The sequence below is a fragment of the Trichechus manatus genome, unplaced genomic scaffold, assembly GCF_000243295.1.
Source record: "Trichechus manatus latirostris isolate Lorelei unplaced genomic scaffold, TriManLat1.0 scaffold00004, whole genome shotgun sequence".
Lineage (NCBI taxonomy): Eukaryota > Metazoa > Chordata > Mammalia > Sirenia > Trichechidae > Trichechus > Trichechus manatus.
This window is the reverse complement of record NW_004443940.1, coordinates 8,688,285-8,759,872: the sequence shown is the minus strand read 5'-3', so window position 1 is coordinate 8,759,872 and position 71,588 is coordinate 8,688,285. Positions and strand designations below refer to the sequence as shown.

The 71,588-nt window shown below is 41.2% G+C and overlaps 2 protein-coding genes across 4 annotated transcripts; both read left to right on the top strand.

Moving 5' to 3' along the window:
• Positions 1–11,763: 11,763 nt before the first annotated feature.
• Positions 11,764–18,840, top strand: LOC101353103 (uncharacterized protein C2orf78-like). The gene is made up of 3 exons (XM_004369365.1): positions 11,764–11,860; positions 15,310–16,059; positions 16,928–18,840. Exons 1-3 carry the CDS (start codon positions 11,764–11,766, stop codon positions 18,838–18,840), a joined length of 2,760 nt encoding a protein of 919 aa, XP_004369422.1.
• An 8,749-nt stretch (positions 18,841–27,589) lies between these two features.
• Positions 27,590–55,316, top strand: STAMBP (STAM binding protein). Of its 3 annotated transcripts, none has more exons than XM_023732615.1 (10): positions 27,590–27,675; positions 29,473–29,690; positions 40,488–40,563; positions 41,003–41,098; positions 41,800–42,166; positions 46,433–46,557; positions 48,368–48,505; positions 51,673–51,785; positions 52,712–52,811; positions 54,648–55,316. In XM_023732615.1, exons 2-10 carry the CDS (start codon positions 29,488–29,490, stop codon positions 54,702–54,704), a joined length of 1,275 nt encoding a protein of 424 aa, XP_023588383.1. In that variant the 5' UTR covers positions 27,590–27,675; positions 29,473–29,487; the 3' UTR covers positions 54,705–55,316. The 3 variants fall into 3 exon arrangements, with proteins under 3 accessions (XP_023588383.1, XP_023588372.1, XP_023588371.1); XM_023732604.1 differs by lacking the exon at positions 27,590–27,675 and adding an exon at positions 27,697–27,898; XM_023732603.1 differs by lacking the exon at positions 27,590–27,675 and adding an exon at positions 27,905–29,071.
• The last annotated feature ends 16,272 nt before the right edge of the window (positions 55,317–71,588 follow it).

Genomic DNA, 71,588 nt, shown 5'->3' with positions numbered 1-71,588 from the left:
CACCTAACAACAACACAATAATTCACTTGGTTTTTCTCCCATTACACACAATAGTCTCAGAATAACAATGCGAATATATGACTACTGATATAATTACTTGAAACAGTTAACATTTTTGCCAGTATTCAATCCCTCTCCTCCACTGTTTTTATAATTATACTATACATACCAGAACAGATAGTCATTAAATTATATACTGTGTCTTTTAATCTTCATTTAGTCTTAGCTCTACTACTATTTACTTAATCCTCAACACCAGTCCTTCTCATGATGCCTCTCATTTTGGTGGTCAGAAGCTCCTTCTCCGGAAGAGTCCTTAGAAAGGACTCATGGGGATCAATATTCCCTGAAGTCTTGCAATATGACCACCGTTTGTGTCTTTTATACTCGAAAGTCAGTATGGCCAAATATAAACATTTGGATTATGTTCCCATTCCTTGAGTATCTTACTCTGTTTTCTTCTGACATAAAGAATTGCTGTCAAGATATCTGATAATATCTTTCTCTTATATGTCATTTGCTCTTTTTGTCTAAATGTCCAAAACATTTTTTTTCTTTAAAATGCCATAACCTTCATGTCTTGTTAGTGGTTGTTTTAAGTTGACAGCATCAGAAACACAATGTGCTCCTCCAGAAAGTAGCTTCGGTGTTATATACATTCTTTCAACCATAACAAAAAAGAAAAGCCAAAAAAAAAAAATAATAATAAGCTTCAAATATTTTTTATTCTAGTAAAGTTTCCTTCAGTTACGGTGCTTAATAGCTCTTCTGTCCCTTGTTTTGGATTTCTACTTTTCGGATTTTCTTATCTGTAGTTAGATCTTTTTTGACTATCTCCATTATTTGCCATTTTCTCTAGAATCCTTTTTAACTTTTTCTTTATTTCTTTTTAATATCTAAAAATTTCCTCTTTTCATGTTTTGTTTCTCTTAACACATTATCTATTATGTTTATTCACTCTTTTATTGTTCCTTTTATTGTAGTCTTCATTTCTGAATTTTTAATTCATTTTTAATTCTTTCCTGAGTGCTATCGTCTCACCTAACTCTGATTTATTTTGTTCTTTCAGCTTTTGTGCTGGTTTTAAAAATGTCTTTGAGCTTATTTTGAAACAATAGGTACACTTTTAATCTGCCTTTTCTGGCTTGCTTCCGTTGTCTGAAGGGATGCCATTATGCCCCTTATTCACTTATTTCCTATAATACCTATGTATGGGGTTTGATCTCAATCTTTTCCTGTTCTGCAGTTTTAGGTGAAATGAGTTTTTCTGCACTTGGCAAAGGAGGCATGGTTGAGGATAGTTTTTCTAGCTTCACAGAAAAACTTCTGTTTGTGTTTTGTTTGTTTTTTTAATGTGGTATTAACAACCATGGTGGATTGCTTTCTGAGGTTTCCTGGCTCTGTTCCCTCCCCCACCTCCTTTTATTTTTCTTTATGTCTGTTGTTCCTCCCAGCAGTTTCTCCTCTGTGTGGGGATATGTCATATAAAGCCTCACTGGCTGCTCAGTTACAAGAGCATAGAGGGGCTAGGTTAGTGGCACAAATGGTTTGCTCTGGATTTCTACCCTAAAGGTTGGCGGTTAGAACTCACCCAGTGGTGCTGTGGAAGAAAGGCCTGGTGATCTGGAATTGATTTGATGGCAATTTTTTGTTTGTTTGTTTACTTTGCTCCAGCCCTTCCGCCTCTATCACAGGCCCTTTGTACTTACTCACTTTGAGATTGGGCAAAATCCCTCCCAGCTTCAGCCCCTGTGCTCAAATTGGCCCACAGTGCATTCCAGTGAAATCCTGCTGTCGGTTCTGAAGACCTCCTATTCTCATGCCCATCAGATGGTTCCTCCTGTCTGTTAATTCCTCTTGTGCAGATATCGCTACCATGCAGGTCTTGTGACTATTTGGTTTTGGGTTCATAGGGAAAACTTTGTCCTCTACTTGTGGTTATCCATGGGTTTTGGTTTTCACTGGTCTGTTTCCCTGAGGGGACTTGGGGAGATTAAAAAGCTATGTTGCTGCCCCATCTTTCTGAACTTCTGCTCAAACTTCTGACATAATTATTTTACATTTGCAGGCCCTTTAATTTTCAGTTTCCTGAAGCAAAGCCCAGTTCCTCCACTGTAGTTAGGACTCTGAGTCGACTAGGCTTTTTGTGTCTCCCTTGTGGTGCAGCGGTTAAGAGCTCAGGCTGCTTAAAAAAGGATGGCAGTTCCAATCCACCAGCTGTTCCTTGGAAACCCTATGGGGCAGTTCTACTCTGTCCTGTAGGGTCGCTGTGAGTCAGAATCAAGGTGACAGCAATGGGTTTTGGTTTTTGATTTGATGTCTATCGTGGCACCCTCAAGCCTGTGCTTGCTCAGTCTGTGTTTTGAATGAGAAATCAAAACGCAACAACCTAAAGGGCTCATGGACGGAGGGACATTTGGTTACCATGAAGAGGTGGAGTAAGCCTGCTGGGCAGGAGGACAATCTGGAGGCAGATCCTGGTCAAGAATTTGTATCTTTTCCTTCCACTTCTCTCTACAGGTACTTTTATCAGTATGTACAAAATTCAATCTCTGCCCTACCCTCCCCCAAAAATCCCGATCCATGCTCACTTATATTCATCTCAGTTAAGGGCAATCCAACTTCCAGGTTCCTCAGGCCAGAAAACTTTGAAGTCATTTGATTCCTTTCCGTCCTTCCCAAGCACACGTCTAGAACATCCGCAATTTCCAAATGCCCTACATTTAGATTATATCTAGAACCTATCCACTTCTCACCACTTTCCTTCAAATCTACTTTAGTCCAAGCCCCCATCATTTCTTGCCTAGATTATTGTGATAGTCTCCTAACTCAGAGACTCCCCAAATTTATACATGCACAGGGCCCTTAGTGTCTCACCCGTAGGCCCAAAGAAATATGTAACAGTCCTGCTAAGTAGTTCGGTGCCAACAATTTAAAGTCTCTGTGCCTGTACGGGAGCCCTGGTGGCACAGTGGTTAAGAGCTTTGTTGCTAACCAAAAGGACGGCAGTTCAAATCCGTCAGCCACTGCTTGGAAACCCTATGGGGCAGTTCTACTCTGTCCTATAAGGTCGCTATGAGTTGGAATCTACTCAACAGCAACGGGTATGGTATGGTATGCCTATAGTAGGGTGAATAATGGTCACCCAAAGATATCAGTTCCTATCCTTGGAACAAGTAAATGTTACCCTATCTGGAAAAAGGGTCTTTACAAATGTGGTTAAGACTTTTGAGACGGACAGATTATCGTGGATTATCAGACTGAGCCCTGAATGCCTGAGAGAGAGGCAGAAGGAGACTTGACACAGAAGAAGAGGAAGTACAGGGAAACTAGATTAGTGGAAACAGTGGAAATAATGAGAATGTTCATGCATTGTGAAGACTGTAACCAATGTCACTAAACAACTTGTGTAGAAATTGTTGAATAGGAACCTAAACTGCTGGGTAAACCCTCACTGAGAATACAATAAAATTTTATTTAAAAAAAGAAGACGAAGAGGAGGAAGAGGCAACATGACCATCGAGGCAAAGACTGGAGTGATACAGGCGGCAGCCACCAGAAGCTGAAAGACACTAGGAACCAATTTTCCCCTAGAGCCTCTGGAAGAAACGTGGCCCTGCCAACACCTTAATTTCAGCACAGTGATACTGATTTCAGATTTCTGACCTCCAGAGTTGTGAGAGAATAAATTGGTTTTTTTAAGCCACCAAGTTTGTGGTAATTTGTTAGAACAGTCACAGGAAGTTAATATAATGTCCCAACAACAAAGAAGCCATTTGAAAAAAATAGTGCATATAAATTTAAAGAAAAAATATTTTATTTCACTCTTAAATAACCACAATTACTTACTTGCTACAGGGCTGTGTGTGCCCACTGGACACTCCACAATGTCTTAAACCTTGGAATCAGATTGAACATTCCAAGTTTTTTTTCCTAATCCACATAGATATTCACATGAAACTTGCTTTTTTTCAAGCTATGCCAAAAACACAGCTTCACAAAGATATGACATCATTGAGAAGAATCTAGAATGATCTGATGGTGAAATTACGAACTACCTACTAGCTAAAGGTTCATACAGTGTCTAACAGATGTCAAGTATTGCCATCAATCCTTCACAGTTTGAAATACCGTACTACACCTGGTAAATTTTGTGTGATGTCCTGCGGGCACCTCAGTGCACAGTTTGCGAATCACAGTCCTAACTGGTCTCCTTACTTCTACTCTTAACCCTAAAATTGGTCAACACAGAAGCCATAATGATCTTTTCAACACCTTCAGCAGATCCTGTCACTCCTTTGCTCAAACCCTCCCTCCCATGGCTCCCAATTTCTCTCAGAGTTAAATCCAGCATTCTTACAATGGCCTGTAAGACCCTGCAAACTTTTTCTATAAAGGTTAAGACAGTAAATATGTAAGACTTTGCAGGCCAGACTGTCTTTGTCTCAACTACTCAACTCTGAAGTTATAGCATAAAAGCAGCTATAGTTAATATGTAAACAAAAGAGCATGGCTGTGTTCCAATAAAACTTTATTCACAAAGACAGGCTGCACAGTAAAAATAGGGAGTCTGCTGTAAAAATTACAGCCTTGGAAATTCTAGACAGTTCTACTCTGTCCTGTAGGGTTGCTATAAGTCAGATTCAGCTAGACGGCAACAGATTTTATATGCTTTCCAAATTCCATTTGTCATTTATATTCCCAATGGGTTCATAGCAAAAAATTTGACTAATATGAGCAAGTTGTCTCTAGTACATGTCTTAGTTATCTACTGCTGCTATAACAGAAATACCACAAGTGGATGGCTTTAAAAAACAGAAATTTATTCTCTCACAATTTAGAAGGCTAAAGTCCAAATTCAGGGTGCCTGCTCTCGGGGAAGGCTTTCTCTCTCTGTCAGCTCTGTGGGAAGGTCTTTGTCGTCAATCTTCCCCTAGTCTAGGAGCTTCTCAATGCAGGGACCCTGGTCCCAAGGACGTGCTCTGCTTGCAGCTCTTCTTTGTTGGTGGCAGGAGGTCCTTCTCCTCTCTGTTCGCTTCTCTCTTTTATATCTCAAAAGAGATTGACTCAAGATACAACCTAATCCTGAAGATTGAGTCCTGTCTCATTGACATACCTGCCTCTAATCCAGCCTCATTGACATCTTAGAGATTAGGATTTACAACACATAGGATAATCACATCAGATCAAAAAATGGCAGACAACCATACAATAGTGGAAATCATGGCCTAGCCAAGTTGATACACATTTTTGTGGGGACACAATTCAATCCATAACAGTGCACATTCCACATCTGCTTCAGAGCACTTCCATTCTGTAGCAATGTTCAAGATAGACTGTTTTGTGTCTCAACGCATGGAACTCACTGAGTATCCCCTTGACAATCTTGCTCATCTTTTTAAAACATTTTCCTTCTGCTGGCTCTAAGCCTTCATCCATGAGGGCCTGTCTTAGTCATCTAGTGCTGCTGTAACAGAAATACCACAAGTGGATGGTTTTAACAAAGAGAAATTTATTCCCTCACACTCCAGTAGGCTACAAGTCCAAATTCAGGGTGTGAGCTCCAGGGGAAGGCTTTGTCTTCTCTGTAGGCTCTGGAGGAAGTCCTTGTCATCCATCTTCTCTTGGTCTGAGAGCACCTCAGCACAGGAACCTCAGGTCCAAAGGACGTGCTCTGCTCCCGGTGCTGCTTTCCTGGTGGTATGAGGTCCCCAACTCTCTGCTTGCTTCCCTTTCCTTTTATCTCCTATAAGATAGAAGGTTGTGTAGGCCACATCCCAGGAAAACTCCCTTTACATTGGATCAGGGATGTGACTATAGTAAGGGTGTCACAATCCCACTTTAATCTTCTTTAACATAAAATTACAATCTCACGCCATTGCACGTCATGCTACCTTCACCACGCCAGCTACCTGGAAAGCTTAATTAGTAAACTGGACTTTTGTGGCTGCAGTGCCCTTCTTAGTTGGTGGCTGGTAGCACAGGTCAATGAGTTTGTGTATGTATCCTTTAGAATTCAAGTAGTGCAGGACATGGAATGCAAAGTTAAGTCCCACTGCCCCCAGTCTTCCACATATTTTCTAAGTGCTTATATTCACATTTATTGTATGTTTAATATGTACAAATACTTATTTTCACATATATGTACAACCTCTATCTTTATACCAATAGCAGCACACTGTACATATTCTACAATATGTCTTGGGCAAGGATTTTCCCAGTCAATTTATATATACATCCATTCTATTCTTTTTAATGGATGCAAAGTATTCCATTGATTATAAACGCCATAATTAAAAGTACTATAATTTATTGTAACAGTCTAATACTGATGGACCTCTAGTTTTTCCAGTTTTTTTTTTTGTTGTTGTTGTTATTTTTTCCCTTCTCTTGCAGACAATGCTGCAATGTGAACATTCTTATCTATATATCCTATCCAGTTATATCTAAATTCCCAGAATTACAATATCTGGAATGATGGATATACAAACTTAAAATCTTAAAATTTTGAGAGATATTGCCTGTCATGGATTGTATTCTGTCCCCCAAAAAACGTGTCTATCAGTTTCTCTGGGCCACGATTCCCGGTATTGTGTGGTTGTCCTCCATTCTGTGATTGTAATTTTATATTAAGGAGGATTAACGTGGGATTGTAATACCCTTACTAAGGTCACATCCCTGATCCAATGTAAAGGGAGTTTCCCTAGGATGTGGCCTGCACCACCTTTTATCTTACAAGTGATAAAAGGAAAGGGAAGCAAGCCGAGAGTTGGGGACTTCATACTACCAAGAAAGCAGTGCCAGGAACAGAGTGCGTCTTTCGGACCCGGGGTCCCTGAGCAGAGAACCTCCTACTCTGGGGAAAGACTGATGAGAGCTGACAGAGAGAGAAAGCCTTCCCCTGGAGCTGATGCCCTGAATTTGGACATTTAGCCTACTTTACTGTGAAGAAGTAAACTTCTCTTTGTTAAAGCCATCCACTTGTGGTACTTCTGTTATAGCAGCACTAGATGAGTAAGATACTGTCTAATTACACTCCAGAAATGGTTGTATCAACTTATATTCCCACCTACAAACTTTTATTGGGTTCCTACCACGTGCCAGGTATCATGCTAGAGGTTGAAGGCATGTACCACAAAATAGCCGAAAAAATAAGGATGGTATCAAGTCCAAGATTTCCAAACACTATCAAGCACAGGATCTGCACCTGTTAGAAAAACTCTCAATTCTGCTGCAAAGGTCAGTAGCTCCTACAGTAGGTCTGATGACAGAATAGAGTACTAAATTCCAGATTAAATTATAATTATGATAGCTAATTAAAATAATTTTTTAGTTTCTAATTTCTGAAAGTACTTTACATACATTGTTAGTGATCTTCACAACCATTTTGGAGCTGGGTAAACTGAAGCTCAGAAAGGTCTGAATTATTGAATAAATGAATGAATGAGAAAAAAGATCACTAGCTTTGACATTTCTGAGATAGTCATATTCCAACCAAGTTTAAGTCTACAAGAATTGACAATTCTAAAACTTTCACATAATTAAAAATGGGTCAATGTTAATAAATTGCTAATTGGAAAATTAGCATATGTTAGTACCACATAGTACTAACTTACATTTAGGCACATCAAGTTTGGTGCTAAATCATAAAATACTCTTTTGGAATTTATGAAATAAATATCCAATAGATGGGTAACAGCCAAAAGTGTAAACAGTACATATGACTATGTTATTGTATTTATGTGCCATCGAGTCAATCCCGACTCATAGCGACACTACAGAGCACAGCAGAACTGAACCACAGGGCTTCCAAGCAGTGGATGGTAGATTAGAACTGCTGACCTTTTGGTTAGCAGCTGCTCTAAACCACTGCACCACTGGGGCTCCACAAATGACTATAGACGTGACAATATACAAAATGTGGTATAAATTTACCCAAAGCTAAAAAAAAAGCTACACTGATCTTGCACTTACAAGCTGCTAAAACACACAAGGTTGGGGTGGGAACAAATTCAGTTATAGTTGACACAAGAATGTCCAGTCCTAGGCTGAATGGGATTTCCAGAAAGCATGGGAACTAGCAAAGAGTAGGCTTTTGGGTAGGAGTGGGCCCAACATGAAGTAAAACACGGCCTTAACAGGCGTGTATTATGCTGAAATTAAGTATGTAGGAACAAGGGATATTTGGAACACCAAACAGCTAAGTAGTTCACACTAACAAAACTACCAGTATCTGACAGGGCTCCAGGTATCACGAAGGAGTTTGAGGGAGTCCCCTCTTTAATAAAAGCAAAAAATGGCAATGGGAAGAGTAAGAGCCTCATGGATAGAGTCGGGATATGTTCCACCAAGACAAGTCCCAGTTATCCTGATGGATACAAAATGCAGGCACTGGGACTAGACAGCACCCTAACTATGGGAATAGAGGCATTAGGTCAGGGAAGGACCTGATGTTGAGTTCCAGAATGCAGAGTTAAAGCTCTTTAGGTTCTTCCTCCTCATGTAATACAGATTTATTTGAGAGGTTAAGATAATGCTGAGCCTGCAAGCTGGAGGCTGGTATCTGGAACTATCCGAAGAAAACAGTCATACAGCCTGGGGCCCAGGAGAGGCTTAAGTATATCTGGTGTTTACCTAATAGAACCGAATGTTGGAACTGAATATTTTAATATGTAAAGATTTCACTCCTACCAGAAAATTTACCCTGGTGTCATGGTTTGAATTAGGTCCCCCAAAAAATGTGTGTATCAGTTTGGCTGGGCCATGATTCCTGGTACTGTGTGATTTTCCTATATGTTGTAAATCCTGCCTCTATGATGTTAATGAGGGAGGGTGGATGGCAGTTGTGTTAGTAAGGCAGGACTGGATCTACAAGACTGGATTGTGTCCTGAGGCAATCTCTTGAGATATAAAAGACAGAAGTGAGCAGAGAGACAGGGAGACCTCATACCATTAAGAAAGCAGTGCCGGGAGCAGAGCGTGTCCTTTGGACCAGAGTCCCTGCGCCGAGAAGCGTCTAGTCCAGGGGAACACTGATGAGAAGGTCAACAGAGAGAGAAAGACTTCCCCTGGAGCTGACGCCCTGAATTTGGACTTTTAGCCTACTTTGACTGTGAGGAAATAAACGTCTCTTCGTTGACACCATCCACTTGTGGTATTTCTGTTATGGCAGCACAAGATAACTAAGACACCTGGCAACCACGATCTTACACTACCCATCCTAACCTATAATACCTATGGCTTCCTTTGATTTCCACAGGAATATAGATAAAATAGAGACTAGTCTAGCTTGCAGATACTTAGTATGTGTTGTTAGCTTCACATTACATACTAATATCATGGAAGTAGGTCATCCGAAGTATGAAGCTGAATTCAAAGGGATCAAAACTTGTAAAATTTATATAGCCTGAGCTGTACCTTTATACTGCAATACTTTACACAATTTCCTCCCAGATAAGCATCACCCCCATCACTGAAACAACTCCTATTAAGCACTAGAAGCATTTTCTGAAGAGATACGGGAAAAGAGACCTATAAATCTAATATTTGTCTTCAGAGGTCCCATCCATGAGTTTATCTTCTTGTGGGCTCCTAGCATCTTCTATTACACACCACCCACTCACTGGCACTAGAGAAGTCCCCAAATAGATCTAAACCCTTTGCCATCGAGTCATTTACGACTCATAGGGACCCTATAGGACAGCGCAGAACTGCCCCACAGGGTTTCCAAGGAGTGGCTGGTAGATTTGAACTGACAACCTTTTGGTTAACAACCAAACTCTTAACCACTGTGCCACCAGGACTCCCAGATAGATCTAGGCATTGCTAAAAAGATTACCATCAAGGGAAATGTTTAGATCTGTAGGTTTCCCTCCCCAAACCAGCTGACTCCACATATAAATCATGAGCCACCAAGTCCTAACATACTTTCTGACAGTCACGAGAGAAGTTAGTGAGAAATGCACTAACCAGGCAAACAAAAACAAAGGCAATCCAGGCCAAGAAAGCGGGGCTGACTGCAAACGCCCATTCCTTACGCTCAGGTGCACGGTATACCTCACCACAATCCCTTTGCCACAGCCCCCTTTTTAAGCTTCTCCACAAAAATCCATCCTGTCAAATTAGTTCAAGATGCTTCAAAATAAATCATCATCAAGAGAAAAACATGCAACATGTCCTACAATGTCAGATTCCTTAAAAGAATACATTGACAAGAAAAAAAGAAAAAGATGAAACCAGAGTGTTTAAAAATAATGTATATTCTACAAACATACCAATGAATGGGATAAATGAAGTAATATGACAAAATGAGAAAAATATACTTAAGATTGTTCTCTTTAGTGCATAGAATTCATGGCAGCTGCTGGACTATCTAGCTACATAAAAAAAAATATTGAATTGCCTAAGTCTAAACTAATACAAAATCATTTAACATTTACAAAATGGTACCAAAATGTGTCACCTTCTTTCTTAACAAAGAAACCCACCTGAATTCCTTTTTTCCTGTACCCTTTTACCTTGCCCATTACCTAATCTCCACTAATGTCCTCTTCTTTTTGTAACTATTCCTGTAGTCATTTTGCCTGGCCTCGCACCCAAGTATGGCAGACAGAGAATCCTTGAGGCTCAAGATTCTATGGTGGCTGTTTGCAAGGGGGAGGAGGCTACAGTAACTGCCGCATTGGATACACTTATGTCCGAAAGAAGGGGGAAAGGATCCCCGATGCCTCTCAAGTATAAAAAGGCAAATGCTAAGATGCCAGCATTGCTCCCAGGAGCCAGAGGTAGACGATTCTGAACAAAAGAATTTCAACCAAAGGCCAGACGAGGGAAGATGTGCAGCCGGCCATGTCTTCTAGCTTTCTGCTGTCTGCTTCTAATGGAAACAGTCCATTTTAGGAAGTATCAAGGCACTGAGAAGATCCCTCCTTCTGGAAGTTGACAGGAAGTAACATCCATGAATGTAAGAATGAAACATCAAGGTCTGTCACAGAAACGATGCCTAAAATGAAGTGGGTGTGTGGGGAGGGGGTTGGAGAGCAGAAGAGAGATGGAAGTCCAACCTGGCCCAGACCAACCTAGGCAAAGGATGGGAGGATTCAAGAAGAAACTAAAAAGAGAAAGTACCTGGGATCTCATCATTTCCCACAAGATGCAGTCAAGCAACGTCACCCTATCTTCAAACAAGTCACAAAAGAGCTCTCTAATCTCTTCCTTTGGTCCTCTAAAAGTTGCAGTAAGTTCACTATTCACATCAATTGATAGGGTTTCAGAACAATTGTAATTGCTCAACCTAGATGACTCTTTCCTTCCTCCCTAAGCATATTAACTGTATATTATATATAATTATAAATACACACTACAAAAATATATTTTATTAATATAATACATATAATATAATTAAACACCAGTTATTACACTAAAGAAAACTTATAAGAAACTTTGAGATGATTTTCCTAACACAGGAGCTTAGGGAAAGTGCAAATAACACTTCTGTCTTGTAAGATTTCACCTCTCCAGAGCTCAGCCATTTAGGGACCGTTATAACTCTCCTACCACTCCCTCCACCCAATCCCGTCTTCTTGCTGGGGATCTCACCTCCCTATTGGCTATCTCATGCCTTTAAACTGTCTGCTTTGTGACCTCATTCTCCCACCAAACCTACCACCATATGGTGGAATCTTGGGGTTTCCATGGAGTTGTCTGTAAATAAATTTGGATCATCGCAAGTGACCAGTGACCAGTGGCCTTCATACTGGACATATGCTATCTTTGGCTTCAGCCACTAAGACATCTTCTAGTATCTTCTCTTCAACTCTTGTATCTACAGTTGATATTTCCTCTTCTCTGACCATGTCAGGTAAGAAAAGAAATTGTTTTAAGAGCTTTTCATTAGATTTTTTCCGCCTAAATTTAATAGTAGAGTCAAAATAGCATGCACTAGTAGGGGAAAGGATTGAACTAGAAATCTGGAAACCTAATTTCAGTTTTGGATTTGACATTTACTAGCTGTGTGACTTAGGATAAGTCACTCAATCTCCCTCAGAATCTGTTTCCTCATCTGTTACATGAAGACATTAGATTGGTTGACCTCTATGGTCCCTTCATTTTCTAATACTGAGTTTCAAATGGCACACATACAAACAATGAAACCAGAGACTTCTTGAGAGTGTTTCAACAGAAATAGAGAGAAAACCTAAGTGGAGTAGAAGACTAGCAATATATTACCGACAAAAGATGTTTCAGCTGATCTCTCTGCTGACATTTCAACTTTAGTATTTCAAATTCAGAGGTGTTCAAAAAGTAATATTCACATGTTTTGGCATTTTCTATCTAAACTAGGTAAAAAGAGAAAATAGGGAAAGAGGATGGAGAATACTGGGCTATGATGAGGGTAGGGATTCCAGTCTAAGGATGTCCAGGAGTGTTTTCATCAAGCACAGGCCAACAGGAGCCAAGAGGGGGAGAAAATATGAGGATGAAGGAAATAGAGAGTGTGGAGGAGTTCTCAAGGGAAAAGAGGTAGATGGGATGGAATGTCAAGGAGCAACAAGGATTTCAAATTAAAGCAGAAAGAGCATAAAGTGGAATCTACTCAGAGTGGGGCAACATGCTTAGATTAATGGACTCAGAAGGAAACTAAGGCTAGAATGGGATATCACTAGAAAAAGCAGCTTATCAGATAGTCACACCCAGTTGGGTTTTTTTCCTGATTACCTCTTGGAATACAGTTGGCACCTGACAATTTTCAACATAAACATTTTAGAAGTACCTTTTAGAAATTACACTCCCTATAAACAAGAAATTAACAAAAGTGGTTACGGGGTGGGGTGGGAGGCAGAAATAGAGTTTTCAGTTATTTCACAGATTTTAAACCATGTAGAGGTTTTACCTTTTAAAATTAAAAGTGTTTTTGAAAATATGATGTCTCCTAACTCACATCGGACAGAGAAATTCCTTAGTGTGATCAGCAGGTTCCAAGTAAGGGTTGATTTTCACCTTCTCAAGGACCAAACATACTTGTAAACAGTCATCATCTCTTTTTATACTTTAGCTATCTAAGAAGAAAAAAAGAAAAAGTCAAGCTCCACATTTCTAATTCCATATTTCTCTAAAACAATTTTGTGGGATTATTTGGGGGGAGGGGTTCCCTACATTAAAGAAGTTTTTTTTTCTTGTTTTTTTTTTTAAATTTTGGATTCCAGTAGTGATGATAGCTTTCTGGCTTTGGGGATGACATTTTCCTCGATGCGGAAGATGATTATAATCTTGGTTTTGAGGATGAATATGAAAACCTTTATGTTAATTTTAATTGTTTTTTTCTGTTTGTGATGTGACTACACTAATGGAAATATCAATTTCTATTAGGACTACCATCTGTTACTTGCTGGATAAGTGATACTCAGAGAAATATGAACGGGCATGATAAAGGAACTCCTTTATATTTATTATTTTTCCCTCGGCTTTGTACCAGTTTTTGTTGAAATAACTGTCTACATATATTGTGGCTGCCTATAAATTCACATTTACTTCATTTTGATGCTTGTTATGCAATTTTTACTGATCTATTTTCTGTCTGTACTGATTAGAAACCCATTCAAAATCACCTTCTATTAAGAACTGCTTTTTGGTTAATACTATTTACATAGTATAGCATTATGGTATAGAACTTCTTTATTATAAATTAATATGTACCTTCTTCAGTTATTTGATGTTAAATATTTTTCATGATTAGTATGTATGTCTTTCCAGAACTTATTGTATCTACCTTCATAAAAAGCATAAGGAATATATCACTTTTATTCATTTACGGATTATTATTATTGCTGTTGCTGTCATTGTGATAACCACTTTATAGATGAGGAACCTGAAACTCAGAGAGTTTAAATGACTTTTTTCTTTCAAAAAAATATGTCTCTGGGAATGTAAAATGGTACAATTTGTATAGAAAACAATTTGGTGGTTCCTCAAAAAGTTAAACATAGCGTTGCCATATGATCCAGTAATTCAACTCCTAGGTGTATACTCAGAAGAATTGAATGCAGGGACTTAAACAGATACTTGTACAGCAATGTTCACTGCAGCATTATCCACAATAGCCAAAAGGTGAAATCAACTCAAGTGTCCATCAACAGATGGATGGATAAACCATTTTGTATATTACATAATATACATTTGTATATACATTTTGGTATATACATAAAATAAAATATTATTCAGCCATAAAGAGAAATGAAGTCATGATACATGCTACAAGGATGAAACCTGAAAACATTATGCTGAGTGAAATAAGTCATAAACAAAAAGATAAATATTATATGATACCACTTATAAGAAATATTTAAAACAAGCAAATACATAGAGAAACAAAAGTAGATTAGTGGTTTCCAGGGGCTGGGGGGAGGGAGGAATGGGGAGTTATTGCTTAAATGGGTGCTGAGTAAATAGGAAAAAAAGGCATGTTTTGATAAATTACGTCTCAGGGAGCCATTATGACTTCAGATCAGAAGCCAGGCTTGAAGAGGATAAGAATGACATTTAAATTTACCAACTAGACTAAGTTACTATGTGTGAACTCTAGAAAATGTCATGTGACTTTCACAAGCAATATGACCACTAAAAATTACAATGGCAAGAGCTCTACTGTTTTCAAATTGACAAAAAAAAAATGTCTATATTAAAAGTTCTGTTTCTCTCAGTTTCTGGTACTGGAATGCTCAGAGCAAAGAGTTCAGGCAATGGCATCAGGATACCTCAGTTCTGTAGCCTGGTAATGCTACATTAAAAGTTCTGTTTCTCTCAGTTTCTGGTACTGGAATGCTCAGAGCAAAGAGTTCAGGCAATTGCATCAGGATACCTCAGTTCTGTAGCCTGGTAATGCTACAAACACAACGCGAGAACTTGAACAAGTCATCGGACCTCTCTGAGTCTCAGTTTTCTCATCTGAAAATGAGAGTGTTGGAACAGCAGTTATCTCAGGATCTCCAAATCCTAAAATGCTTCAATTCTAGGAAATAGTATATGGGTCAAGGAAAGATAGGGCAGGGAGAAGGTTGCTTCCAGCCTAGAGAACAATGTATCAGCCAGACTAGTTGGGTCTTCTGCATATCTGTGTCGAAGCTGGCAGCACGGGCAGTTAATGCAGAATAGCACCAACATCATAGCACAACCATCATAAACTTTGGTTTTTGGTATCTCAATCAGTATTGGTACTAGGGGCTTTCTGATTACATCTTTAACGTTGTTCTTCAAATATAGTGAGAATTTCTCAATCTCACCGATTTTTCACCACCATTTTGTTTCCTACAGAGAATTTCCAAAATTCATCTTTGCTTGGAACTCCAAATTCTCTGCAGCTCTCTCTTCCTGTGGTGAGCAATGGGGCTCCCCTAACAGGGAGCATCTGCAACTTCTCCAGGCTCTCTCCTCCAGCTGTCAGCTCGGCATGGCTGCTGCCATCGGCCTCTAGCACCTCCTTCCAACCACTCATAGGTACTGCCTACCTTTACCAACATTCTAGCACAACCATGTTGTCTGCAGTTTCTGGCCAGACCCAGATTTCCAGTTCATCTGCCTCCTACCCAGACATTTTTCAGTGGGATATCACAGGAAGCACTGAAAAAAAGTCGTCTTCACTTAGGGACTTCACTGTCACTGTCAGTGACCAGGACACAGCTATTTCTTCCATGCCTATGGCAGCTCAATATGACAAAACTTCAGATACCAATAACATGGTCCCTCTGTATCCTTCACTATCTGCTAGCCTTGTTCAGGGAACACAAAATCAGGGACCTAGCTTATCATTTCCCTATCTGGAAGGAAGCCAGGTATATTACTATAATCAAGGCACACTAGGGCCCCTACTGTCTGGAGAACTTGGGCCCTGCCTGCAATCCTACGGCTCTGTGTCATACACAGGAGGTAGGGCCTCTGCCCCTCAACCAGAAATGGTGATGGTACTAAAGGAGGTTCAGCCCACAAATGACCTACCAGCAGCCTCCTGCTCTGGACTTTACTACTCCGTGTCTGCTCAACCCATCACAGAAAGGAGTTTTCAAGGTGAGTAGAAAGAGCAAGAAGGGAGAGGAATAAGGCCAGCATTCAGAAGGAGGGTCGAATTTGCAGCTGGGAAGTGATGAGTCCACAGAGAGGTAGAATTTAGTCCCAAGACTAAACACTACCCTCATTCAGTACTCTCCAACATTTCCAGATTCCATGTAAGAACACCTAATATATTCGGGACACTGCAGTGGTCAATTATGCTACATGTAAGAGAACCCTGAAAGCATACCAAAGGATACTATACCTTCCACTGCCCTAGCTGATCAATTCCCCTGCACCACCACACCTTAATTAACTCCCTTCCCTCATCTTTAATCTCTTTGGAAGGCACTTTCAAACTCTTATTGTAGTAGTACCAGTTTAACTTTCCCTCATTTCCTTAATTTACACCAGGATTTAAAACTATGTGTTCAGACACTCTGTCTAAAGCAAGTCGGTATAGACTTTGTCTTTGCTTATATATCTTATGAGGAAGAGTTCATCTCCCTGTCCTTAGTCCATGACATCAAGTATTATTACTCTCTCAGGAGAATGGAGAGAATTGAAAGGACCCTATATAAGAATGCCAGGCTTTATTTTATAAAACATTTAATATTTTTAAGTTACCTTCACACTATTTATTTGACTTACAATAACCCTAAGAAATACAAAGAAAACCAAGAAACAAAGACATCAAATGATCATGGGTCAGAACTTGAACAGCAGCCTCCTAGTTCCTAAACAGGGTCTTGCTGATGCTCCTTAAGAGGAGCTTGTAGAAAGCCTTGCCCACTGTTGGGGAAGGTGCCTGATTGCTCTGCTGGTAGGTAGGGGGAGCATCTCACTTACCAGACACTTAGTGACTTCTTTCTTGATTCCTTTGTAGTGATGGAAACTTCCCTGGGGATGGAGACTTCCCTGGGATTGCAACCTCCAAGTCAGACATTTTGTCTGCCACAAACTCCAGAATTCTCTAAGTCCTGCAACAGCAGAAATATCCAGATACTTGAGAGTAACCCATCACCTAAGCTTGAGGACATTCCAGTGATAGTTCCAGTCCAGAGTTCTAGTAATCTCCTTGCACTGCCTCCAGCTCCAAGTCAGGAGCAAACAGAGAACCAGAATTTGGATGAGATTAAAAGCAAGCTTCCAAAACCTCTGGATGCCTACCAGATCCCAACAGAAAACCAAGATCCTCCACTACTCCCTTTAGAAATCCCTGATATTCATCATCTTCTGGCTTGCATTGATCCCCTCAGTCAAGAGGAGCAGTCTGGTTCTGAAAACATTCATCTGGGAAAGAAAAGCGTGAGTCTTGAGCACCAAGGCACACCTGAAAATGGGATCGAGTCTAGCAGTGGTTTTGCAGGTATCACTACACTGGTGGAAGATAGTCACCTTCCTCAGCTCTTCAATTCCTTGAATGGCCTTAATCAGTCCAAAGATTCCAAGGCAATCAAAGCCAAAGATACCGAAGCCATCAAGGTGAATCAGGTGCAGGAAAAAACAAGGATCATAAAGAGTTCCTCAGATCCAGTCAGGAAGAACAAACACAAAGCCTCTGAGCCTATCACTGGTGCTCCCAAGGCCAAAATCCAAGCAAAGAACCCAGAGGGAGAAGTGGTTGTTTGCAATGCAGAAGCCAGTGACAGGGCTCCTGTGAAGACTGCTAAGCATTCTGACAGCAAACCTCAGAAAGCTGCATCCAGCAGAAGCAGCAAAACTAAGCGCCATGGACAGGAAAACACCAAAAGGACCAGAGAAAACAACTCCAAGAAAGCTGAAGACAGTAAGCAGTCAGGGAACAAAGTCAAGGCTGAAGAGAAGCCAACCATTCCCAAGATGAAGCGGAAGAAAAATCAACCTGAGCTTAGCCAAGAGACCTTTAAGAAGCCTCGAAGCTGCCTGGGCATGCACATGCTGGAGTCTGTGCAGGTTTTTCATGCACTGGGGAAGAAGAATGATAAGAAAACTGGGCTCTCCTCCTCCCGAGCCCTGGGAAACTCGAGCAACACCAAAGACCCCCGACCATCCCCAGCTATCAAACCATGGCTGGATACCCCACGTGAGGGAGAAGGTGCTGAGAAAACTCAGGTCAAAGCCCAGAAACCAGAAGGCAGTGCTGAGAAACCGTGTCCATCTCCATCCCAGTATGAGCTGCCACCTCCTGGGAAGGTCAAGTTGGTACCTTTGCCTTTTCTGACCTTGGACAAGCCTCAAGCTCGACCTGTTCCTCGGAGGCCACAGTCTCTGGCCTCACATCGGCCTTCTGTGGCTAACTCTCCTCGGCCTGGTTCTAATAAATCAGTTCAGCCGACTGCAGCCAATCCATCCCGGCCGGCTCCTGCCAATGCATCGTGGATGGGTCCTGCTAGACCGGCTTGGCCTATTTCTACCAACCCGGCCCAACCAGGTTTGACCAACCCTACCCAGCCCAGTGTCCCTCAGTCTGCTGCTTCTAGGCCTGCATCCTACAAAACATCATCTTGCACTTCTCTCCAGCGCCAACATGTTCCCGCTGTTGTGACCAACCAGCAGTCCCCACCTAAGCCTCAAAACCAGTTTCTACTCCAAGATTTCGGCTTCCAACCAATTCCATGGAGGAAACCCAATGTTCCTGAGCCAGTAATGTCAACACCTATCACAAAAGAGCAGAGGCCAGAGTGTGAGGCCATGAAGAGGCAGGCTCAACAAGAGCGTGAGAATGCTGCCAAATACACCTCTTTGGGGAAAGTGCAGTTTTTCATTGAGAGGGAGAAAGACATGGAAACTGCTCGATTTTATGGTTATGCAATATAATAAGAGCTGTTAGGATTTTTGGTGCCACTTTGGGTACCAGCTGTTTTTCCATATATACACATATAGATAAATATAAATTTCTTTATTATTCTTTGGGTAAAAAACTTAATCAAATTGAACAAAGAAATGTAATAGAATTAATAGATGAGTAATAAAAAGACCTTTGAGTTTTGAGATGCCGTTAATGGTTGTTTTTCTGTGGTAGGGGTAAAATCAAAGGCTGCATTAGAAGGAAGTGAAATCTGGATGGGAGAATGTGGGAAAGAGGGTAAGAATTGAGGAAAGAATAAAGAACTTGGTCCAAGGCTATGAACGCCAAAAGGGGAGAGAGTTTATGGATTATAAAAAGCAGAGTTGGGGGAAATGGCAGAGGGAAGAAGCAGGGTCTGAGGTTACGGTTAAAAGGATAAAATTTGAATAGAGTTGAAGATGGCCAAAGATGAGTCTAGGTTGACCAGGAGAAATGTAAGAAGTCTTTCATGGAGACAGTACTTAGTCTCCTGGTCTAGCAGACAGCTATTCTGGAAAACAAGAGGATTCAGCACACTCCTCCAACAGGCTTGTGTTGCCTTATACACGGATAATTCTGGCTGGCAAAGGTGAATACAAAACATAGGGGAAACTACCATGGGAATGGCAAAGGTTCAGGGTTATCCCTGGGGTGGGGGGGGTGTGCAGCCGATAACTTTGGGGCCTAGCCAAGTGAACTGCAGTAGAATGAGGCCCACCTAGAATAGGGCCTGCAATATAAAACACCATTTACTCAACACCTATGCTCAGGACCTTCAGGCATGCTACTTCAATAACCGTCACAACAACAAGCAAGGCCAGTGTCACTGTACCACTTTACTGGTGAGCTGAGGTCACACTGGGCCCAGCAATGGACTGAGGTCACGCTGCATACGGAGAAGCAAGGCCTAATTTGCCACCAATCGCTCTCAGAAGTCTAGTGTTTGCAGGGCCCGGGAGGCGGCCCAACCTGGCTTTCAGAGCACAGCATCCGGAGTTCACAGGTGGACGATATCAAACTTAATGAAGGGCATGCATGGGCCTAAATATTATCTTGAAGGCCCCGCCATGTGCTTCTCCGCCGACCCGGTCGCGCGCCGCCTTCCCGGATCGTCGCCGTCAACCGAAGAGCACGTGAAAAACCGGCTACAAACGGCTATTGCCACTCGCTGAGGGAGATTGGCGCGCGTGCGCAGTGGGTACCAGCGCCAAACACTGCAGGACGCAGGCGCTAAAGGGTCCTAAGGTGCTCCTTAGAGGCCAAGTGGAGTAGCTAGAGGGAGTGGGAGTGGGGAGGGTGAGGGAGCGTGGAGGTGGATGGGAGAGGCAGGGCTGCAGGCAATCGCTGTGGAAAAAATTAGTAATTTATGTAAAATGGTTTTGTTAAAAATATATATCACATACAAAAAATTCACCAGTTAGAAGTGTCCAATTCAGTGGCATTTAGTACAGTCTGGAGAATGTGCAACCATCACTACTCTGTAATTCCATCATCCCAAAAAGAAACCTGCATACCCACTAGCAGTCAGTCCCTTTTCCCATTTGCTCCTCTACCCGGCCCTTGGCAACCACTAATCTACTTTTCTGTCTGTATAGATTTGCCTATTCTGAACATTTCATACAAATGCAATCATATAATATGTGGCCTTGTGTCTGGCTTCTTTCACTTAGCATAATGTTTTCCAGGTTCATCCATGTCATAGCATGTATTGACGCTTCATTCCTTTATATGGTTATATCGTATTTCATTGTATGCATATACCAGATTGGTTCATTCATCAGTCTATGGACATTTGGGCCGTTTCCAGTAGTAATTTACATTTATTGAGAATTTCTTCTGTACCAGGTAATACTAGACTAAATGTTTTTAGAGTATTGTTAACCCTATTTTATAGATAAAGAGATAGGCTTGGAGAGTGTCAAGACTTTGTCCAAGATTAAAAGCTAGCAATTGGGGAGCTGAGACTTGAACCCAGGCAGTTAGACTTCAGAGGTAATAGATTCACATGATAGAACATTCAAAAGGTACAAATGGATATTCAATGGAAAGTCAGCCTTTTTCCTAAGTTCCCCAGCTACCCTGTCTAATCTTTGGCTGAAGGGGGAACTTAGGGAGTGACTTCATTACAGAGCTAAAAGGGTGTCCAGGGGCCATGCCCTCGGGTTTCTCCAGCCTCTGTCAGGCCAGCAAGTCTGGTCTTTTTTTGTGAGTTAGAATTTTGTTCTACATTTTTCTCCAGCTCTGTCCAGGACCCTCTATTGTGATCCCTGTCAGAGTAGTCAGTGATGGTACCCTAAACCTCAGATTCATCTTAATGTTACTGGTTTTACTATAGCCTGCTTCTCAAGGGTAATCAGGTAATCTCAACACCAACTGAAAGAGAAAATAATTTGCATACATTTATAATGCGCCAGCTTAAAAGGTTGCACTTGCTGCCTTTCCCTTTCTTTGAGCTAGCTCACCCCACATCTTTTTCTTCTAAAGTGTATCTTTTCAAAGGAGTCCTGGAGTCGCAGTGGTTCAGCACTCAGTGCAGAAAGGTCAGCAGTTCGAACCCACCAGTTGCTCCGCAGGAGGAAGATGTGGCAGTCTGCTGTAAAAATTGCAGCCTTGGAATTTCCATGGGGCAGTTCTACTCTGTCCCGTAGGGTTGGTATAAGTCGAAATCAGCTCGACGGCAACAGATTTTATATGCTTTTCAAATTCCATTTGTCATTTTATATTCCCAAGGTCTTTGTCATCAATCTTCCCCTAGTCTAGGAGCTTCTCAGTGCAGCGACCCTGGTCCCAAGAATGTGCTGTGCTTGCAGCTCTTCCTTGTTGGTGGTAGGAGGTCCCTCTCCTCTCTGCTCGCTTCTCTCTTTTTTATCTCTAAAGAGATTGAGTCAAGATACAACCTAATCTTATAGATTGAGTCCTGCCTCATTGACATAACTGCTTCTGATCCTGCCTTATTAATATCATAGAGGTTAGGATTTACAACACATAGGATAATCACATCAGATCAAAAAATGGTAGACAACCACATGATACAGGGAATCATGGCCAAGCCAAGTTGATACACATTTTTGGGGGGACACAATTCAATCCATAACAGTGCACATTCCATTTCTGCTTCAGAGCACTTCCATTCTGTAGCAATGTTCAAGATAGACTGTTTTGCTAGATGGTGCCCGGCTACCACCACTGACTGCTCTGACCAGGATCACAACAGAGGGTTCTGGACACAGCTGGAGAAGGATGTAGAACATAATTCTAACTCACAAAAAAAAGACCAGATTTACTGGCCTAAAGGAGACTGGAGAAACCTAGAGAGTATGGCCCCCAGACACCCTTTTAGCTCAGTGGTGAAGTTACCTCTGAGGTTCACTGTTCAGCCTGGGAGTGGACAGCCCCGTAAAACCAAAAGAGACTAACGAGGTACAGGAGTCCAGTGACAAGGGCTAGAAGGCAGAAGGGGACAAGGAAGCTGGTGATAGGGAACCCAAGGTTGAGTAAGGATATTGTTGATCTGTTGTGAGATTGTTAACCATTGTCATAGGGCAACATTTGTAGTAACTGTTAAATGTGAAACTATTTTGTTCTGTAAGCCTTCATCTTAAGTGAGAATAACAGCAGAATTGGAAGAGCGTAGTCAATGTCACTGAACTGTGCATGTAGAAATTTTTGAAATGGTGTATCTTTGGCTATGTGTATTTTCACCAAAAAAAAAAAAAAAGAGGTTGAGAAGTTAGAGGGTTGATATGTTGTGGGGTTGTTAACCAATGTCATAAAACAACATGTGTACTTCTGTTTCATGAGAAACTATTTGTTCTGTAAGCCTTCACCTGGAGTACAATAATAAAAAAAAAAAAAAGAAAACCTTCATAGACATTGGTACCTAACTTGAAAATTTTATAACATCAGATTTATCTTTTCTTAATAGCTTCATTTTTTCCCAGGTTACTTAAACATCCTTCTCCTGTAATATACTCTTTGTGTCTGGATGGAATTCCAAATTGAGGTAGAAACAAAATAGGGAAAATACTGTTTTTATGAGTATAAAATGAAACTGGGTAACAATTTTTATATTGGTTCAATGACGTTATTTGGAAAGATTATATGATGGTAAATTTACAATGATGTATTAAGATCACTTTTTTTTTTACTTAATATTTGGCTATCTAATGGAAACCAGTATATTTTATATATTCACAAATAAAGTATCTTCCAATCTGGAAAAAAAAAAAAGATAGACCGTTTTGTGTCTCAGTGCATGGAACTCACTGAGTATCCGCTTACAATCTTGCTCATCTTTTTAAAACAGTTTTCTTCTGCTGGCTGTAAGCCTTCATCCATGAAGGCCTTCCAGCAACAGGGATTGGGTTTTTCTTTTTCATTGTTTTAGGGCCATCACCTGGCATAGATCCAGGAACATGATACGTGAACATGAACACGACTCAATAAATATTTGCTCAGTTGGTAAGGCATCTAGCCTCAGAGGTTTTCTGCTTATAGCTCTAACTGCCTTGTAGAGAAGATTTGATCCCAAGACTAGAAGATTACTTTTACGTAAAGATCTAAAGAGCTGGAGAAGAACGAACTATCTTTTTTTTTTTTTTTTAACAAAAGAACTCTTTATTCTCTCAAGAAAAATACATAATTAATGTACATATTTCTGTTTTTCCCAAAGTACCATTTGCTTCCAGAAAAGGTTTTCTTCAGAAATTTTGCATCATTGGCCTGGAATTTGGAGGGGTCTTAAGATGGGAGTGGCCAAGAGCAGACCCCCAGACTGTGGCTCATGCTCTACCTGAGCTAGGGAGCCCTGAATCTTGGTGGCATGGCTGGGCAGGTGCCCCTGCAGCCCTGTCAGAGCAGGGCAAGCCTGGCAGAGGTGTGCTGGAGCCAGTTCCTACCAGCTTATGAGAGCCAATCGTTAAGTTTTCAGGAATCTTGTAAGTCAGCTGTTAAACATAGCCTTTATTAAAAATTATACAAACTTGCTGTGATGTATTGAATATGTCTCCTCAAAATATGTGTTGGGATCCTACTTCCTATACCTGTGGATATAATTCCATTTGGGATTAGGGTTTTCTTTGTGATTTAGGAAATAATAATTGGAGTTATTATTCCCTGTCTTTGAGCATAGAGAATGTGACCCAGCTGGAGCTGGGCTCACAGGGGCTCAGAAGGGCTCACAAGGACACATCAACTAGGCCCTGAGGTATAAAGACAATAGCTAAAATAATCTTAGAAAATATCTTTTAGGGAACTTTTCACATAAAGCCAATCAAACAGAACACAAAAGACTTTCTACTCTTGCCTTTTTCTATTAGCATTTAGTAAATAGAAAATCTGTTGGACCAATAAAGACCCTCCTGACTGAAACTTGTACCAATGATTGTTAAGAAAGACAATTCAAAATGTAGGATCACAATTTCTAGCCAGTCTGTGAAAAGGTGAAGCTTTCAATGGTTTTGCCCATTTGTAATGTTAATATATACTGATGGCTCTGTAAGTTTCCTTGGACTCGTGCAGACATGGCTGTGGCAGCATGCTTGTCCGTTTTCCTATTCTTGCCTATTCTGCAACAGTCTTTGGACTCAGGCAGACATGGCTGTGGCAGCATGCTTGTCCATTTTCCCATTCTTGCCCATTCTGTAATATTCTTTGGACTTGGACAGACATGGCTCTAGCAGCATGCTTGTCCGTTTTCCCACTTTTTTCTGTTCTGTGATTTTCCTTGGACTCCAACAGACATGGCTCTGGCAGCATGCTTGTCTGTTTCCCATTTTTGCCTTTTGAATATATGCCTGATAAAGCTTTCTTTTTGCTTTACTAAACTTTGTGATATTTTTCCTCTAAAACAGTTGTTACGTTACTGTTAATGATGCCCTATGGGTGCAGGGTGTGTTTTAAGACTAATCACTTTTGTGATATAAAAAGAGCAGATTAGGCACAGAGATAAGCAAGCACAAATGGGAGAAGATAGACACCACGTGGATCACCGCCAGGGAACCAAGGAGTAGAAGCTGAAAGTGGCAAAGATCTTCCCCTAGAGTTGGCAGAGAAGGAGTGGTTCCCCAATAGCCGGTGCCCTGAATTCAGACTTCTGAACAGTGAGAAAATGAATTTCTCTTCTTTACTGCCATCCACTTGTGGTATTTCTGTAGCACTAAGAAACTAAGACTTTTTTTTTTTTTAACTTGAATACAGACCCCATGAATATTAGAGCTTGAGAGGGATGGGGTAGTGTGAGACTCCGGGGAAGAAAATGTTTAAGGTAAGGTGCAGATTTCTTTCTTTCTTATTATTGTACTTTAGATGAAGGTTTACAGAACAAACTAGCTTCTCATTAAACAGTTAGTATGCATATTGTTTTGTGACATTGGTTACCAACCCCCACAATATGTCAACACTCTCCCCTTCTCAACCGTGGGTTCCCTGTTACCAGCTTTCCTGTCCCCTCCTACTTTCTCGTCCTTGCCCCTGGGCTGGGATACCCCTTTAGAATCTAAGACTCTTACAATTAAACAAATTACATTTATTTTAAAAAGGAAATAAATACTAAAAAAAAAAAAAAAAAAAAAGCCAAGAGTGTTGACCACTCACCCCAAAGGCAAAAAACTCTGCCTTACTCTTGCAAATTCCCTCTCTAAAGAGACTGAAAGGAACCCTGGTGGTGCAGTGACTAAGCGCTGGGCTGCTAAATGGAAGGTTGGTGGTTAGAACTCACCAACTGCTCCAGGAGAGAGAGATGTGACAGTCTGCTCCCATAAAGAGTACAGCCTTGGAAACTCTCTAGGGCAGTGCTACTGTGTCCTACAGGGTTGCTATGAGTCAGAATCGATGCAATGAGTTTGGTCTTGGTGGAAAGGGACTGGATCCTGCTTTCTATATCCTCTTATCCATTAACTTGAGAACTCTCAGCAGCTGACATCTTCTTAACATCAAGGACAGCCTGTGGGTAGTTATGGGGGTCACAGTGTTTGTGATTATGCACACCCCTCTTTTATGTGCTTCTCAGTCATGGCTTTTCAAAGTCTTTTCATCATAGTCTTAAACTGTATGTTATGTTAAACATTACAAAAAAGAGCTACTTTTGGAGACTGTGCTTAATTGGAGCAGATGCCCCTGCTCCCCACTCCACCATCTCTGCTTCTACCTGAACTTGCAGAATAACAGTTTCCACCTGCTGGATTTCTTGATGATGTATCCCCAACACCTAGAACAGAACCTGGCATATAGTGGATGCCGAATCAATATTTACTGAGTGAGTGAGTTGTTGAATGGATTGGATTTTGTACTGCCTTGGTTACTGTCAGGACCCCACCTGCCCTTTTCTAGGTATGCCTTCTCTAGGTCTAGTACCTCCAGTGCATCAGTTTCCTTAGGTCCAACCCACCCATGTTTACATTCTGAAGGAAAGAGTCAGTGAGACATAGAGTTTTGAAGACGCAGTAGAGTGCCCTTCCCCGAGTTCTCTGAAGGGGATTCATGAGTGTTGATAGCAGACCCTAGCACTAGCATATACATTCATGCTTTGGGTGGAAGATTGGGGGGAAGATCCAATAAGTGCTTTCAGCCATAAGTCTAAAAGCCAATAACCACACAGAACTCTGATTTCACTTCAGGGAAGTCCAAGAGATACACAACAGGAGTTGGGAGAAATAAGAGCTCTGGACACTGGCTTGGTGGAGGAGATAACACTTGAGCTACGGTCTTAAGCTAGAGCTTGAAGGATAGGTTACATCATTACACTAACAAACTAACAGGAAGTTTCCCCAAAATAGCTTGGTAATGGTTGCACAGTAAGTTAAACTTTTAACCAAAGCATGAACTTTCAAATAAAACCGGAATGGCGATATACAATTTCTTTTTAAAGACAGCCTTGGAAGATCTTTTTGGAAAGAAGCTGCTTTCAGATTCATACATATACATATCCACATCCAGAATATGCTACTCTGTCTCCATTTGCTGTATATTACCACCTTGTCCTGGCCTCATGGAGAGGAATAGTATCTTACAGGTATTTGTGTCTGCATTGCTTTGCACAGCGACCCTGATAAATTCTCATTCTGAATACATTTTATTGGCGTCCTGACATTTAAAAACAGTTAATCTTACTATTGTTATTTTGCCTAGTACTTGGGGCTGCCAATTTTGTGCAGAAAGTAACACAAACAAGCTAAAGAAACAGAAGTTTTCTTCTCCTATTTAGAAACCCTGATGAATTTTGCCAGGTCGGCAGTTGTACTGGTTCCGGGTGGCACAAATGGTTAAGCGCTCTATTACTAGCAGAAGGTTGGCAGTTCGAAGACAAGCCTGGTGATCCGCTTCTGAAAGGTCATATCCTTGATAACTCTATGGAGCAGTTCTACTCTGCACACAAGGGGTGGGAACGACTCAAAGGCAACTAACAGAAAGTAGTTATACTGGGATGAGCAATCCCTTCTTGAATGTGGGATTTGGATGAGTGTGATGGACCGGCTAGGCTATTTGGAAGCCCCTTTCTAAAGTGTAAATAAAAAAAAAAAAAAGTTAGCTTGGCCATTGAGTCCTTTAAGTATTTTGTTCCCCTCTTCCCTGTTCACTTTCCTTTACTAACATGGCCGCCATCCAGCTCTCTCCTCATTGGTCGGTTTTTCCGCTGGTTTTAGCCCTGCCCACCAAGGCCTTGGGAGTGTAATTGACGGACAAGCGTGAGTGGGCGGGGCGGGCGCCGGAAATGACGTTTCCGGAAGCTCCGAATGTCGTCCGAGGGGGAAAGTGGGGAAGGGTTCTGGGAATGTGGTGAGGCCGGGTCGCTGAGCGAGGTCGAACTCTGAAGAGAAGCGGCCGCCGTGAGTGTGGGGCCTGCAGCCTTCTCCCCGCGCCCCTTGCCCGGGCCGCCGCGTGCGAGGCCCTTGATCGCTCCCATCCCTGTGGGCTGGCGCCTGACCAGCCAGGCCCAGCACTTCCGGTCTACCGACTCGAAAGACCCGAAAACCTTGGATGATTTTGCCCCGGATTGGCAGCCTGGGCTTGAGTGTCTTCAAGAAAGGCGCCTCAAGCAGTTGTCGATAGGTTCGCCTCCAGGAGGGTGTACAGTCCCCCTCCCTCGCTCATTCCTGCTACTTTTTTTCACCTCCTGGTTTTTCTCCCGCATTTCCTTATGCCATCTTCTTCCCTTCATTGCAAATGTCGCGTCTCGGAGTGTTTTTCAGCCCTGTGGTACCCAGGACCACCTGCTGGCCTTGGGAGGGAGTTCCTTTCTTGATGCACAAGATCCCCTCCCGAGAGGCACTGAGATGCGACAAGCAGCCTTTGCCTCAGTTAGCTTTAATGGGCTCTGGGCTGGGTTTACTAATTAGGCAACTTGGGAGGTTTCAGATCAGCTTTCACCCTCTGAGCCCCTGAAGAAACTGGGAGATGCACTGCCTCTGCATCCCTAGTAGTGCCCACGCTTTTGTACTGTTAGAGTGTTTTAGAGGGGAAGCTTTGTGAAGGAAGTGTGACTCGAATATGGGAGAAGACTATCTCTGGGGGAGGGGTTGGTAGAAACTGGATAGACAAATGAAACTGAAATGTGAGGATTCCTGAGCAGGTCGGAATTCTGGCTGAAGCAAAAGATCTCTGTTGGGGAGGAGTAAGGTATAGGAAGACAGCAGGGCCGGTTGACACAGGGCCTTGAATTCCAAGATCAATTCCGCTGTAGCTTGTATATTCAAGAGCGTGCTGGTTAGGGTGTTCTGTAATTCAGTGTGTATCAAATACCCAGATTGATTTTGGAGATGATGGAGAGTGATGATATCTGATTAGAAGTTGGAGCTGATTCTGTCAGCAGCAATATCTAGCAAGATTACAGAATTTGGAGTTTTGGGGCCCAGGGAAAATTTCCAGGCTTTTTTTTTTGCATTCCAAGTTATCTTTGTACACTTTTGTTGTTCAAAGAGTTCTTAGTCTTTGAAGATAGATTTGGGTAAATTGCTGTTTTCAGGATCTGAATTCCTTGCCATGATATGATGAACGATATTGTAGATTGACTGGAATAGTGGTTTAGTGATCAGTGTTATGATTATGAACGTTCATTCCCAGACCAGTTCCCGTAACCTACCGTGTGCTCAAGTTTGAAAAAGTACACCATAGAAAAATTCCAGTTACTCTCAAATAAAATGAAAATAATCAAACTTGTGTCAGTTAACAGCCGTCAACGAGAGTTCATTCAGTGTACCCTGCTGCGTTCTGGGGTGGATGAATGTGAGTAGCTGGAAGCAGAAATAATGGGGAAAAAAAAAATACTGCCCCTTTGCTTATGGTGTTCAGGGCAGAGACACCTACTGACAGGGAATAACTAACATGAAGTGTAGAACTGAACCGCTCTGTGGCGTATTATGGTTATACTGCTGTACCACCTAATTATGCCACAGCAGTTGTGGGTTTTTGAGTTTGCCAGTGCTTTCATCATTGTGATTTGGGCTTCCTTGAGAGTCTTTCAGACTTTTTGTAGGAAAGAGAGCTTTTTGATATGAACCACAGAGTATGATATTTTTCTTTGGTTTTCTTATTAAGGTAGAGGTTTCACATGCTGTATGCTAGGCTGTGGTGGGATGATGGAGGTCATGGGGTTGATGCTATCTGTTTTCTCTTTCCTGCCTTAGAACTTCTTGGTCCTGATGCCGGATCATGGGGATGTGAGCCTCCCACCTGAAGACCGGGTGAGGGCTCTCTCCCAGATGGGTAGTGCTGTGGAGGTAAATGAAGACATTCCACCCCGCCGGTACTTCCGCTCTGGAGTTGAGATTATCCGAATGGCATCCATTTACTATGAGGAAGGCAACATTGAACATGCCTTTATCCTCTATAACAAGTATATCACGTAAGCCGCCTACAATTTCCTTTTTCTTTTGCAGTGGCTGATGCCTCACTTATTCTGCTCTTGTTCTACTTTTGTACTTACTTATTTGGCTCAGAATTGCTAAAATTAGAGAACTTTTTTAACATCATGAGCATTAATCATTTTTGCTGGAGCTCCTACATGTTAATTGTCCTTGCCATTCAAAAACACAAATACACAGGCGTTATTTTCATGACTCAGTGATTCCATGAGTAAGGGGCCTAGCTCCTTGGCCCGTGCCCACATGGCCCAGCTGCTGGGCAAGAGCTAGTGATTAAACTAAATAAGTTATGTAGTTATGAATGTTTTTACTGGCATCTTTCTGTTAAGGCAGCCAGCCATAGGTTTATTGTTAAAGTTTATCAGAGCCAAAATTCCTCGCTTCTATTTATTTTGCAGCAAATTGAGTGATTTAAGAGAAAGTTTTTCTTTTTAACCTTTTTCGTAATCATTTAAGTCATCAAATAATTATTGACTGCCTATAGTTTGTGTGGTTCATCCTAATAAAACCTTTCCCTTGAGTTGCTTAGCGTCTTAGGATAGGCATCATAAATAGAAGATTTCAGTACTCTAAACAGACAACAACTCCTGAAACCCTGGTGGCAAAGAAATGATAATGTCATTTAGGAAGGGAATAATGTTAAAGGATTTTATTTATAATTTCTAGGCTTATTCTTTCATAATAACAGGACCTTTAGAAAAATAATTATAATTATAATGTATTTGTATGTTTCTTAATAGTTTATAGAGTATTTTACCTGCATTATTTCATTTGATCTTCACAATTCCCTATGCCTCCCATTGCACATTTGAGTAAACAAAGCTCAGGGAGGTTTAGTGATATGCTCATGTTCCACAGTTTGGAGCTATAAAACCCAGGTTTTCTAACTCCTAATTCAGGATTCATTTTCCAACATATGTCCTAGCCTCTTTTTCTTCCTTTTGGTAGTGTTCTGTGAATTAAAAGTAGTCTGTTGAGATCATAGTCATGAGTCACATTGACTTCTTTTTGGTTATTTTTATTATTGTCTTTTATGCGTAGTTTTTTTTATTTTGGTAAAATATACATGACATAAAATTAGCCATCTTAAGAATTTTTAAGTGTATAATTCAGTGGCATTAAGTAGATAACGTTGTGTGACCATCACCACTATCTCTTTCCAGAACATTTTCATCATCTCATATTATTGCATTTTGGATAGGTAACATACATACAGTGCAGAATTCAAAAGGCACGAAAGGATATATATATATAGTTTTAAAAAGCCTCCCTACCACTCTTCTCCTGCAAGCCCTCAATTCCTGTCACCATGTTCTTCCACATCAATGATATTGTGTGATAGTTTTGGTCATGTACTATTCAAAAGCAGGGTTTCTCAACCTTGGCACTATTGACCAGATAATTCTCTATTGTGGGGCCTGTTGTGTGCGTTGTAAGATATTTAGCAACGTCTTTGGTCTCTACCTACTTGATGCCAGTAGCAAGTGTTTGCCCAGTGGGATGACCAAAAATATCTCCAGACATTATCTAATGTTTTCTGAGGGGCAAAATCACTGCTGGTTGAGAACCACTGCTCTAAAGAAAAGTAGATGGAAAAGTGGACTGTGTAAAATTCATATTATAATTTTAAGAGTAGAGAAGAGAGACTGCTGGTTTGTTTTTGTTTTTTGGGTTTTTTTTTTTTTTTTTTTCCAATTTCAAAGTATTGCCTGTTTCCTCAGAGATCTTATAGTCCGTCAGTGCCGTCACGCCCTGTCATGTGGCCTCAATGTTGATAAAGTTTCATAGAATTGTAATTACATTTTGCCTTCATTGCTGGTATGAGCTTTTTGTTCTAAGGCACAGTGGGCACAATGTTTATTTTCCTGAGACGTTTCTTTGGCTACTGTCCCTCTCATCATATACGCTACTGCTGGTAGAAATATACTTGTATATCTAGTAACTTTGTAGATAGTTCTCCCCAGAATGAGATCCAGAGGCACATTTCCTTTGGGGAATCCCTACTTGAGGAGATTGAGTAGAAGCATGGACTCCCTCAGTCAGGTGTTTTCTGAAGGGCTTTCTGGATCCTATTGCCCCACATAGAAGTACCTTGAGAGCTAGGACCATATTCATTCAACAAATATATAGTGAGTATACCTACTGTCTACTTGGCACTGAAACACAGTGGTAAGTAAAATGGACATGACCCCTGCCCTTCCTTATTGGTGTTCCTTTTTAGTTGTTGGAGAAGACAATAAACAGGGTAAGCAAACAAACATATAAATACATAGTTAGGCATATAATAAATAGAATATATATAAATATAAGTATATAGTTATAAAGTAAGGAAAATGCTATGAACAAAGAGGGTGCTATATCAGAAAATAAGCAGGGATATCTAATTAAATAAGGTAGTAGTCAGGGAAAGGTCTGTCTGAGAAGGGAAGGTTTAAGCTGAGACTTGAAGGATGCCATAGAGTTGGTGCAAGAACATGGGGCAAAGCACTTAAAACATAGGAGACTTTGTGCGTTCAGAAGCTCGTAAGCAAGAAAGACGTTAGTATGGTCTGGGAATTGAAAGATCGATGTGTTTGGAGTGACTCCAGTTGAGGTTGGCGAGGCAAGCAGAGCCGGATCCTGCAGGACCTATAAGGACCTTTTAAGCTGGGGGTTTCTAGAGCATATTTTTGTGCTGATGGGAAGGATCTGGTGAAGAAGGAGAGGCTAATGGTAATGGTATAAGGCTATTGGAAGGAGTTTGCATTTTATCTTGAGAGCATTAGCAAGCCATTGAAAAGTTATGTGAGTTGTGTCCTAATGTGACTTTTATTTAAAAAATATAATGAGCTGCTGTGTGGTGAATGGTTGAGAGAAGGCAGGCAGAGTGAAGGCAGGCAGAGTGGTCAGGAAACTCTTGCAGCAGTTCAGGAGAGATGCTGGTGGCTTGAGGTAGTGTGGTGGCATGGAAAGAAGCAGAGGGAGTTGGTGTTCTGGAGGAAGAGTCCACAGGACTTGCTGATAGTTTGAGAGTAGACTGTGGAGGATGACCTCAGGTTGCCTGAACAACTTATGATGTGGTGGTCTATTTACTGAGGTGGGGAGAGTGGTGTCACAAAGGAGTTGGGTGATAAGGAGATTTGTTTTGTTTTTTGACATTTTAAGTTTGAGATACCTGTGAGATATCTAAATAGAGATGTCAAGCAGTAGGAGATATGAAGTAGAGATGTCAGTCTGAGCTTAGAGGAGAGGTCTTGGTTGGAAATATAAATACATATAGTTGGTTCTGAAACCATAAGAAAAACTGAGACCTTCTAGTGCAGAGGTCTTAATCAGGGGTCTGGGAACCCCATAGAAATTCATTGGTAGAACTCAGGAGGGTCTGTGAACTTGTATGGGGAAGTTTTTTCTTATTTTTACTAACCTCTAACTGGCTGCAACAATGGGCTAAAGCCTAACAACCATTGTGAAGATGGCGCAGGACCAGGTAGTGTTTCACTCTGTTATACGTAGGGTTGATATGGGTTGGAGCTGACTCCATAGCACCCAACAACAACTGAAATTTAGCATTTCCTTCCATTTTGAATGTAGATCTCAAACCACAGTAGGATTAATATTTGTGATTTTGTCACCAGTAGAAATCAAGGTATTTTCATATTGCATTACAGTTGCTGATGTCTCAAAATATCATTTATACTTATCCCTACTTCAGAATTACAGTACAGTACACTAGACCCATGACTAGATCCTGTTATTTAATTCATTAATAAAGAAACACATGTATTAAAATATCACATTTTTTTTTTATATTTTGAAAACTATTTCAGTAAAATTGGTTTCTTGTATAAGCCTTTGTATTTTATATTATATCTTAAAAATTATTCTGAGAAGGGGTCCATAGGCTTCACCAGATGTCAGAAGGGTCCATGCACATAAAAGGATCAAGAATCCTTGATAATGAGACTGTAGAATGAGAAGAGAAGGAGCCTAGGACTGAGCCCTGAGCTTGGTTAGAGCCAGCAAAGGAGGTTTAGAGGGGGGATTTGAGAGGCAGGAGGAAAGCCAGGGGAGAGTGTGTCATGGAAGCTAGGAGAGGTCAGTGTTTGAAGAAGGAGAGTAGCCACCTGTGTCAGATGGGTGAGGACAGAGAGTGAGTGGCCTTTGGGTTTGGTAACATGATATCATTGATGATCTTGGTAAGCAATTTCACTAGAAGGCTTAGAGAGGCACTAGGTTGGAGTGGGTTAAAAAGTCAGTGGTCAGTGAGAAAGTAGAGACAGTGAGTATAGAAGTTTGCAGGCTTTTTCTGTTGTTGTTAGCTCCTATTGAGTCGATTCTGACTCGTGGCGACCCCATGTGTGCAGAGTAGAACTGCTCCATAGGATTTTCAGGGCTGTGACCTTTCAGAAGCAGATTGCCAGACCTGTCTTCCAGGGCACCTCTGAGTAGGTTCGAACTGCCAACCTTTCCGCTAGTAGTCAAGCACTTAACCGTTTGCTCCCCCCAGAGACTTCACTTTTTCTGTAAGTATTAAATATTTTTGGCTTTGTGGGCCATTTGGTCTGTATTGTAGCTACTCATCTCTGCTTTATAATGTGAGAGCAGCCATAGACAGTACCTAAACAAGTGGGTGTGGCTGTGTTCCGGTAAAACTTTATTTCAAAAATAGGTGGTGAGCTGGATTTGGCCCACCAGCTATAATTTGCCAACCCCTATTATAGACAGCTCCTTGGAGAAGTTTGCATAGCAAGGAAAGTAGAGAAATGAGAAAGTAGTTGAAGGTAGACAAGGAGTGTGTGTGTGTGTGTGTGTGTGTGTGTGTGTGTGTGTCTTTTAAGCTGGGGGCTTCTAGAGCATATTTTTGTGCTGATGGGAAGGATCTGGTGAAGAAGGAGAGGCTAATGGTACAAAAGAGAGAGTGAGTGTAATTGTGTAATTGTAGCAATAAACTCCTCATGAAGGCAAGAGAGGATAGGATTAAGTGTACATGTGTATTTATTAAATTGATTTTTTCTGTGCCTTGGTGTTACTTTGAGTGATATGAGTATTAGTGTAAACAGCAAAGATTGATATGGGAAGTCTGTCCCTGTTTAGGTGTTCCATTCAACATGATGAACTAAACCTGGAGGAGGTTGAGTGCAGGGAAATTTAACACTCATTTATTTAATTTGTTGGATTTGGGGCTTAATTTGGGGCTTTGTTTGATTGGCTTGACCTGAAGCAATAAATGTAGCTACCTTCATTTTTCTTGCAGACCCTAATTCTGTTTCTGTGAACTGACAGGCCCCAAGAGTTACAAAAAAGTTCTAGCTCAGTCTGTTTTCTACCACATTTTACTTGGTATATTCCTGTCAGTAACAGTGGCCCACTTTGGCAGTTATTATAACTGAAGAGAGATGGGAGAGGAGGGTAGGCATTTACCTCACCAGCCCTCTGCCTCCCCTGCAATTGAGAATCATTGTTCTAGACCTTTCTTGGATACTTTAATTCAGGATCTAAAAAGGCATGTTTGTTCTTTTTCCTGGAGCAGTTCAGGCATCTTAGTGATCTCAGGCATATTTCCCCCCTCAGTGGTTTTCCTGACTGTAGGAATGCTTTGCCTTTTGCAGACCCCAGTACAGAAGACAGATCTTCAGCATATTAAATCAGTACATATTTTCACAATGAGCACAGACAATAAACCAGGCAGTGGATTCTTCCACAGCTTTTTATGGTCATGCACTAGACTACATAGAGGGAGCCACAGAGTATGCAGTCAGTGCCAGCCTGCTCCATGAGCCTCCTACAGCACAAGCCCTCTTTCCGAACACATCTGTCACCTGTGTGAAAATGTTTACTGCTGGGGCTGTTAGACCAATGAGGGTTTTCATTTGTGATCATACCTAATTTGCTGGTTAACTTTTAATATTGAAAGAAGTGAGCAGACAGTCCTTAATACGTTCATGCTATAGAATTTCCACTTGCCCTTTTTGAATTCATTATTTTCAGATAAAATTACTACTAGTTTATGATTTTAAAATTTTTCGAACAGTAAAGCAAGGGAGATGGAAAGTCAAAAGAAAAGTCCCATCCACCAGTGGTAGCCACCATTAGGTTTGTTGTGTGTAAAGGAACGTTTATGCACAGACAAGCACACAGGTGCTCATGTGCGTATCCTTTTTCTCTTAAAGCATGAATGGGTTCATACGATATAGTCTGTCCTGCAATTTGCTTTCCATGTCAGAACATATGGATCCATCTCATTCTGCTTCCAGGCTATTCCTTCTGCCTAGAACAGTCTTACCCCAGATATCTTTGTGGCACACTTGCTGCAGGTCTTTACTCAGATGCCACCTTCTCAGCGATGCCCTCCTTAGCTGCCTTGTCTGAAATTTCAGCCCCTCCCCCAGCACTTCCCATCCCTTTCCCTACCAGTGGCATTTTTCCTTAGCACTTATTACCTAACATACTTTTCGTTTTGTTTATTGTCTGCTCTCTCATTGTGTTAGTCATTCTGGGGGGAGGGATTTTTGACTGCTGTGTATCTCTAGTCAAAATGCTGACCCATAATACATGCTCAGTAAACATTTGTTGACTGAATGAATGAATACATTGTTTTTCACGTTTTGGTGAACCGTAATTTATTAAATAAGTCCCTGTTGATGGCCATTTAGGTTGTTTTCAGTTTTCCCCACATCATGAACAATGCTATACTGAGTAGTCTTACAGATATCTTTGTACTCTGTGTGATATCTCTAGGATAAATTCCTGGAGGGAAATTGTGAATTTAAAGGATATGCACATTTTAAATTTTTAATAATTGTCTCCCACCCTTCTAACCCCACCCCCCTCCAAAGTTTATATCAATCTACAATCCCACTAGCAGTGTGTGAGGACACCTATTTCCCTACACCCTGCCTACACTACATCTGATGGATGAAAATCTTATTTCATCTAAATTTGAATTTTCTTCATTATGAGTGAAGTCGAGCACCATTTCATTATTTTTTCACCTTTTATGTTTACTTTTCAGCTTCTCTCTTCTTTTTCCATTGTTCTGTTAGGTTGTTTTGGCTCTGTCCTTGCCAATGCGTCTTTGTTTGCTTTGGTACATTTCCTCCCTCTAGGCTGCAGCCAGAAACCCCAGAGAACAGTTACATCTGGGCCACAGCCATTCTATGTCGAGAACGTTTCTAGACCTAGTGTTAGCATCTTCACCTCTTGTTCTTGCCCACTTTTTTTATAGTGGACTTTATTTTTTCATGCAGTTTTAGGTTTACAGAAAAATTATGCAGAAAGTACAGAGAATTCCTGTATGTCCTCTCTCCCTCCTGCATGCAGTTTCTCATATCATTAACATCTTATATCTGTGTGGTACATTTGTTACATTTGGTAAACCAGTATTGGTACATTACTGTTCACCAAAGTCTTTATTTTATGCTAAGGTTCACTCTTTGTCACTTTTAATTTGCTTGTTCATTAGTAAAAACAGTCTTGTAAGCACCAGCAGATGTTAGCTATGTTCTAGGCACTGTGCTCAGCCCTTTATAGATATTGTCTCTTTAAGCCTCAGAGCAACCCTGTCAGGTATTACTAGTTTGTGTCTGTACAGGGAAACAGAGGGATGGTGAAATTAAATGACTTACCTAAAGTCACACAGCTAGTAGGTGGCAAAGCCAGTATCCGAGCCCAGGTAGGGCAGCTCCAGAACCTGCCCTCCTAACCACTAAGTCTGTCACCTCCAGTAGGAATAATGGGTTATGTTGTCCATTCTCTGTTTTCAAAGGACTCTTCTGCCAGTATGCCCCCCATTCAGGAAATTGACAACAGTTGCTGAAACAAGGGAATGGTACCCTTGTAGAGGTTTGGGAATTTCATCTTAACATATAAACGTATTACATGGTTCAAAATCAAAATAATATAAAACGGTATATGGTGAAAAGTTTCACTCCCACTCTTGCCTTACCCATTCTATTTCCCCTGCCCTCTACTTTTACTAGTTTCTGTGTATCCTTCCTGTGTTTCTTTGTGTACTTGTGAGCTAAATAAATAAACACACATAGTATTATTTCCCCCCGCCATTTTCTTACACGAAGGGTAGCGTATTATATAAGGAGCCCTGGTAGTGCAACAGTTAAATGCTCAGCTGCTAACTAATAGGTTGGCAATTCGTACCTACTCAGCTGCTGTGCAGGAGAAAGACCTGGCAGTCTGCTCCCGTAAATATTACAGCCTAGAAAACCCTATGGGACAGTTCTACTCTGACACCTGGGGTCTCTATAAGTCAAAATTGACTTGACAGCACCTAACAACAGCAGCAGCAGCATATTATATACTCTTTTTCACACTTCATGTTTTTCACTTAACTCCTCCAAAGGTTTTAAGACCATTTTGTTCTTTAGGTATTTGTCTCAATGGCAGTGGGTTTGGTTTTTTGGTTTTATACAAAGCACTATGCTGGCTTTTGGTGAATATACAAGGAAGTGTGAGTCACAGAATTATCTGTCCTCAGGGAGTTTACAGTCTATTTCTTCAGGTTGTGAACATAAACCATGGTGTTTAATGACATGGTACTTTCTTGGCTATCTCGGGCTTTGAAACAAAGCACATCCAGCCTGCTGAAGGTAGTAAACACTGACCTTGGCCTTTGGGGCCACGGTGACAGCGCTACTGAATTCTAAGTCTCTTGAATGTAAGAACTGTGTCATATTTATCTTAATATCCTCTTCAGGACCTTATGATTTGAGCAAATGAATCCTTATGTTTTAAATATAGGCCTTGAGGAAATTTATATCTTATTCATGAACCCAGAGAAAAGATTTTTAGAATCATCTTCATTTTAGGATTCATCCTCTTCTGAAGGGCCTCGTTGGTGTCCCTGGGTGGCATAAATGGTTAACACTCTTGGTTGATAACCAATAAGTTGAATTGAAATACAGTTTTAATGTGCCTAATATAGAACTGAAGGACAAGGGCTCATTTATAAAGGGTTTGTTTGGGGAGGAGGGGGTTGAAGGTCTTATTCCTTCCTCTGACTGAGGCTTTCTCCCACACTTACTCTTACCCCATGGACAGAAAATGGAAAAGAGTTTATCCCAACTACAGCACAGTATTTTAGGTCTGTGGGCAAGCTACTCTCAAATTATTTGTTTTTGGTTTTAGTTTCTATTTATTACAACTTAATTCTATTAAAAGATATCTTTGTTCAGAATACATCCAGTAGTTCTGGCAATTCGAGGAGCCACGTGTAGACAGTATAGTGTAGTGGTTAAAAGAGTAGACTCTGGAGCTGGCCTGCTGGGTTGAATTTCTGAGTCTGTCACTTTCTAGGAAACCCTGATAGCGTAGTGGTTTAAGACCTATGGCTGCTATCCAAAAGGTCAGCAGTTTGAATCCACCACACACTCCTTGGAAATTCTATGGGGCAGTTCTACTGTGTCCTATAGGGTCACTATGAGTTGGAATCTACTCAATGGCAATGGTTTTAGTTTGGTTTTTTTGGTCACTTCCTAGCTGTGACAAGTTACTAAACTACTGTTTGTTTCCACTGTCATTAAGTAGATATAAATGTTAGCGGTCTATGAATTAATTCAGTTTATTTCCCCACTGAGCTTTATAGCCAAGGACAAGATCTGAAAGAGAAAATCTAGCATCTTACATTTCTCTAGGAGTCCCTGGCTGGTACAAATGGTTAACACTCTTGGCTGCTAACCAAAATATTGGAGGTTTGAGTCCACCCAGAGGCACCTTGAAAGAAAACCTGGCGATCTACTTCAAAAAATCAGCCATTGTCTCATGAGAAACTATTTGTTCTGTAAGCCTTCACCTGAAATACAATTTAAAAAAAAAAAAAAAAAAAAAAAAGCTATTGAAAACCCTGTGGAGCACAGTTCTATTCTGACACGCATGGGGTTGCCATGAGCTGGAGTCGACTCAGGCAACTCGTTCGGTTTTTTGTTTGTTTGTTTCTCCAAGAACTTTTTGTCAAAAGTTGTAACATATTGCACATGTAATATGCACATATTACACACATATAATGCATGTGACTAGCTAAGCATCTCAGTGCTTAGTATGATGCAAGGAATATTCTTCTTTGAAAGAAGATGCATCCCAGAGGAAAAAAATGTCAGCGTTAAGGATCATACAGTTTAGCCTCATCCACAATCACCTGCCGTTCCCTAAGCCTAATGCCTTCCCAGGGATTGCTTCATCAAAACAATGAAATAATGAGTCTCTTATTGATGACACTGGGGAGCATAAACTTTATGCAGAAGCTAAACTGCATCCAAGAGCATAGGAGCTTTCAAGAAGCATAACACAGATGAAGGATGTTCTCTTATGCAAGGCTCTATAAACAAAAACTTATCACACAAATGCATTTCCATTTTTAAAATAATGGATCGTAATAGAGCATGGGTGTTCTGTTAGCCTCCTGACCTTGGCTGCCAAACTGTGCTCTGAAGGATGCTTTGTGACAGAGACCCTTTCCTTCAAAAACTTGTCACTGTTACAAGTCCAGAGTCTCTCTTTTGAGGTACATTTTTGGGCACAGGACAGGTTCTTTTTTTTTGGCCATCTTATTTGTTGTAGGAGTCCAGTGCTTGCTGTTGCATACCTGATCTGGGAGGAGAGAGAAACACCCTGTTGCTTTTTACAGGGGTGTGGAGATGGGTGGGGAACACGGCCTGTCTGATGGGCCTGTTCTCCCTCAGTACCTCTGGAGACCCTTTATGCAGAGGCTGCAGGAAAAGGGAGTTGCCTTGCTTTAGGTCTTTTGGATGTTTTCTTTACATCGTAATCATTCTGATCTTTTCTCTTAGGCTGTTTATTGAGAAACTACCAAAGCATCGAGATTACAAATCAGCTGTCATTCCTGAAAAGAAAGAGACAGTAAAGGTGAGTCTTCACTTTTCTTGTTGCCCATCTAAAAGTTTCAAAGCCGCACAGGTAAAAATAGTTGTCTCTATAGTTGAGCATCAAATTTCACATTATGTGATATATCTCTGGCTGCTTCACCTGAACCAAAACTGAAACCTGTTGCCTTCCAGTTAATTCTGATGCATTGTGACCCTATGGGGACAGAGTAGAACTGCCACATAGGGTTTCCAAGGAGCAGCTGGTGGATTCGAACATGCTGACCTTTTGGTTAGCAGCCAAGCTCTTAACCACTGCACCACCAGGGCTCCCCACTTCACCAGAGCAGTTACGGTACAGTGGAGGGTATGTTAAATCAGTTTTGGAAACATTGTTGACATTACCAACTGGACTTAAGTTAACTTTTCTACTTCATTAGCTGCTTTTGTTCTCATTCTCAGTGTTTTGTTTTGTATCTCAGAAGTTAAAGGAGATTGCATTTCCCAAAGCAGAAGAGCTGAAGGCAGAGTTGTTAAAACGATATACCAAAGAATATACAGAATACAATGAAGAAAAGGTAAGTACATGACAGCAAAGAAAAAAATTCTTTTGGTCTTTTAGGCTGTTCCCTATGATATTTTAGTAAACTGATGACCAGAAAAAAAATTAGAGGCCTTGTTTTGGGTTAAAGTTCAGGAGAGACCCCCAACATCAGGGGTATAGGCTTGGGTTGAGTTCCAGCTTACAGCCTTATTTGGGATACAGACTATATACATGGCACTGTTAGCAAATGAAACTGTATATGATGCAGGTTGTGGAGTACAGACAATAAGTTGCATTGAGAGTTCGGTAAAGAAGAAAATATATTGGTTAGAGTCATTGGAGAAGGAGACTGGGAGGACTGGGACTTTAACTGTCCTTGAAGAATAGGTACACTATGTCTAGATTCCTTGAAGAATAGGTATACTATGTCTAGACAGGAAACCCTGGTGCTGTAGTGTTTAAGAGCTCGGTTGCTAACCAAAAGGTCGGCAGTTCTACTCTGTCTTACAGGGTCGCTATGAGTCAGAATTCACTCGACGGCAGCGGGTTTTTTTAATGTCTCGGTAGGAGTGGTGACTGTACTCCATATGAGTGTAGAGGCACTGAGGGGAGCATGAATTCTGTGTTGGGAAATCAGGCTAGAGCAGAAATACACTTTGGAAATCTCCCTGCTGAAAAGCCTTGTTTTCCTAAGATGTTATGTCACCGTTAGCTAAATCCTTTCTTTCTTTGTAGAAGAAGGAAGCGGAGGAGTTTGCCCGGAGCATGGCCATCAAGCAGGAGCTTGAAAAGGAAAAGCAGAGGGTAGCACAACAGAAGCAGCAACAATTGGAACAGGAGCAATTCCATGCCTTTGAAGAGATGATCCGGAACCAGGAGCTAGAGAAGGAACGACTGAAAATTGTACAGGAGTTTGGGAAGGTGGACCCTGGCCTAGGTGGCCCACTGGTGCCTGACTTGGAAAAACCCTCCTTAGATGTGTTCCCCACCACACCTCCGTCATCCACACAGCCTTCAGACTGTAATACACGTGTAAGGCCAGCTAAGCCGCCTGTGGTGGACAGGTCTTTGAAACCTGGAACGCTGAGCAACTCAGAAAGTAGTAAGTCCATTTGGTGATGTCCTCTTCCATCTCAGTTGCAACCAAACAGAGTATCGTCCTGGGGGATTCAGCCTAAGATTACGTCCTTGATTCCATTTATTAGACTCTGGGCACAGAAACCCATTTGATGAGTATTGCTGTAATGTGTCCTATCACGCTGGCTATATTGTAATACAGAGCCAGTAGGAAAAGTGACGTTTGCTTAAGCCATGTAATTTATGTGGAGTCAGGTCAATTTTCTGAAGAGTTAATAACCTCCTTGAGAGTCAGACTCACAGCTTTTAAGAGTTACAGGGAGATTTGAAATGCTCAGTCAATTGGAGACCACTGTTAGTCTTCTAGGAAAATTTGAAATTTATAATACCACTTTGCAATTCAACCACTGACTTTTAAAAAAATAAAAAAAGGCTACTGAATTGTGCTTGCCCTGAAAGCATTCCTAATCATTAAGGAACTTAGTCAAGGTAAACACCATATGTAGTCAATGATAAATCAGCCTAGTCATAAAAGCTGTTTGCAATCTTTCCTCCTTTCACCAGTGATTGGTTATCTGAGAAAATTGCATTAGGGCAAATGATGAGTGTACCTTGATCATTGGAATAGATTTTGGGGGGGTACAAATCTACTTTGAAGTTATCATTTGAGGAAGTCAGCTTTGGCAAAGATCTGTGTAAAAGTACAATGTAAAAATGGTATGGAGGGGTGGACTCTGATGCCTGGCCTTTAGGGCTTTTCCTCATTTACTTGGCAGGCTTTTCTCCTCCTTCACACACATGCTTTGCCCTGGTCAAATTGTACTATCGTGTTCCCAGAGCATTTCCTGGAATATCTTTTCCAAGGAGGTTTGTCGACATTTTGCCCTCTACTAGAGTCTCCTTTCTCTGTCTCTGCTTTGCCTACTTTTTTGAAGTTTTTCTAGGTTCCCCTCACTTCAGTCAGATTGGTTCTATTATTCTTAACTCCCAGAGCTCTTTTTATCTCTAATGCCATTCAGCTCATTCACCTGTAGTGTAGTCATTTATCTATAGCTAGATTTTCACTTCTTGTGGGTTAGGTCTGGAGTCATATTAACATTTGTGTTCCTGCAGGCTGAGCACAGTGTCTGCTTGGTATGCTCTCAGTAAATGATTGTTGAATTGAAAGGAAAGGACTGGGCCAAACTTTAATTCAGAATCCTCAGACACCAGCATTCAGCCTGCCACGTGACTGTGTGTCTCTTGGTCTCACTTTGTTACTGCTCCAGGAATTCAGATCTTGCTGTTGAATGTGCAGGAGCAGAACATTCCTTGTCACTTTTTTTTTTTAAATTGTACTTTAGATGAAGATTTACATAGCAAACTAGTTTCTCATTAAACAATTAATACACATATTGTTTTGTGGCATTGGTTGCCAACCCCACAGCATGTCAACACTCTTCCCTTCTCAACCTTGGGTTCCCTATTACCAGCTTGCCTGTCACCTCCTGCCTTCTCGTCCTTGCCCCTGGGCTGGTGTGCCCATTTAGTCTCATTTTGTTTTATGGTCCTGTCTAATCTTAGGCTGGAGGGTGAACCTCTGGAGTGACGTCAGTATTGAGCTGTAAGGGTGTCCAGGGGCCATATTCTTGGGGTTTCTCCTAGTCTCTGTCAGACCAGTTAAGTCTGGTCTTTTTTCTTTTTTTTTTTTTTGGTGAGTTAGAATTCTATTCTACATTTTTCTCTAGCTCCGTCCGGGATCCTCTGTTGTGATCCCTGTCAGAGCAGTTGGTGGTGGTAGCTAGGCACCATCTAGTTATGCTGGACTCAGTGTGGTGGAGGCTGTGGTAGTTGTATTTGTAGTCCATTAGTCATTTGGATTAATCTTTCCCTTGTGTCTTTGATTTTCTTCATTCTCCCTTGCTCCAGATGGGGTGAGACCAGTGGAGTATCTTAGATGGCCACTCACAAGCTTTTAAGTCCCCAGACACTACTCACCAAAGTAGGATGTAGAACAGTTTCTTTGTAAACTATGTTATGCCAGTTGAGCTAGATGTTCCCCAAGACCATGGTTCCCACAAGCCCTCAGTCCAGCAGTTTGGTCGCTCAGGGAGTTTGGATGTGTCTGTGGAGCTTCCATCACCTTGCCTTGGTCAAGTCGTGCTGGCTTCGCCAGTATTGTGTACTGTCTTACCTTTCACCAAAGTTCCCATTTATCTGTTGTCTGTTTAGTGTTTTTCCCTCCCACTCCTCCCCTCCCTCATAAGCATCAAATATTGTTTCTTTTTGTGTGTAAACATTTTCATGAATTTTTACAGTAGTGGTCTCATGCAATATTTATCCTTTTGTGATTGACTTACTTCATTCAGCATAATGCCTTCCAGATTCATCCATGTTGTGAGTTGCTTTGCAGATTCATCATTGTTCTTTATCATTGTGTAGTATTCCACTGTGTGTATGTACCATAGTTTATCCATTCATCTGTTGATGGGCACCTAGGTTGTTTCCATCTTTTTGCCATTGTAAACAGCACTGCAGTGAACATGGGTGTGCATATGTCTATTCATGTGATGGCTCTTATTTCTCTAGGATATATTCCTAGGAATGGGATTGCTAGATCATATGGTATTTCTATTTCTAGCTTTTTAAGGAAACGCCATATTGTTTTCAAAAATGGTTGTACCATTTTGCATTCCCACCAGCAGTGAATAAGAGTTCCAATCTCCCTGAAGCCTCTCCAACATTTGTTATTTTCTGGTTTTTTTTGATTCATGCCAGTAATGTCAGAGTGCGATGGTATCTCATTGTGGTTTTGATTTGCATTTCTCTAATGGCTGGTAATCTCGAGCATTTCCTCATGTATCTGTTAGCTGCTTGAATGTCTTCTTTGGTGAAGTGTTTGATCATATCCTTTGCCCATTTTTTAATTGGAGCCTTTGTCCTTTTGTTGTAGAGGTGTTGGATTCTCCTGTAGATTTTAGCAATTAGGCCTTTGTCGGATTTGTCATAGCCAGATTTTTTTCCCAGTCTGTAGTTTCTCTTTTTACTCTTTTATTGAAGTCTTTTGATGAGCGTTAAGTGTTTAATTTTTAGACGATCCCAGTTATCTAGCTTATCTTCTGGGGTTTGTATATTGTTATAGTTTGTATGCTATTTATGCTGTGTACTAGGGCCTCTAGCATTGACCCTACTTTTTCTTGTATGATCTTTATAGTTTTTGGTTTTATATTTAGGTCTTTGATCCATTTTGAATTAGTTTTTGTGCATGGGTCCTGTTTCTTTTTTTTGTGGTTGGACATCCAGTTTTGCCAGCACCATTTGTTAAAGATGCCTTTTCCCCATTTGATGGACTTTGAGCCCTTGTCAAAGATCAGGTGACCGTAGGTGGATGGATTTACATCTGGGTTCTCAATTCTGTTCCATCGGTCAGTGTGTCTGTCGTTGTACCAGTACCAGGCTGTTTTGACTACCGTAACTGTATAGTAGTTTCTGAGGTCAGGGAGTGCGAGTACTCCTCCTTTATTCTTCTTCGTCAATAGTGCTTTGCTTATCCGGGGCCTCTTTCCTTGCCATATAGAGTTAATGATGAGTTTTTCCTACTTTTTTTTTTTTTTTTTTTTTAATATGAAAATGTGACTGTGAAAGACATTCCCTCTCTCAGAGTTTACCTTGCTGGCTCCCAGAGTTTCTCCATGGTGTTCAGGGACTCCATTCTTGGAATTCTAAGGCAGGTTTTATGAGCTGCTTTGTCTATTCGTGCTCCTTTTTTTTAGACCAGATTATTTTTTTTGTCATTTTGTTTTCTTGGCATTTTAACTTTCTTCTAAATGACTAAGTTCACAAGTGAATAATTACCCAAATTATTTTCCTTTATCAGTAATATATCCTGCTGTATTTCTTTGAAAGTCATCCTCTCTAATATTTTTATCTAAGATAAAAGAGAGATTGGAAATAAAATTAAAATTCAGTTGAAAGGAGAGATTATTTTTTTAATTCTCTGTATTAGATTCTGACAGAGAATTCCTGAATTATCTCAGGAAATTTTTTTTAAAGTAGTTGTTTACCCTGTCATAACTGGGATGATTAAAGCCTGCTCTTTCCTTTGCTTAAAGTAATGGACTCCCAGTGGCTGTGGTCAGAGGTTAGAGGAAAGACTACAACCCCATTTTCTTGTGCCATTAGGCCACATCCCCACTCACTGTCTGAAGTTGGGGGCCTGGGGATTGACATTGCTCTCCCAGGGCTGCCAGCTCTGAGGTCTGCTGAGAGGCTCAGCCATGTAGTCTCAGACTTTCCCCTTTCTCTGTTACAGTTCCTACAATTGACGGGCTACGCCACGTGGTGGTGCCTGGGAGGCTGTGCCCACAATTTCTCCAGTTAGCCAGTGCCAACACTGCCCGGGGAGTAGAGACATGTGGAATTCTCTGTGGAAAACTGGTAAAAAAAAAACAATTTCTGAGCTGAGACTGTTTCTTCCCCCTGGCCTCCTCTGACTCTCAGGGAAGATAGCCAGGGTCGGGTGCTCTCTGCCCTGATACCCCTGCTCATTGGACCATAGACTGCATAATATGGTGTCACTCTGAATCTGGTGATCCTGAATTGGATTGATTTTCAGATTCCCTTGAATTGAACTGATTATTCTAATGCTAATAGTAAGAAATACCTAACTCTAAACTTGGTAGACAGATACAGTGAATACCTACATACAGTTTTTGGAGCACCTACTCTATGGTGGTGGTGGTGGGGGTTGTAGTAGTACCTGGGAATCACTTTGAGAGAGGGGAGATATACAGCAAAAAATGAATAGCCTGATGAGTTGTATATACAGTATAAGCACTAGGAATTGAGAAGAAGGAGTGATCTGATTTGAGGCACTTAAGGAGCCCATTAGGGAGCCCTGGTGGTGCCGTGGTGAAGCGCTTGCCTGCTGACTGAAGGGCCGGCTGTTTGACCCCGCCAGCTACTCCAGAGGAGAAAGACGTGGTAGACCGCTTCCGTAGATTGTTGTTGTTGTTGTTAGGTGCCGCTGAGTAAGTTCCAACTCATAGTGACCCTGTGTAGAATACAATGAAACACTGCCTGGTCCTGCACCATCCTCACAATCATTGCTGTGCTTGAGCCCGTCATTGCAGCCACGGTGTCATTCCACCTCATTAAGGGTCTTCCTCTCTTTTGCTGACCCTCTCCTTTACCAAGCATGATGTCCTTCTCCAGGAACTGGTCCGTCCTGATAACATGTTCAAAGTACATGAGATGAAGTCTTGCCATCCTTGCTTCTAAGGAGCATTTTGGCTGTACTTTTTCCAAGACAGATTTGTTTCTTCATCTGGCAGTCCATGGTATATTCAGTATTCTTTGCCAACACCATAATTCAAAGGTGTCAATTCTTCTTCAATCTTCCTTATTCATTGTCCAGCTTTCACACGTGTATGAACCGATTGAAAATGCTGTGGCTTGAGTCAGGCGCACCTTAGTCCTCAAAGTGACATTTTTGCTTTTTAACAGTTTAAAGAGGTATTTTGCAGCAGATTTGCCCAATGCAATACGTCGTTTGATTTCTTGACTGCTGCCTCCATCTGCGTTGATTGTGGATCCAGGTAAAATGAAATCCTTGACAACTTCAGTCTTTTCTCCATTTATCATGATGTTGCTTATTGGTCCAGTTGTAAGGATTTTTGCTTTCTTTATATTGAGATGTAATTTATACTGAAGCATTTGAAACCCCGTGGGGCAGTTCTGCTCTATCCTCTAGGCTTGCTATGAGCTGGAATCAACTCAACGGCAGCGAGTTTGGTTTTGGTAAAGAGCCCGTTACTAACTGCTAAATAAATAAGTGACTGAGGTGAGATAGACTTAAACTGAGCCTTAAAGGATGAAAAGGGCTTAGAGAAACTGTGAAAGAGAAACTACCTTACACATGAGCAAAGGAAGAGGAATGGTACAGTACCTGCAGCTTCACAAGAACTCTGAATAGACCCATTTGGCTACAGCAGAAAACTCCCACGAGGCAGTGGTGTTTAACCCAGGCTGTGCATCAGATGGAGTTCTAGGGTAGGCTCAGCATTGGTCTCTTTACAGAACACTCCAAGCACTGCTCATGAGCAGGGGCTCAGGGAGCACTAAGAAGGAGCCTCTTGTTGATGGGGAAGGACCTTCTCTGGTATAAATGTTTAGCTTCCATTGTTATGACATGGTTGGTTTGCAAAAGTGCCATGGATTTGTGATTAGCTGTTTTCTTCTTTGGCAGATGAGGAATGAATTTACCATTACCCACGTTCTTATCCCCAAGCAAAGTGCTGGGTCTGATTATTGCAACACAGAGAACGAAGAAGAACTCTTCCTCATACAGGACCAGCAGGGTCTCATCACACTGGGCTGGATTCATGTAAGCAATTCTGAGCTCTCTGAGGGTTAGTCTCTTCTTCTCTCATGATGTTGTAAATACACCGTTTTTTCTTTGAACAAAGTAAATTGCATCCAGATTATTTTTCCCCCTTTGGATGTAGTCCCTAGCATACTTGACTGCTTGCATTCCGGGGCTGATTTATGGGAACTACATAGGGCTTTTTAATTTTCCAATCTAGTTCTCCTAAAGTCCCAGTTTCCCTGTGAGTGTGAATGGTGGTAGGACATTGGCCTGGAATGTACATGGACATTGATGATATAGGCTGTGCCTACTTTATACAAATGATTTTCCTAAAGGCGTATAAGCAAAAGTATTTTAAATAAACCAAGGAAGCTAATTCAGATGCTTGCACTTGGCCTTTCTTACAGTAGCATAGATCTTTATATAAACCAGAAGGGCCATAGTGGATATGACGTAGAAGTGTCCACATATCTTATACAGTTTTATGATAATGTTCCCATGAAATATAATTCCTCTTCTAAAGATTATTTCTTAGTTTTCCTTTCTGTTCCTTTTCAACCTCTGACTCTCACAGACCAAGCTGCTGTTTATGTTGTATGACAAAGTTACATACAAACAAGTTGGACTTTGTTTACAGATTTGGGAAGGAGATTACAAATACTTGTAGGTCATAATTTGGAAAATACTGACCTGTGAGACAGTTCCATGTGCCTTCTGTCCTTTCTTCAAGACAGAGACAGTCTAATTCCATAAATATTTACTGACTTGTCTACTATTGTGTATCCCTCATTGTAGTAAATGGGAGATGGAAAATTTGTTTCTTTTCTACTGGGGATACAAATTTGAGATATGATTTTAGTCTCATATAGGATATTAGATAAGTAGACAGCTAATAACTTGTAATGTGAGGCAGAATGTGTTAAGTGCCTCAAGAGGTACAAACAAAGTACTGTGGAAATCAGAAAAGAGAGAGATCATACCTGGTTTTTAGGGAATTCTAGAAACATTCTATGAAAGAAGTGATCATTTAGATAGGTCCTAAAAGGAAGATATGGTTTTGACAAATAGTGATGGAACAAGAGAGAATTCTCTGTGGAGGGGACAGCATAGGGAACAGGTAGCCTGTGTTTCTGGAACTTGAGTGGTCCAGTTTTCTGGGGTTTATGGTTTGTATGAGGAAACAGTGATAGGTAAGTTTTAACACAACACATTGAAGCTGTGCCTTGGAGGGTCTTGAATGGATAGGCAGAAAGTTCTGGTTTTTACTAAGTGGAGAACTCTTAAAGGTTTTTGAGCAGAGCAATGATATGATCAAAGCCATACTTTAGAAAATTAAACATAAAGGCAGTTTTAAGATAGATTGGGGCAAGGAGATGATTTAAGAGTTTAGTGTGGTGAGAAAGTCTAATAATAATGAGAGCCAGGGTGGTGACAGTACTTTTGGGAAGGAAGAGGTGCATGTAAGAGTCATTTCAGAGGAGATGGGGAATGAGTAAGGGAGGAGTCATTGCTGAGTCAGAGATTTCAGGCTGGCTCATGGGGGTGGCAGTAATCATCCCATAGCCAGAAATAGGGAATCCAAGAGGAGGACTTATGTTGAAAGAGGAGCATTGGTGTGTTCATTCTGAGCATGTTGCATTTATGGTACTGGTGAGACATCAGATTGGTAGAGGCATTTATCAGGTAGTTGGACATGTGAGGCTGGAACTTGGGAGCAAGGTCAAGGCAGGAGAGAGAGATCTGGGAGTTGTCTGCATAGAGCTGACCTTGGAAGCCTTGGGAGGTGGTAACAGTGAAGAGCAAGAAGACATTCACAGGCGACTTGGTGAACAAGCTGTGTAAGGGAGCATAGAGAGCAGTCAGAAATGAAGCAAGAGATGTAAGAGAACAGTGAGGGTAGTGTTAAGGCACAGAAGCCAAAGGAGGTGAAAAGTTTTAAGAACGAATTTCAGGATGTTACCCATGTCACCTGCAGCAGAGAGCTCCAGACTTAGATCAGCCAGTTGGATTTGGTGAGGTCATTGATGACCTCAGTTTGGTGGGTGTTAAGCAGTGGTGGGAGTAGTTACCAGATTGTAAGGGTTCAAGAGGTACTGAGGTCTTGAGGTTGTGGCATGAGTGAAATGTATACTACTTTTTAGGAGCTTAGCTAAAGCAGAAAGAGAAATGATGAGATGGGGGCTTAAGGAGTAGCAGGGTCAAGAGAATGTTTGCTTGGTTAATTACTTAGTGTAGAAAGGCTTAAATGTGTTTTGTTTTGATTTGTTTTTTTCAAAACCTTTTTATTCTGAAATACAACACTTATTTTAAAAAGTACATAAATATCTTAATGAATCATTAAGCAAAAATCTGTGCATACACACTAACTAGGTCAAGATATAGAACCTGACCAGAAGCATGTCCCTCACCCCGAGGCCCTCCTAGACACGCTCCCTCCTCAATAAAGTTCATCCTGCTCCTGACTTTTAAGGTGGTCCCTTTCTTGCTTTGCTGAATTTTCACCCCCTAAGCGTGTATCCCTAAACACTATAGTTTAGTTTTGCCTTGTTTTGAACTTTATATAAATGAAGTTACATAAAGCATATTCTTTTCTGTCTTGCTGCTTTTGCACAAGATTTTTAATGTTTATCCATGTTGTGTGTAGTTGTCTGAACATGTTTTTGTGCCAGAGGAGCTGGTGGAGTTGTAAGAAAGGAGAAACAAGGTAATGTGGAGACAAGAAAGCATTAAATCAAAAGTACAAAATGTAGGGTTCAACTTCATAGGCAGGAGAAACTTATTCCTCCAAGACAGGATCAAAGGAAGAGAGATGAAGATACAGAGAGATTTCTGAGATGATGTTTGGAGATGTTGAGAGAACTCATTTTAAACGATCTTGATTTCAATAAGGTTGGAGTCTAGGTCTGCCCCTGAGCAGGAGGGAGACAGGTAGGTTTAGGAACTGGAGGAGATCATCTTTATGATCAGTTGGAAATTATGAGTCCCTTCATATACTTGTCCAAAATGCTGGAAAGGAAGTTCATTACTGATTTTGAGCTGCTGACATGCCCCCCATGACTGCAGATGGCTTTGTACTTGAAAAGGAGATTGTGGCCAGCTGTTGAGAGGTATTTGGCTCTCCCTTTCTTCATGACTGTGCTTGGCTGTGTCTTCCTACTGAGGGTTCTCTGACTTTCTCTTCTCAGACTCACCCCACACAGACTGCCTTTCTCTCCAGTGTTGACCTACACACTCACTGTTCCTACCAGATGATGCTGCCAGAGTCCATAGCCATTGTCTGCTCCCCCAAGTTCCAAGAGTGAGTATGGGGATCCGGGCTGGGCGTTACAAGGAGGTAGTGGGGAAGGCAGAGGAAAGGTCTCTGCTCCTGAGTTAACAGGGCCCTTCCCTCTTTGTTCCCTAGAAAGGATATAGATTGTGGTATTTATTTGCTCTTCTAATAAGCCCATATCCTTATAAACCTACTATGCTTGTTTAGAAAGATATCCAAGCAACAACTTACATTGTGCTTTTCTAAGAAAAATCCACAAGAAATGTCAAATGCTTGACTCAAAGTGATAGAAATTTCTAGAGAGTGATGTCAGGTTCGAGAATTCCAAAATCAAGCAGATTGTCTCAGAGTGTTACTTTTTTTTCATTCCAAATCCTGTCATTTACTATGAATTCTCCCAGCAGAACCAGAGTGGGGGCGGTGATGAATCATTCTCTAACTCTGATTGGTTCACCAGAGAAGAGACCTATGAGCCAACATCCTGTACCTATTAGGCAATCATTCTCCATTCTATAAAAGTTTTATTGATGATTAGAAAAAACCATTGCTATGGAGTCAATTCCGACTCATAGTGATCCTAGAGGATAGAGTAGAACTGCTCCATAGGGTTTCCAAGGAGCGGCTGATGGGTTCGAACTGCTGACCTTTTGGTTAGCAGCTGAGGTGTTAACCACTAAGATCCTATATTTCAGTGATGTGTTATGGCTGCCCCTCACATATAATGAGTTATTAGCCTTGCTTTACTCCATGCTGGCCAGACCTCCATGTTATCCATTTTGAGATCAGAAAAAAGTGACCAGTCTGCAAAAAGGTCTCAGAACTTTGAAGCTGTCTCAAAATGAGCTCTGCATTGTGGACCAGAGCCAGATTTCTGGGGTGCGTGTGTGTGTGTTGGTGTGTGTTAGGGATAGGAGGACACCTTTACTTGACTCTGGCCTGCATTTTCTTTTCAGAACTGGATTCTTTAAACTAACAGACCATGGACTAGAGGAAATTTCTTCCTGTCGCCAGAAAGGATTTCATCCACACAGCAAGGATCCACCTCTATTCTGTGTGAGTATTTGTATGGAGGAAATTGGGGCTGTTTCCAGCAGGGAGGACAGTCAGACCTGATGAGGTGCATCATCCTCTCTGACCTGCGTAGAAGATCAGCCCTATGTCACTTACATTTCCACTTACCACTTATCTTCAAGATTAGCCCTGGCCACTTTTCACTTGTCAGGTTATTGAGAGAATTAAAGTAATGTGCAGAAAGTCCCTAGCACACTACCTGGTTTATGAAATGTCAGTTTCAGCATCAACATCAGTTGCTAAGTGTGTACTTCAATAAGAGATTTGAATGCAAAGGGAAAAGCTACTTAAGATAGGTAAAGCTTAGCTGAAAAAGAAATGAAGTACTGATAACGTGCTGCAGTGTGAATGAACCTCGACAACATTGTTAAGTGAAAGAAGCCAGATACAAGAGGTTACATATTGTATGTCTCCATTTATATGAAACATCCAGAATAGGTAAATCCATACAAACAGAATGCAGACTAGTGATTGCCAGGAACGGGGGGAGGGGAGGATGGGGAGTGATTGCCTAATGGGCACAGAATTTCCTTTTGGAGATGACAAAAAAGTTTTGGAACTAGATAGAGATGGTGGTTGCACGACATGGTGAATGTACCAAATGCCACTGAATTGAACACTTTAAAATGGTTAATTTTATCTTATGTGAATCTTACCTCAATAATAAAAAGGGATAGGTAAAGCATATTTGATTCTAGAATTTTGCTTAGATAAAAGGCATTCTGTGACCTTTCTAGGAAGTTTTTTTTTTTTTTTATGTGAGTTGTGTTCTGTGAATGAAAGGTTTTATTGATGTTATGATCCTGTGTTTCAATGATGTGTTATGGCTGCCTCTCCAATCTAATGAGCTAGATCTGCTTTACTCCATACTGTTCAGACCTCCTTCTCATTATCCATTTGAGTTCAGAAAAAAGTGACCGATACGGAAAAGGGTCTCAGAACCTTGTCACATAAAAGGAGCTGGGGATATTTAGGAGACAAACCCAGCGGAGGACATGAAAGCTGACTTCAGGTGGTAGAACAGTTGTGTCAGAAAGGCATTGGATGTATTTCATGATTCCAAGGACTAAAACTAAGACCTGGCAGAATAACAGTGTTCACCTCAGTGTGAGGAAGGACTTTCTGATAGATCTGTTAAAAAAAACAGTTTGGCCTGCTTTGGGATGTAATAAAATTCTAAGTTGAAATAGGATGTTGAAATAGAAGCTATACAATCAGGAAAAAAGGCTGGGATGCCAATGCCCAGGCTTTCATTTATAAAGACCCCTGCGTATGCCAGAAGTTAGCATGCCACATGTGAGAGTAACCAAACCAAAAACCAGTTGCCATCGAGTCAATTCTGACCCGTAGCGACCCTATAGGACAGAGTAGAACTAGAACTGCCCCATACGGTTTCCAAGGAGCAGCTAGTGGATTCGAACTGCTGACCGTTTGGTTAGCAGCCGACCTCCTATGTGCCACCAGGGCTCCTATGTGAGAGTAGGTGTATTTTATTATCTGTTGATTGATATAATGACCAAAAAACCACCAGGAATTCAGCAGTTCTTTTCAATAAATGTATACTTTACGAATGACTCTAGAACATACATACATTTGAAAATGACCAGATATATGGGCAGACACTGATTGAGCTACAGGTAGGGACTGGTGGAAGTGTGTATGTTCAGTCCCCTTACAATAACTTTGTGGCTTTCAGGAGTCTGGCTTCCAGACTGGGTCCCATTGGCCTAGTATGAGCATTTTAAATAAGGAGTTTTTAAAAATGACTTTTTGTCATTTTTCAAGGGCTTCACATTTCTTCCTCTTTCCCTGTTACAGAGCTGCAGCCACGTGACAGTTGTGGACAGAGCGGTGACCATCACAGACCTTCGATGAGATTTTGACCAAACACCTTCCCAGAACTCTAACACCATATCAGTGTACTGTACCCCCTTAATTTAAAATTTCCAGGAAGCTTTGGAAGCTTTCTTAGACAGAAAAGAAAGCGGACATCACCAGGGAGAGCTGATTTTCTATTTCTGATTTGAAAGAAATCACTGAATATATTTTTTAGGCAAATCTGGGGAAAAAAGCATGAATTATCTTAAAGCAGCTTTTCAGTCTGCCCGAAACTCAGATTTCAAAAGCTAAGAAAACTTGAAAGAATGGTATAATGAACGCCCATATACCCTTTATTTTAGAGTTACCGATTGCTAACATTTTTTCCTCTCAGCTATTCTGATTTCTCTGCCAGATTGTTTATTATTTACCTTCCGACTAAATAAGGGCATCTATGCAGGAATTTGGAAGCCATCTAGAAAATCTTTTGGGTTTCCCTGTGGTTTATGGCAATATTAGCAGAGCTCATTACAAGGGTAAGGGAGATTGACAGCTCTGAGCAGATGGTGAGGCTTGCAAACCCTGAAAAAATATTTTGTCAGGAAGTATTATTATTTAACATATAATTCAGGATATTTTTCCTCTACAATAAAATAACAATTGACTTAATTTTTGTGTGTGTCCTCTAAAGTGATCACTTGGATCAAGCATTGAATAAACAGGTTAAATACAAGATCTGGTTGTTTTAGGAAAGGTGAGGGAGAAATGGAGAATTTGAGCTCTACTGACATTGAAGGTGTGGCCCAGTTCTCTTAATTATTCAATGTTTTTTCTCTGCCTGTTGCCATCTTCCAGGGGTGTGAAGTCATCTCTGTTCTCCTGGTGCTGTCTCAAGTGGGTCATCCTGTTCACTTCTTCCTTAGGCCCTAAAAGCTTTCAGCTCAGGATAATGTAGCTTTTATTTGGAGTGCCAAGTTACACTCCAGATAACTGAGTACATTCCCTAGTCACCCTACTTCGTTTTGTTTTGTTGGCTTTTCTTTTCTGACATAGGCACCTCCCGGCAGGGTGTTTGAAGCTGCAATTGAGTCTACATTTTTCTTTGTATGAGTTGAGCCTAGAAATAATGGTGGTGTGTGTGACCCCTCCGGTGGAGGCAGGAGAGTAAATACATTGGGTAGGAGAAGAATGAAGGTTTCTTACTATATCAAAATTCTGTGGGGAAAAAAATCTGTGAATGCATAAAGTTTTGCTTCGTTTAAAAATTTTATGTCCTGAATCTGTTTGGACTTTATTGCTAAAGTTAATGGTCCTCGAACTTTCCCCCCTAAAAACCTACCCTTCTGTATTCTTTTTCTTCTCTTAGGTTCTTAACTCCCAAGATATCAGAAATTCTTTCTTCTGTAGTTATTGTTGTAGGTTGGAATGTGGGCCCACATGGGTTTGGGCACTGGGGAAGAACGCCTCCCCAATCACTTCCCTTTTTTTCCTGCTGTTGCCCCAGAGTCAGCCGGACTGTTCCACCTTACCCCAAACAGTCCAGAATTGTCCAGTCCTGTACTTTCCTGGAAATCCATCCAGTTCTTCCCATTCCCAAGGCCACCACTTTGTTGAGGACTTTATTACCTCTTACTTGGACTATTGCGGTAGCTGTTTACCATGTCCTTTTTGTTGCCAGTCTTTCTTCATTCCAGTCCGTTCTGTACAGCACAATCCGAAGAAGCTTCCCCACGTTATAGCCATCATTCTGTTTCCTCTCTTGCTCAAAAACCTGCAGTAGATTCCCATCACCTAAAATCTAAATTTAGCCTTTACTCAGAACTTTAACGTATGGCCACATAAAGTTCTTACCCTTGGCTGCACAAATCATCCCCTGGGGAACTTTTTAAAAATACTGATGCCTATGCCCCAACTCCACCAATTAAATCAGATTCTAGGGTGGAGCTCCAGGCATCATTTTGTTTTGTTTTTTGCTCAGATGATTCTCAAGTCAGCCACGGTTGCAAACCACTGCATCAGTCCCTTACACCTAAGTGTCATGAGCTCTGTTTTCAATCTCTTATGTACATCGTAGAGATTCAGCAAATGGTTGTTGAACCAAAGTGAACAGAATGTATCATGCATTGCAAGTGCATTGATCACTTACTGTTCACCAAACTGCCATATTTTCTTGCCTTTGCTCCTGTGCACAAGAATCTTAGTGGCTAGGTGGTTGCAGGAAATCAGCCTTCAGATGCCCTCTTTGCACCTGCTGTGGCATAGCCACCACTCGCAGAGGTACTTTACATAGGATTGTTTCAGGGTCTCTCTCTTCACCCTACCTTTGTGGGAGAGACGTGGTATTGAGCCAGCCCACAAGGAAGCAGAGAGACTGGGTGATAGGCCAGTGGGAGAGGAAAGGAGTGAAGGAGCCAGAGTTGCAGGAAAAGGACGAAAGGAGTATTGTGAATAAAAAGGAATCAAATCATGAAACCTGAGAAGAGAAGCTTTTATTGAAAAGGTAGCAACTACTCAGCTTTAGAGATTGACACCTGGGCTCCTGAGTTTCACAAATACCACGCTGCTGGTCCGGCCTGAGAGGAGAGGCAACATCTGATTGCATCCCAGCTGGCCTCAGAAGTACTCAACCCTCCAAAGTGTCGTGGGCCAGGAGAAGCTGCTTTGCTGGGGACCATGGCAGGGCTGGGTTTTTCCAAATGATCACTTTCACATACTCCAAGTTAAATGAGACCAAAGAGGAAGAAGAAACCACTCAAGCCTTTATAATGCTCTCGTGGGTATGAGACACTTAAAAGGCAGCACTGGGAGAAGCATTCCCTACTGGGTCTAATGCTGTGGGAGGTGTTTTTTGCTTGAGAAGCAAAGGGTTTCAACTTAAATTCTTGTACCCCAAAATTTAAAATTGTTTAAATACTTACCCTCTTTGTTTATTGCTGCTTTTGAATTTCATTTTCCCCTGTGAAAGGAGAAATTCTTCATTTGGGTGTTGAGAGAGATGGAGACTTCCGAGAGCAAAGTATAAATGAAGTCACGGCCTTGTGAATCCTACAACTTTGCTTTGTTTCAAATGGATTTTGGGAACACAGTTTTAGAACCAGACTAGATGTTGTTCCCTAGAAAGTTGTTTAAGTCACCTGTTGGTATTGTGCCCCCACCCTCTAGTATTTCAGTGTTTTAACCCCACCTGCATTTGGAGATGGGTTTGTCCAAGGGTCTTTCAGGCCTCTGAGCCCAGAATGGGACTTCTGAGTCAAGGCTCATTTCTTTGTGAGGAGCTTTGCTTGGGGCACTGTTCACATCAGGACCATTGGAATATTATCCTCTCAAGAGACAAGTCAGTAGAATGAAAAAAGTGCCAGGTTGGACACCTGAATGAAGACTTTGCTTCTAGGTCCAGCTGTTCATTCACCGGCATATCATTTAACTTCCTAAACGTCTTTAAAATCTGTAAAATGAGATTTGTCTAATATGCCTACATCAGATGAGAACAGGGTGAAATCATTGTGCACATGAGGGCTTTGAGATTTGTAAGATTTAAAGTATTTGTTATTTGTATCTCTTGAAATGTTAGATTTGAGGTGCTATTGTTTCCATCTACTGGGTAGAGACCCTATTCAGCTTCCAGCCAGAGGACTCTTTCAGCAGATCCACATTCTTTATTACTGTCTCCAAGTCTTTGTCTGGTCTGCCCTGGTGTCCAGAGCTGGAAAACAGAATCTCAGGAACCACAGGAACCATTCCAAATTTTTACCCATTTCTAGTAAGACACAGAGCAGGGCCAGGACCTAAACAGATTGCACCATCTCTTTTTCCCTTTAGTTTCACCTCACTGATGTTTGAACTTTCCACTTTCGTTGTTTCAGCTACTTTTTTTTTTAATTCACATTTTTTTGTGGTAAAATATTTATAACAAAATATTTGCCATTTCAACCATTTTTGTACGTACAATTCAGTAACATTAATTACATTCACCGTGATGTTGTAAAACCATCACCATCAACTATTTGTTTAGGTGAAAGAAGAGGATGCGAACATGGAAGTCTTAAATCTTCACTCCTTAATCCAGGGATCAATTTATACTTACCCTTAGCTTACTTGGAGTTAGAAGCAGGGCCTTAGGCTTATAGGGTGTGTCCAGCATCATTCACTGTGCCCATCACCTCCAGGGTCCAGCCCTGTGCCACTGTATAACCATGGGCCCTTGTGTCCTTTGGTGATCAAACTTGCTTCCTTTAGGGCTTGGCTCAAGTTCTACCTCTAGTGTCTTCTCTCACTGGGTTAGTTCACTCTGAGTGTTCCCTTCTTTGAACTCCAATGGCATTTATAGCCTATTTCACACAATTTGGCATGTAGTTACCTGCTGTTTTGCAGTGTTTTCTTATTGTCCTCTTGGTGAGTCACGTTTCTGAACTATCGTGTAAGCTCTGTTAGACTAGAGACCATGTTTGCTTTATAGCGCTGTGTTTAGTGCCTTTCAGTCAGTATAACACTTCCTTACTTTCTTCTTGCTTAGCCCTTTCTTGAAATAGTGTCTTTGGTGTTGAATCACATGTGTTACAGATCTAGATGGACCTGCACCCCAGCCTTGAGAACCTCTACCCCATATTGTGGGAAACTATCTTTAACTTCTTGACTCGTAAATCATATCTTGGGCTTATGCTCCACACAAGTGTGACTTTGTGTTAATTAAAGATCTGACTATCAGGAGGTAGTGGTCAAGAACTCTCAACAAAGGGAGTCAGCAGTTTAGTGCTCCATCCAGTGCCATTGCAAATGGTTGTCCTGTCCAGCAGATACGTTTGTTGTTGTTGTTGTTGTTAGGTGCCGTCGAGTCAGTTCTGACTCATAGTGACCCCATGTACAACAGAACAAAACACTGCCCCATCCTGCACCATCCTCACAGTCATTGCTATGTTTGAGCCCACTGTTGTAGCCACTATGTCAGTCCATCTCATTGAAGGACTTCCTCTTTTTTGCTGACCTTCTACTTTACCAAGCATGATGTCCTTCTCCAGGGACTGGTCCCTCCTGATAATGTGTCCAAAGTATGTGAGACAAAGTCTTGCCATCCTCACTTCTAAAGAGCATTTTGGCTGTGCTTCTTCCAAGACAGAATTATTCATTCGTTCTTCTGTCCATGGCGTATTCAATATTCTTCGCTAACACGATAATTGAAAGACATCAATTCTTCTTTGGTCTTCCTTATTCATTGTCTGACTTTCGCATGCAGATGAGGCAATTGAAAATACCATGGCTTGGGTCAGGTGCACCTTTGTCCTCAACAAATCTTTGCTTTTTAACACTTTAAAGAGGTCTTTTGCAGCAGATTTGCCCAGTGCAGTACCTTGGTTGATTTCTGACTGCTGCTTCCATGGGTGTTGGTTGTGGGTCCAAGTAAAATGAAATCCTTGACAAAGTCAATCTTTTCTCCATTTATCATGATGTTGCTTATTGGTCCAGTTGTGAGGATTTTTGTTTTCTTTATGTTGAGGTATAATTCATACTGAAGGCTGTAGTCTTTGATCTTCATCAGTAAGTGAAACTTGGCTCTTGAACATCAAGTAGCTAAAGCAAATGGAAAAATGATCAAGTGAAGGGCTGAACAGAAGATTTCAAAGGGCAGCTCAAGACGACAGAGTAAAATATTATAATAACATGTGCAAAGACCTGGAGTTAGAAAACGAAAAGAGAAGAACATGCTTGGCATTTCTCAAGCTGAAAGAACTGAAGAAAAAATTCAAGCCTAGACATCTTCCTTCAGTATCATTGGTTCTTGATCATATGCTACCTCCTGAAATGACTGAACACTGACCAATTCTTTTTGGTAACAGTGACTCTGTGTATTCCTTCCATCTTCTTTTGATGCTTCCTGTGTTGTTCAGTATTTTGCCTATAGAATTTTTCAGTATTGCAACTCGAGGCTTGAATTTTTTCTTCAGTTCTTTCAAATTGAGAAATGCTGAGCGTGTTCTTCCCTTTTGGTTTTCTAACTCTAGGTTTTTGCACATGTTGTTGTAATACTTTATTTTGTCTTCTTGAGTCGCCCTTTGAAACCTTCTGCACTGAAAACACTGGCAAAAAACAGGGCTCCATGAATTGACGGAATACCAATTGAGATATTTCAACAAACAGATGTGTCTTAGTCACCTAGTGCTGCTGTAACAGAAATAGCACAAGTGGATGGCTTTAACAAAGAGAAATTTATTTCCTCATAGTAAAGTAGGCTAGAAGTCCAAATTCCGGGTGTCAGCTCCAGAGGAAAGCTTTCTCTTTCTGTCGGCCTTCTCATCAATCTCCCCCGGACTAGAAGCTTCTCCGCGCAGGGACCCCAGGTCCAAAAGACACACTCTGCTCCTGGCACTGCTTCCTTGGTGGTATGAGGTCCCCAGCTCTGTGCTTGCTTCCCTTTCCTTTTGTCTCTTATAAGATAAAAGGTGGTGCAGGCCACACCCTAGGGAAACTCCCTTTACATTGGATCAGGATGTGACCTAGGTAAGGAAAAAGAGGAAGACCCTCTACAAGATGGATTGACACAGCGACTGCCACAATGGGCTCAAACATAGCAAATGATGGTGATGATGGCACAGGACCAGGCAGTGTTTTCTTCTGTTGTACATAGGGTCCCTATGAATTGGAACTGACTCGATGGCACCTAACAGCAACGGTAAAAACTTCAAGTCCTTTTTGATTTCAGAAAGCAAGGTTGTGTCATCTGCTTATTGCGGGTTGTTAATGAGTTTTTCTCCAATCCTGATGCCACATTCTTCTTCATATAGTCCAGCTTCTCAGATTATTTGCTGAGGATACAGATTAAATAAATATGGTGAAAGGATATATCCCTGAAGCACACCTTTCCTGACCTTAAACCACGCAGTATCCCCTTGTTCTGTTCGAATGACTGCCTCTTGGTCTATATACAGGTTTCAAAGGAGCTCAAGTAAGTGTTTTGGTATTCCTGTTCTTTGCAGTATTGTCCATAATTTGTTATGATCCACACTGTCAAATGCATTTGCATAGTCAGTAAAACACAGGTTTACCTTCCTTGACGGTAAACATCTTTCTGGTATTCTCTGCTTTCGGAGAAAGGATACAACCCTGATACACACCTTTCCTCACTTTAAACCACGCCGTATCCCCTTGTTCTGTTCGAACAACTGCCTCTGCTTTCAGCCAAGATCCATTTGATATCAGCAGTGATATCCCTCATTCCACATCCTGTTCTGAATCTGGCTTGAATTTCTGGCAGTTCCCTGTCGATGTACTGCTGCAACTGTTTTTGAATTATCTTTAGCAAAATTTTACTTAATGCGATATTCATGATATTGTTTGATAATTTCCACATTCTGTTGGATCACTTTTCTTTGGAATGGGCACAGATATGAATCTCTTCCAGTCAGTTGGCCAGGTAGCTGTCTTCCAAATTTCTTGGCATAGATGAGTGAGTGCTTCCAGTATTGCAACTGTTTGTTGAAACATCTCAATTGGTATTCCATCAATTTCTGGAGCCTTGTTTTTCACCAATCCTTCAGTGCAGCTTGGACTTCTTCCTTCAGTACTGTCGGTTCTTGATCATATGCTGCCCCTGAAATGGTTGAGCGTCGACCAGTTCTTTTTGGTACAGTGACTCTGTGTATTCCTTCCATCTTCTTTTGATGCTTTCTGCCCATGGAGTCCTTCAGTATTGCAACTCAAGTCTTAAAATTTTTCTTTAGTTCTTTCAGCTTGAGAAATGCCAAGCATGTTCTTCCCTTTTGTTTTCTAACTCCAGGTGTTTGCTCATTTCATTTTAGTACTTTACTTTGCCTTCTCTAGCCTCCCTTTGAAATTTTCTGTTCAGCTCTTCTATGTCATCATTTTTCCATTTGGTTTAGCTACTGCACATTCAAGAGCAAGTTTCAGAGTCTCTTCTAATATCCATTTTGGTCTTTTCTTTCTTTCCTGTCTTTTAAATGACCTTTTGCTTTCTTCACGTGTGATATCCTTTATGTCATTCTACAACTCATCTGGTCTTTGGTCATTAGTGTTCAGTGCATCAAATCTGTTCTTGAGATGGTCTCTAAATTCAGGTGGGATATACTCAAGGTCATACTTTGGCTCTTGTGGAATTCTTTTAATTTTCTTTAGCTTCAGCTTCAACTTGCATAGGAGCAATTGATGGTCTGTTCCACAGTCAGCCTATGGCCTTGTTCTGACTGATGATATTGAGCTTCTCCATCATCTCTTTCCACAGATGTAGTTGATTTTATTCCTGCGTACTCAATCTGAGAGCGAGGTCCATGTGTATAGTTGCCATTTATGTTATTGAAAAAAATATTTGCAATGAATAGATAAGTCATTGGTCTTGGAAAATTCTAATGCGATCTTTGGTGTCATTTTTATCACCAAGGCCTTATTTTCCAACTACCGATTATTGTTGCATCTTGATTGCATGTTTGATCAATTTCAGATTGCAGAAGTTGGTAACAGTTTTCAATTTCTTCATCTTTGGTGTTATCACATCACCTTCTTTACTGGCTGGGTAGCACTGCCACTAGTTAAAAGCATCTTGTTTGTGTCTGGTGTTCCTAGTTTATTTATCCCAATCCTCTAAAGTATACTTGAAATCAGCAACTTTGTCTTGTTCATTCTTGGGTCCTCAGCCCCCAAAAAAGTGCCTGTCAATAAGATATTTGTAAATGAACAGACTGGTTCAAAGTCACCCAGCTGGTAAGTTGCAAGTCTTTGCTTTTTGATAACAGAATAGTAGATGTGCAGACATTTTGAATAATGATTCTAAAAGATTTTATGTGCAATTTAAAAATTAACAAGTTAATCATAGAAGGTTACGTCTTAGAAAGTAAGAGAAGGAAAGCAGGTGAGAAAAGAAAAACTATATATATGGCCAATTTAGAGATGAGTGATAATGCAACATCAGAAATTAACACTTCGAATTTCAACAAATTTAGAACTTTAAATGCTTTAATTATTAAAAAATAATAAAAAAACACAAGTTAAGAATTTAACTCAGAAAAGAATGACAAAATATACTAACAAAGCCAGGAGGAAAGAAACAAAGATTAAAGCAGAAATTACTCTTGGAAAGTAGACACAATTTTTGGCTGCACACTGTTTTAAGTATCTACCTAGAAACCTGAAGATAATCAGATCTCAAAAATGGTGAGACCTAAAAAGAGAGAAATTGTCCACTGTAAGATATTTATGTAAATTTTAAAATAGCTTTCTAGTACAAGTAATAGCCATTTGTGATTGGAAAAAAATAATCTCACTCACCTAGCAACCAAAAATATAAAATATCAAAAAATTAAATAAATAAAATGTCTCAGAACAAAATTAACAGGAAGGGTACAACAAGTTTTATGTGAAGAGAACTACTAAGCTTTACAAAGGAACATAAAGAAAACAAATGGAAAGACAGACATGCCACATTCCCTGATGGGAAGACTTAAAGTTTTAGAATGTTAATTCTTCTCTAAATAATCCATAAACTTAAATGCAAACCTACTAAAAAAATCCTCTTTTTTAACTTGTAAAGATTATTCGAAAATTTATTTTTGAATAATTTAATTTTGGAATAGGTGAAATAACCATAAAAATTTGAAAGAAGAATGTTGGGGGAAATTTTATTACCAGGTAACTTTTATTGTAAGCCTATAAGTAAAGTTAAAATAATGTGGTACTGTCTGAGGACTAGGTAAGAATGAGCAAACTTTATTGTTGAAGTAAGTAAGACTTAAAGAGTTTAAATTGCCCAAAGCCACAGAACTCCAAATGAGTCATGTCAGACTTCCAAGCTCATGCTCTTAACCACAGTGCAATACTGCCTTCCTAAAATATACATAGATACATGTATTCCTAAAAACTATGAGAAGGAAGTACACCAAAATATGATTAGTTATTTGTAGGTGATGAGATTATGGGATGATTATTCTTTTTTTTACTGTATACTTTTTGGAATTTTCCAAACGTTCTACAGAGAACATGTATTGCTGTTATAATTGGACAAAACACAATACCAACTATTTTCAGAAACCAAAGCTCCGTTGCCCCTTCAATGTGGGAATCCAGCCAAAATCTTATTCTTGGACAGCACCGGTGAAAGGGCCTTGGGAATGCTCTTATGCACAGCAGCAGAGACATGTCATATATGGAAACCTTCCATGACGGTGACCTCACTGCTGGAGCCTATTCAACATAAACCTTGCCTGTAAGAGCTAGCAGAGATCTTGGGACAAAACCTGGAGAGTGGAGAGCCAAACTGACCTAAAGGACAGAGAACTGCTGGTCTTATGGCCTGAAGGTGTCGTGTGTATCCATCAGGAGCTCCAGGTTTAGCACATCTCCTCTGTGATCTGTTACTAGGGAAGTGTTATTTTCCCCAACCTCAACCTCCTCTAAAAAAGAACTCCCACAATGGCTGAGAGTTATTTCTATCTTTTTCCTGGTTCCAAGTGAGAACGTAGGATGTTACCTGTGTTTGACAGATAGTAATGTGTAATTGATGAAAGAATGAAGTGGAAACTTAATCTAGACAAAGGAATTAAGACTATTTTTAACTATTCCTCTGTCATTCCCTATAGTTAGCTTCCGTATCCACGGCAGTATCCTCTCTTCACCTCAGTTTGCCTTAAAAGAAACTAAAAACCCTGGTGGTGTGGTGGTTAAGAGTTTCAGTTGCTAACCAAAAGGTCAGGAGTTTGAATCCACCAGCCGCTCCTTGGAAACCGTATGGGGCAGTTCTCTGTTCTATAGGTTGCTGAGTCAGAATCGACTCAATGGCAACGGGTTTGGTTTTTTTGGTTCAATAACATTATACCAAAGCACAATTCCATTACAGTGTGGTTCATGCCATCTACAGCAATGGCCCCTTTACCACCATGAATAACTCGTAGCACACCTGTCTGCCACATTTAAACATCTGTGTCTCTAGAACTTTCCTCACCCAAGCCTAGTATTCTACACCTTTCTCTTGACTTAGGAGTTTTAAATTATTTTTTATCGAACTTTGGTAGACTCAGGAGAAGTTCACATAAATATTTATTTCCCAGTTCCAGTGTTGCTCTGCAAACACAAGCCCTCATATTATAGCCCTTGGGACTTCAGTGTGCCAGGAAGAGACCATATATAATGAGAATAGAATCTGATGTTACTCTGAACTCTTTTAATTGCACTGACAGAAAATTCTAACTGGTCTTCAGGCACAGTTGGATCTAGTGTCCATTGTCACTAAGACTCATTTTTTATTCCTCTCTTGACTCTTAGATGCTCAGTATTTGTTCGTTTGGGGTTTTCCGATATGGTAGCTTTGACAGCTCTAGGCTTGTATCCTACTGTCTTAGTAAATACAACAGGAAAAAAAGAACTTCGTGTCCAACATTAACAACAAAGTCCTGGAATTGGGTCTCTTTGGGTCTTGGCTTTGGTCATGACTTCATCCTCAAGTCAATCACCGTGGCCGGAGGGTTGGAAAGCTCTGACTGGCCAGGCCTAGGTCATGTGCCTATACTCCACCTGAGCCACATGCATTGGGAGCAGGGGAGCATTAATTCGCCAAAGAAAAATCATGGTGGCATTAATAGTAAAAAGGGGAGTGGAGGCTGGGTAGGCAAAAGCAACAGATGTCCAACAGGTGCCTAGGAAAAATCTAGGGTGTACCATTGTCACTGTGGGCTGTGTGACCTGAGGTGAGCAAGCTAATGAAATATAAAGGGAGCACCAAGGGCTATTGGCTTTAGATAATAGCAGCTGAACTACGGAGTGGTGACTCTTTCACCAACCCCCCACCCCGCCAAAAAGAGGATCACACATCCAAGCCATGCAGGCCATGGGTCATTCATTCATTTAATTTGCATTTATTGAGCCCCTACTGTGAGGAGAGTACTGTTCAAAGTACACAGGAAGTAGATGTTATGCTCTCTGTTCTCAAGGAGCAAATAATTAAGGTAAAGGAGCCACACTCCCATGAAATAGCACAAAAGCAATTTCTCCATGAACAGTGAGTGTACATAAGATAATGAGCACCAACTGTACACAAAAATGTCGAGAAAACTGAAGAAAGGGAGAAAGTAATGTTTTCATTTTAATTTATGCATAGTTCGGCTGCTAGCCAAAGGTTTGGCAGTTCAAATCCACCAGCTGCTCCTTGGAAACCCTATGGAGCAGTTCTACTCTGTCCCGTAGGGTCACTATGAGTCGGAATCGACTCAACCGCAATGGGTCTGGTCTGGTTCGCTTTTATTCCCTCAGCGAATTTACTGTACGCCTACCAAGTGCCAAGCTCCATCCTAGGCTCTGGACACGTTGTAGAAAAGATTTCAAACAGTTTACAAGGATATGTAAAATACTACAAAGAGAAAATAAATGAAACGCTTGACAGGAATGTAGAATACAAGGATGCAACAAAGTGAAATCGGTAATAAAGCAAAAAGTATAAACAATGATGACTTACATTCTCACTATGGATGGGCCAAACAATGTGTGACATCATATATCATATAAACATTTGTATCATAAACCCAAACATGAAGTAGAGAGACTCTATTTTTCACTGAAGTACAATGTATAGTAATTCTACTAGAACTGGGGTGGGCATGAGGAGTGAGGGAAGTACAGATCAGCGCAGATACTCAGCTGTCTGCTAGCCTGGCCTAACCTAGGGATGTATCTGTCATATCTGGGAGCCCAGATGGACTGCATGGCCTTTAAACAGCCGGAGTTTCTCTTTAGGGACATCTTAATAAATATTTAGTGACAGTGACTTTGCTAAGTGCCTGTGGTGCAGCTACCATTCTTTATTATTGGCTGAGTAAGATCCGAGGCTGTTGGCTTTCAAACCATTTTGTTTTGTCTTAACAGAGCTCACCAAGGTGGGATAAGACAGCCCACTCACTACATCGATTCCCACTTTACAGTGGAGAAGGGATTTGCGGTAACCACAAAGGGTTTCCGTACAAGCAAATTCTGGGAATCAACTATGGACAGTGTGGTAATACCTACTGAAGCAACCATTTTAACGTTAGCATTTTTTATCTGTAGCCCTTTTTGTCCATAATTAGCTAACGGGTCTGTTGTAAGTACAACCATTCCTTGTCCAAGGAAATAAAGTCGTCTTTTCAGAATAAAAAAGAATACCTCTCTCCCTTTTTTTTTTTTTTTTTTAATAGCATGGGGCTATGCGCAACCAGCTCTTCCGAAGATAGTAGCAGACTTTTTTTTTCTTTTTCTAATGAGTGGAAAAGTACTGGTGTCAGAACTTAACCTGGATCAGCCCTCGGGAAAGCCGTTCCCACTGCCGGCCTCTGAGGTCGAATAGCGGTGTCCAGTCAATAACCTGGCAACAGAACGGACTTGCAGAACTCAAGCCATAACTGGTCCCTTCGCATATAGTCCAGACCTGAGGAAAGCCAGTGAAAGTTGCAAATGATTTGATGTTTTTCTTGCCACTGTGAAGTGGAAAAGATTATGTGGCAGTGTTCTGTGGTGGAATTGGTGTTTAAGTCCCATCTGCTCTTACGTCAAATGCGGATCTGAGAATCCCATAGCGAGTGTAGAATTTGGGTGTAATAACCAATAAACAAATCGACCTTTAATTTTAGTTAAGGGGAGGCACATGTTGCCTTTATTCAAGGCAAGATAAACCAGACTTGAGTCTTGGCAAACAGAGCTAAGGAGTCCATAGAGTAAAAAAATTAATAGTAACCACAGTAAATAAATCAAACAAATAAAGCTGAGGATTGGATTAGCTCAAATTTTAAGATTGGGCAGTTGTTACGAATTGTGTCCTCCCCAAAATATGTATTGTAAACTCTAACCCCTATACCTGTGGTTATAACCCCATTTGGGAATGGGCTTTCTTTGTTATGTTAATGAGACAGCATTAGTGTAGGGTATGTCTTAAATCATTCTCCTTTGAAATAGAGATTAAAGAAGCAAGTGAGCAAGTAGAGATGGGAGAAGATAGATGCCGTGTCACATGAAGACCACCAAGGAGCCAAGGAAGAGAAGCTGAAGAGATGAGGCCCTTCCCCCAAAGCTGACAGAGAGAGGAGGCCTCCTAGAGCCGGTGCCCAGTCCTTCTTAACTGTGAGAAAATAAATTTGTTTGCTAAGACAGCAGTGAAGGACCATAACGGGGCTCTTGTCAGAGACTGGCTTGTCTTTCTAAAAATTGGGGCAGTGGACTTCCTAAGTGTTACTCAGCGTTTTGCCCCACACAAACTTACTTTCCAGAGTAACTCTCCCAGAATCTGCCCTTGTTGCCAGATCTATCGACCAGATTCAATTCTCACCACAAGGTGTTATTGAAATTAAGTATTTTTAAAAGAGTGAAAAATGTATTATAAACTTTTAACTTTTATGAGGTCCTGACTGCTCTCTTCCTATTTTGGCTTCTCACAGCTGCTGCTTTTGATTTGTTAAAGTTTGTTTTGGCTACTCAGTAATTCTTCTTAAACTAAGTGTAGGGAAAATAGCACCTGCATTTGCAGTGACATTTTGCAGTTATAAAACTGATTGTAAATTATTTTCATTATGGTGTCATGTGAGAATCTCACCTTCAGAATACCATAAATTATGTTTCCAGTAGTAGTTAGCTCATGCCAAGAGCGAGTATAGTATTTTTTTTTCCCTCAGCACTTAGGGAGGCAGCTAAGGATTGTGCCCAGGTTATGGGGCAGGCCCTGGAGCTTGACTCACCAGGGAGAGAATCTTGGCGTCCCCACTTACTGGCCGTGTGACTTCAGTAAGTTATTTAACCTCGTTAAGTAGGTTGAGGCTTCAAAGTCCTCAACTCTTTCAAATGTGAATAATGCCAGGATTAAATAAAAATAATGTATACACAGGGCTTAGCACAGTTCGTAGCAAACAGATACAACTCAATAAATGGCAGTTATCGATAATAATAGTAATAATAATGAGCCTAGGCCCGGTAGTTTGCTTCACATCACCCTTTGGGTCTGTAGTCTGGCATGAGAGCACCCTTGTGTTTCCTAGAGAGGCGGACAGAGGATCCTAACAGCCCCGTTTCGGCTGAGTGCCTGTATGCTGAGGCCTTTCCCGAGGAAACCATAACTCCTAATCACAAAATGAGAGCCAAGTCTTGCTTTCTATTTAAAAGCCACCCTTCCGGGTAGTCAGGCCCGAGTGTGAGGTAAAGAGCTCGACTTTTCAAAGAACCATTTATCAGGGAGACTCCTAACCCTGCTTTTAAAGCCCTCCAACCTCTCCCCACCACCACCACCATCAGCTTTCCCTATCTCCCAGGGTGAGGATAGGCATCTGGGGATACCACACTCCAAGTGCTTGCTAGGAAGGAAGGATGTGGGAGTGAGGGGAACTCCCTGGCCATAAGTAATGGCCAGCCCAAGTCTAGGGCACTTGGAAAGCCGAGAGGGACATGGCCTGTTTCTAGCCTCTCCAGGGTTGGGCTTATCTCAGAGGGGTGGGAGGGGAAAGGACATGTGTCTTTTTACTTAGCTGGCTGGCAGGTTTCAAAGTTCTCCCCTTTGGCTATCACTTCGCCATTTAACATGACTGTCAAAAGGAGCCCTGGTGGCACAGTGGTTAAGAGCTCAGCTGCTAACCAAAAGGTTGGCAGTTTGAATCCACCAGCTGCTCCTTGGAAACCCTGTGGGGCAGTTCTACTCTGTCCTATATGGTTGTTATGAGTTGGAATCAACTCAACGGCAACAGGTTTTTTTTTTTTTGGTGGATGGCGGTACATCAAAAGGAGTCCCTGGGTGGTGCAAACGGTTAACATGCTCAGCTGCTAACTGAAAGGTTGGAGGTTTGAGTGCACCCAGAGATGCCTCGGAAGAAAGACCTGGTGATTTACTTCCAAATAATCAGCCATTAAAGACCGTATGGAACACAGTTCTGCTCTGGGTTGCTATGAGTTGGAACTGACTAGACGGCAACTGGTTACTAGTCCATCAAAGTCCTCTGAGTGGCAAGTATCCAAATGTTGTCTTTGTGATCTCTTTCATGCATGGGGCTTTCTGTGGATCTTGTGCAATGCCCCCCCAAAACTGCGCAATTCCTTGATATGGGAGATCTGGGTCTAGTTCAGACGTTTCACCCTCCTTATCCCTGCACCCACCATGGGTACACACACAGCCTCTTGCTGCTGGAGTCCCCTTGCTGACAGCCTGTCCTCTTGGGTGGGCTATTGGCAAGAAGGCTCAAGCCCCACCACCTTCCTTGTGCCATTTTGACCCATGAGGTTGCCAGGCTACTCCACAAGCTTCCCCCTGTCTGCCTGTCTCTTATGATCTGCCCCTGAGCCCTCTAAGGTGGTGTCTGGGTCAGATCAATACAGCTGCTGCCTAAGCAGATGCCCAAATGGAAACCAAGAATCACTGTGGGCCTGAGCCCAGAACAACTAGATGGTGCCCGACTACCACCATCGACCACTCTGACACGGGTCACAACAGAGAGTCTGACACGGGTCACAACAGAGAGTCCTGGGCAGAACAGGAGAAGAATGTAGAACAGAATTCAAATTCACAAAAAAAGACCAGACTCACTGGTCTGACAGAGACTGGGGGAACTCCCAAGACTATGGCCCCCCAGCACCCTGTTAACTCAGAACTGAAGCCACTCCTGAAGTCCACCTTTCAGCCAAAGATTAGACAGGCCTACGAAACAAACAACGCATGTGAGGAATGAGCTGCTTAGTTCAATCAAGTATAGGAGACCTAATGTGGGAGTGAGTAGCCCAAAAGCAAAGACAAAAAGGCAGGAAGGGACAGGAAACCTGGACAAATGGACATGAAGAACTGGGGGTGTAAAGGGAGAGGGGGAGAAGGGCTGACACAATGAGGGATGGCAACCAATGTCACAAAACAATTCGTGTATAAATTTTTGAATGAGAAACTAATTTGTGCTGTAAACTTCCACCTAGAACACAATTTAAAAAAAAAAAGAATCATTATGGGCACCCTCGATC

What these genes read in the sequence shown, in the direction of transcription:
- LOC101353103 (XM_004369365.1), top strand. Translation starts at nt 11,764, where the DNA reads ATGCTATCTTTGGCTTCAGCCACTAAGACATCTTCTAGTATCTTCTCT. An exon ending in CTCTTCTCTGACCATGTCAG is followed by an intron (nt 11,861 to 15,309) that starts GTAAGAAAAGAA and finishes TGTTTCCTACAG; the next exon opens with AGAATTTCCAAAATTCATCT. An exon ending in CACAGAAAGGAGTTTTCAAG is followed by an intron (nt 16,060 to 16,927) that starts GTGAGTAGAAAG and finishes ATTCCTTTGTAG; the next exon opens with TGATGGAAACTTCCCTGGGG.
- STAMBP (XM_023732603.1), top strand. An exon ending in GCTGAGCAACTCAGAAAGTA is followed by an intron (nt 42,167 to 46,432) that starts GTAAGTCCATTT and finishes TCTCTGTTACAG; the next exon opens with TTCCTACAATTGACGGGCTA. An exon ending in TGCTCCCCCAAGTTCCAAGA is followed by an intron (nt 51,786 to 52,711) that starts GTGAGTATGGGG and finishes TTTTCTTTTCAG; the next exon opens with AACTGGATTCTTTAAACTAA.